The following is a 72,089-nucleotide window of genomic DNA, read 5'->3' as shown; positions in this document are numbered from 1 at the left end:
TGAAACTAGTAATGAATGAAACCTGTGTAGCAGGCCGGGCGTAGTGTTGTGAACATCTATTGATTTCTATTAACGGAAATCAGGGGGTATCCCCTTTTAATCATAAATAAATAAATAGCAGAGGCCCTGTCGGGTCAGCTTTGTTCTCATTCGAAGACGTCGAGCAAATTGCAGTCCAACAGCAAACTATGTCATCAAATTCAAGTTTCACAGCCAAATATGAGTACATCTAAACAACAATGTCATCATGTTTTAGTTGTCATACAATCACCAAACACAAATCAGCATATATAACAAGTGATGTTCTCACAGCAAAATACTAAACAACATGTTCATCAGGTTTTAGTTATCATAGCAAACACAATTTCACATAGTAGATAAAAAAACGTCTTCTGACAGGCAAATACGACAAAAGCAATGTAATCATCATCCACAGCAGTAGCGTCAACATCTTCACCATGTGTATCAGTCCGAATCATAATTACCCACGGTGTCATCTTCTTCTTCGTCCTCAACGTCCTCGAACGTTGGCTTCTTCTTGATCAACTCTTGTATGTCCACATCACGACAGGCAATCTTTTCGCCGGCGTCATTCACGTGATGGTTCTCGAAGATATTAGGAACATCTGTGATATCTTGTACATCAGGAGCAGTGTAAGCATCATCTTGTTGTGCAACTTCATTAAACGAATTCCTCTGCTCAAACCTTTGCAATACTCTCCAGTCATTGCTACGTGCAAATGTGTCTTCCAAGAAAAATATCTGTGTTGCTTGATTTGCCAAAATAAAAGGCTCGTTGGTCTGGTACGCCGCCTTGACATTGATGGATTTGAAATAATCATCAGCTCTGGGTTTTGCGATCCTGGAAAACAGGTTATACCAACGACAGCAAAACAGAACCACACACCGATGATCCTCGAAACTGGAGATATACTGCAACTGAACAATGTCTGTTATGTTAGCATACATTTCAGTTGTCTCTTTGTCATACGTATCCGTGCTCATGATCGCACTGTTTTGTCTTACCCGAGTATCAGGACCTATTGCTAGTGAGTAAAGGGCATCATCAACTACCTGCCCATCCTCCCGCATCTTCTTAAAATATGGTTAGAAAATAGACAAGCTGATCATCTTATGTACTCAATATATTAAAAAAACTGACAGTGCAATTCAAAAGCTTACATGGCTCTTGAACCATTTCGCAAATCCTGCCATAACCAGTTTGTCAATGTTTCTTGGATTTTGCGGCAGTAAATCCTTTTTGTAGATGCTGCACAACATAGTGATCGCGTCAAACATCTAAATATATAAGAATGTGCAGCAAGTTTAGTAGATTATGATGTATAAGCTGCAGTACTGCACTTACTTGATATAAGGTAGTATCTCAGGACAGTTATTCAACACATACCAAACCATTTTGTCCAAATCTTTAGGTTTGTCCTCTTGTCGACTCTTCCCTGTAACTCGAACAGAATAATCGAAAACATTGAGCCTGGGATTGTCTTCACCCACCTCTTTGCTAAGCTGATCAGCTATTTCAATGTATTTTGAGCAGAATGTCAACGCTTCTGTAGCAATGTAAGCCTCTGCAATGGAACCCTCGGGTCTAGCTCTGTTCCTAACATAGCCCTTGAAAGTGCCTAGCCGCCTTTCAATAGGGTACATCCAGCCATACTATACTGGACCTCTAAGTAGTGCCTCATCAGGTAGATGAACAGCCAAATGCACCATCACATCAAAGAAGGCTGGAGGATATATCTTCTCAAGGTCGCATAGGATAGTTGGTATCTTGTCTCTAAGACGCTCCAAAGCATCTATCCTGATATTTCTACTACAGAGTTCCCTGAAGAATTGTCCCAACTCTGCAACTGCTCTGTATAAGTCAGGGCGGCCCAATCCTCTAAGGATAACAGGTAAAACCCTTTGAAGTAGGACGTGGCAGTCATGAGTTTTCAACCCTTGTACCTTGTTTCCATCTGCACCGACTCTCCTTTCAAGGTTGGAAGCAAATCCATGTGGTAATCTCACACGTGACAGGACCTCGCAGAATTTTTTTCTTTTTACCTTGTCCAAGACGTACACAGCTGGTGCCATGTCCCGTGGTTTACCTTCATTTTGCACCTGCAAATCCTGTCTGATAGCCAGGTGTGTCAAATCAATCCTAGATATTAAGGTATCTTTCGTCTTGCCTTCAATATTAAGAAGTGTGCCAATAATGCTGTCACATATATTTTTCTCGATGTGCATCACATCAAGATTATGCCGCAGATCCAAATCTTTCCAATACTCCAAATCTCACAAAGTGGACCTGCGGGTAAACAATAATCTCTCTTCTGCCCTGCCACACTTCCTTTTCCCGCTATCATTACCAGGATGGTTTCTTGGTGTAATATGCCTGACCTTCTCTAATTCCACTTGCAACTCATCGGCGGTGAGCCTCTTTGGCGCATCACGGTTTTCATGCTTTGCATTGAACACATGTCTTCAGTATTTTCTAGGATGCGGTTTGTCCTTGGCAAGGAAACGACGGTATCCAATGTAATAGATCTTGCTAAGTATTGCGTATGACAGCGGATTCCTGTCACAGCGAACACAAGCATTGTAACCATATGTCGTTCGCCCTGACATAGTGCCCAAAGCCGGATAATCATGGATGCACCAAATTATAACAACACGCAGAAAGAAATCAGCTGGTGGGCTGCTATATAGGTCTCGAGTGAGAACACCCTTCCATAGCTATTGAAGTTCCTCCACAAGAGTCTCCATGAAAAAATCAAAATCCTTTCCAGGACTTTTTGGACCTGGGATGAGCAAGGCCATCATGTAGTTTGGTTCTTTGGTGCAGACATTTGGAGGCATGTTGTAAGGGATAACAAGCACAGGCCACATGCTATATGTGGCGCTCTGGTGGCCAAATGGGTTAAATCCATCTGAAGCTAAGCCAAGTCTAATGTTTCTCGGGTCAGCAGCAAAGTTTTTGTGTTTATGATTGAAGCTTTTCCACTCACTACCATGAGATGGATGGCTCATTACATTCTGATCTCTGTACTCCTGGTTCCTAGAATGCCACAATACATCCTCTCTTGTTTCAGCATCATGAAATAACCTCTGCAATCTTGGTGTAATTGGAAAATGTCTCAGAACATTATGAGGAATCCTCTTCGTAGCATCGCCATCTTTCCATCTTGATGATTTGCATTTCGGTCATTCACTTAAGTTGGCATAATGCTTCCGGAACAGAACACAATTATTCTTACAAACATGGATCATATCATATCCAATTCCAACTGCACGAAGGAAATTCTTCATTTTACTGTAGGTGTGTGGCAGCTCAGACGCATCTGGGAAAGATTTGCGGAAAGCAGCCAACATCGCATCGAATGATTTGTTTGTCATCCGCTCAGATGTCTTCACCTGAAGAAAGGTGACCACAACTGAGAATACTGACAGCTTATTTCCTGGGGTGATAGCGACGTTGCATTGTTCCAACATGCGGGCCCACCATTTTTCTTCTGCAGGTGAAAGTTCACAGAATGCACGAGCATTTCGTAGCATTGTTTCAATGTTGGTCAAACTCACTGGCTCTGCCACCACCACCACCACCTCCTCCTCCTCTTCCACCTGAGCATCAAGCAGATCAAGATGGTGATCTGCTGCTTCCACGTAGTCAATAACATTGACATTCACAGTTTCACCATGATGAACCCACCTAGTATATGTGACCGACATCCCATACAAGTGTAGATGATTTTGCACAGTTGACTGGGGTCTTGTAACTGAATTCATACAACTGCTACAGGGGTAGAGCACATCTGATTTCGGACCACCATACTCAGCTCTGATAAAGTTCATGAAGTTTTCAACCCCTTCGACATATGCAGCGGAGAATCTTTGAGCAGAAGTTATCCAAGTACTATCCATCTGTTAGACATAGAAATTAGTTCTTCTACTAGATATTACAGGAAAAACATATATGCTTTTTTATGAAGTCCAAAAAAAATACCTAGGTCGATGTCTAAAGCTATGGCAAGATATTTGGACGAGCAGATCTAAGTAATGAAATATATGTAAAGCTAATTCAGCAAACATATTTGAGTGCTAAATTATGGCAGGCTGTTTCAGCAGTTAGTGAAGCCGAGCACACAACCATCCAACTATCGAAGGCCATCGCAGCAACAAAGATCGAGTATAAAACAGTGTAGAGCTATTTCACCTAACAGATTGGCTACTAGACCATGGCAATCTACGTCACAATAAATATATGGCAGGATATTTTAGCAACTAATCGGCCTTGGCATGCCATCTCAGCTAAGCAGATTGAGTGCAGAACAGGGCAAGGAAGCTTCTTAAGTAGAGCATATTGACTGTAAACTACTTTGGCAAACAGTGAGATTAACAGCGTCTATCAGCTAACATTCAGCGCTACACCGACATGCATGGGGCCTCAGTCTAGAATGCACGTACCGTGGGAGAAGCTGACCGCCGTGCGTCTCCACATGAACGTCGCCAGTGGTGGCGGCGCTGACCGCCGTGCGGCTCCACAAGAACGTAGCCAGCGGTGGCGGCACGGCTAGGGGACGGAGTCTACGAGAGCGTACTGTGGGAGCGAGAGGATCGCCGTGCATCCCCTCGACGAACCGCGGCGCTGACGTATCGGCGCGGCGGGGAGGGCGGCTTTGGCAGAGAGGATGGAGTGGAGGGGGAGGGGGGAGGGGGGTTTGGGGAATATTATTGGCTAGTTGGCCGAAGCACGGTTGAATCTTGGATTTGGGGGTAATTTTTGGGTGGAGGGGGGGAGGATTTTCGCACGGTGGGCGGGGTGAGTTTGGCGCATGGTCGGTTTCCTCAAGTGCAGTCCCATGTGTCAGTGAAGAGGCAACCGCGACAGGGGTGCTGTGAGTGTATGCCTTTTTTCATTTTAAACTAGGTGCTTCGCCCCCTCAAAAAGAAATTTGTTGCTTCGCGCGATCCATCGATACTACTACTAGGAATCCGGTAATCCCGACTAAAACGGCGCGGCCGGGTCTTTTCCCGCGCGATATGCTGGGAGGTTGGCTTAGTTGGTTTTTTAGGACGAGTAATGCTACACCTACGTAATTAACATAATGTGAAACGTGTGAGCTGTTGATTGTTGATTGGGGGGAGGGAGGGGCCCACCACCATGAAAATCAGGGGAGGAGAGAGAGAGAGAGGCAATTTACGTTAACCCTTTCGTAGGTTCTTGTAGATGTAGAAAGATGTGAAATGCATGAATGTGTAGTGGATGTACTATTGGAGTGCCTAAGATAAATTGTGTATGTATAGACCCTATGTGTTTATTTTACTTCGCATTTTAGCTTTGTCTCGGTTCAATAAAAAGCAGAGTTGGTGATGATGGTGTGCCTGTCATCCTGCAATATAGGCCGTCCGATCTATATCTAACGGATAGGAAGGAAACTATGACAATTTACCCGCACTCCTCTCCACATTTGCAGATAAGGCCTTCCCTCGTTCATCCTTTTCTCCCACAAGATCTTCATCTTCCATGCAACGCACGGGCATCTTCCTAGTACTCCTACAATATACTATATTATTGTGAAAGTTCACCGGCCGAGATTAATGCAAACACGGCAGATTTTCATTACATTTTGAACTTTTATAGGATAGAAAAATAAAAGAAACCCGACCCTAAACCTATTCTACGGCGGCGACCGACGTCCTCCATCTGCGATCTCTATGTAAGGGGGCGGGGTTCAAGACCTGTGAAGTGAAGGTGCGGTCTCAGGCGAGGAAGAGTAGAACACGAGATACGGACCGGCCAGTTGGCACACCATGCCCTGCCGCCTCCCATGCCCTACGCATCCTCGGAGGAGTCCCTGAGCTCAGCGGTGCCGGACGTTGGACGACGGCAAGTAGGACGCGTGGCTGACGGTGCTCCCGTTGTCGGCCGCCAGCGTGGCCACCGCTTGTGCGGTCGCGTCCGCGTCCGGCTACGCTGCTATTGCGTCGCGAGAGGCGACTTGAGCGAGGGCGGCGACCTCGAGCTTCTCCCCGAAGACAAGATCTGCCGCAGAGCGTTCACGCTTGCGGTCATGGCGGATGTGGTGCCAGGTAGGAGGACGATGCGCTATGGTGAGGAGGTTAGCTGGGCGTTGCCGCTTTAAGCTGCGCATTCCATTAAGGCCAAGCGTCCGGGTGCGTCATTAAGTCGACGGAGTTGGTTCCTCGGGCACCGAGCCTCTCAACGACGGCATACGAACGGACGGTATGAATGCGGGCAGCTGGCGACGGCTGGGAACGCACCGCGCGACGGCGCGAGGGACGAGGGTTTTTGGTGTGCCAGGGTAGTCAGTTGCGGTCGTGGCAACGTTGGAGATGCCCTTTGCTCACATGCGATCCCCGCATGTCATTGAAAAAGCAAGACGACCCGGCATGGTCTCAGGTCCTGAGGATGCAGTTGGCCGCGCTACACCACTCCGCGGATGCGTCGCGGCGCCCCATGCATCCTCGAATTGCTCGGTGTTGGGGTGTGTTTGGATTGTGGCCAAAGTGCACCTTACCAAAATTTTGGTCATGACCCAAAGATTGGTCTTTGTTTGGATGGTTGCCATTTTTTGGCATGCCAATGAACTCTAGCCAACTCTAGTTCATTTTTCTTGCCAATCTCGGCCAAATCATGGGCAACCAAAACCTCAACCAAAATTTTGGCTACCCAATGCTTTGATGGGGCAACCTTGGGCACAAACAAAACATACTGTTGGTCGTGCCACAGCACTAACGCCACCCTCGGCACACTGAACCTGACAGTGTCTAGCGACGATGAGCATGTCGCTCACCGCGGTCGCCTTGTCCAGAGGCGGTGCTGTAGCTGAGCCACGTTGTTGGCCCCCACGACCCACATGAACAGTTGCCGGTGGCGAGGAGGTCATGGGCCAGCTCCTCCATTGGACTAGTCTGCGCTACGTCGTCCCGATAGGTGTGCCCCGCATGTCGGTTTCCCTGTTTTCCTGGCCATATTCGAGCGTCAGTGCTGCGTGTTGCGCATTAGGCCTTTCACTATGTAGGCCAAGCGAGACAACTTATTGTTTATTTGAACCGTTCAAGTATAATCATGTGGCGTTTGCTTATTTCTCATTCCTCTCCAACCCTTCTCCATCGATCATGTCGCCCTCCGGTCGAGTCCATCCTCCCGCAAGCCTCATTTGAACATTCCGCCGAGTATCATTCGCATGTGGGCCTAGACCATGCTTGTATTTACAATGTTGTAATTTGTCCGACATGCATACAAACAAACGGTTCGTTTAAAGTTTCACTTTGCCTCCACTACGTGTTGCTTCGCGTCTTAGTTTTGACATCGCCTTCGGTTCATGCCCCGACACATGTTGACGAGATCGATTGATGTTCAGAGATTAATTGCGTGTCATGCAAGGAGATAAAGGTTTGGTCTGTTTCTATGATAGAATGACTCACAGGGGGGGTTGGTCTGTGGGGATCAGAGGGAGTATATTGTACGTTCATAAGCAAAACGAACATATTGTACCCACCCTAGTCCTCTTTCAATCGATCTCCGGACCCGAGATGAAATCGAGACAGAACGAGTCGGGGCATGTGTGATACCTAAGGCGGATTCAAAATTTTGAACCGGTGATCATAGCATCCGCTAATCATATATAAAGGGTATTCCATGTTCGTTTCGTTTTTGGACGTACAATATACTCCCTCCTATCCTTTCTAGTTTACATATAAGTATCTCTACTTTGATAAAAAAAAAGTATCATCATTCAACAACGCCCAATCAATATTGTTAGATTCGTATGTATTCCTAGATTTGTACTCGAGATGGTTTCCAATTTGTTTTCAACCACGTGAATGTGCTTGTTCTCGCGCATGCTCTTCCTACTAGGATTTCGCCATGTATAGCCAGTCCAATAGTAAATTTTTTAAGCTCCCTGTCCAATAGTACTAGTGGAGTACTGACAACATCTGTACTAGAGTATGCAGTGCTCATAGTAGCACTCCCTCCTTCCATTTATATAGGGCCTATGTGGAGGAGAGAGATGTGAAAAAGTAATGGGAGTGAGCTCTCATGCAAGAGCCTAGCTATATACACATTCCTAGTTAAATACAATGAATATGAAGAAACAGATAGAGAGGAGATGGAAAAAAGTACTAATACAATAGCCAACCTTATAATTTTTTTGCGGGAAATAGCCAACCTTATAGCCCACACTACTGTATGAGTGCATATAATAGATGATGGCTATAGATGACATGGCAGTTCCTTATAGCCATCGACTGACTATATTATTAACCATGCTCTAATGCGTTTTTCAAAACCGCATTTGACTATTGACAAGATTAATAGTACATGAGATGTTTAATGTGAAAATTATATCATTGGAAGCTCCTTTCACATACGAATTTGACCGTATGCTTTGTGTAAGTTGCATGTCATATATTATTACTCTAACATTTGGTCAAAGTTAGCCTCGAAAACCGCATTAGGCCATGTATAGTAAATGGAAGGAGGAGTAGTAGTGGAAGTGGATCCTCTGACGTAGGTATCCCTGCCTTACCCTCCCTTTCAGTCACTTACTGGCGGACCCCATGCTTGCTAGGCCCCGCATGTCAGTTACTCAATGGGTTCGACCACATCAGGGGATCCTCATCCGTAGTATACTTTGAAAGTGCAACTATCCCTGGGTGGTTTTGGTAATTCCTAACAACATATAGCTCATTGAGCTAATGCTATTTCAAGATAAATATTTCAGGAAAGCTCAATGATTGGCATGGCATGGATGAGAAAAGTGGATCCCTCAAAATGCTAAGGACAAAAGGATTGGCTCAAGCTCAAAGCACAAGACTCTACATTTTCTATTTTAGTGATACAAGATCACATTGAGTCTATAGGAAAAGCCAATACTATCAAGGAGGGATGAGGTGTTGCTTAATGAGTTTCTTGCTCAAAATGCTTAGTGATATGCTCCAAAACCCTCAACTACTTTCTCACATCCACATATGACCCAAACCAAAAGTCAAACTCGGCCCCACCGAAACCATCTATCCGGCGCCACCGAGTTCAGATGTCATAGCCACAGCCACAAAACCTAGTCTTTTCGGTCTCACCGATAGGGATCTTGGTCTCACCGAGATGGGATTGTAATCTCTCTGTTTCCCTTCGTAACGTTTCGGTCAAACCGAGATGAGCGATCGGTCCCACCGAGATTGCAATGCAAACTCTCTGTTTCCCTTTCGTAACGTTTCGGTCCAACCGAGATGAGCGAATCGGTCCCATCGAGTTTGCCTGACCAACTCTCTGTTTGTCTATTACCAAAATCGGTCTCACCGAGTTTGTGTAATCGGTCTCACCGAGATTACGTTATGCCCTAACACTAACCATATCGGTCCCACTGAGTTGACATGTCAGTCCCACCGAAAATCCTAACGGTCACATTGTTTACTAAATCGGTCCGACCGAGTTTTACTATTCGGTCCCACCGAGTTTGGTAAGTTGAGTGTAACGGTTAGATTTTGTGTGGAGGCTATATATACCCCTCCACCCTCTCTTCATTCGTGGAGAAAGCCATCAGAACATGCCTACACTTCCAACATACATTTTTTGAGAGAGAACCACCTACCCTTGTGTTGAGGTCAAGATCTTCCATTCCTACCATAGAAATCTTGATCTCTAGCCTTCCCCAAGTTGCTTTCCACTCAAATCTTCTTTCCACCTAATCCAAATCCTGTGAGAGAGAGTTGAGTGTTGGGGAGACTATCATTTGAAGCACAAGAGCAAGGAGTTCATCATCAACACACCATTTGTTACTTCTTGGAGAGTGGTGTCTCCTAGATTGGCTAGGTGTCACTTGGGAGCCTCCGACAAGATTGTGGAGTTGAACCAAGGAGTTTGTAAGGGCAAGGAGATCGCTTACTTCGTGAAGATCTACCCTAGTGAGGCAAGTCCTTCGTGGGCGGCGGCCATGGTGGGATAGACAAGGTTGCTTCTTCGTGGACCCTTCGTGGGTGGAGCCCTCCGTGGACTCGCGCAACCGTTACCCTTCGTGGGTTGAAGTCTCCATCAACGTGGATGTACGATAGCACCACCTATCGGAACCACGGCTAAAAAAATCTCCGTGTCAACATTGCGTTTGCTCCCTCAAACTCCTCCATTTACATTCTTGCAAGTTGCATGCTTTACTTTCAGCTGCCCATATACTCTTTGCATGCTTGCTTGAATTGTGTTAAGATTGCTTGACTTGTGTTAAGTTGCTAAAATCTGCCAAGAACTAAAATTGGGAAAAGGCTAGATTTTTATTTGGTCAAGTAGTCTAATCACCCCCCTCTAGACATACTTTTCGATCCTACAAGTGGTATCAGAGCTTTGGTCTCCATTTGCTTTGATTTCCATAGCTCTTGGTAGTCATGGCCTTGGTTTCACAACCTAGGAGAGTATGACGTCTAGCGAGGGAAATTACCACCGTAGAGGTCCTTACTTTGATGGTACTAATTTTGCTAGTTGGAAGCATAAGATGAAAATGCATATTCTTGGACATAACCCCGCCATCTGGGCTATTGCGTGTATTGGCTTGCAAGGTGAATTCTTTGATGGGAGAGAACCGAACCGTGAAGCTACCGCAGAAGAGTTGAAGATGCTGCAATACAATGCTCAAGCTTGTGATATCCTCTTCAACGGATTGTGCCCCCAAGAATTCAACAAAATCAGCCGGCTTGGGAATGCAAAGGAAATTTGGGATACTTTGATTGACATGCACGAAGGTACCGACTCCGTCAAGGAATCCAAATTGGATGTGCTTCAAAGTCAACTTGACAAGTTCAAAATGAAGGATGGTGAAGGTGTCGCTAAAATGTATTCTAGGCTTGCTCTCATCACAAATGAGATTGCCGGCTTAGGAAGTGAAGAGATGACTGACAAATTCATCATCAAGAAGATCCTAAGAGCCTTGGATGGAAAATATGATACCGTGTGCACTTTGATCCAAATGATGCCAAATTACAAAGATCTCAAGCCAACGGAAGTCATTGGAAGAATTGTTGCTCATGAGATGTCACTCAAGGATAAGGAGGAGCTCCACAACAAGTCAAGTGGTGCTTACAAAGCCTCATGTGAAGCTCCCACATCATCAAGTGAGAAACAAACCTTTAATGAAGAATTGAGCCGAATGGTGAAGAACTTCAACAAGTTCTACAAGAGTAGAAGCAAGGAAAGAAGTTCCAAGTCAAGGTCCTACAATGACAAAAGATCTTCTAGTCGTGAGCATAGTTGCTACAATTGTGGAAGACCCGGACACTATTCAAATGAGTGTACGGCTCCCTACAAAAGAAGAGAAGATTCTCCAAAAAGAAGGAGTAGAAGAGAAGAATCACCATCAAGAGAAAGAAGGAGTAGAGATGATCGTTATGAACGAAGAACATCCCGGAGAAGCAAGGATTCGGAAAGGAAGGACAAGTCATCAAGGAGCTACACAAAACGAAGACATCAAGCTCATGTTGGTGAATGGGTATCCGGCTCCGACTCCGACAATCACTCCGAGAGAAGCTATCACTCCGACTCCGAATATACTCAAGATGAAGGTGTTGCCGGTCTAGCACTTGTGTCAACCAACTCCTACGACATATTTGACTCACCAAATGAAGGACTTGGAAGATGCTTCATGTCTAAAGGCCCAAAGGTATCACACCCCGAATATGTTGATTTCAATAGTGATGAAGATGACTTGTTAGGTGATGATGATTTACTTGTTGACAACTCTAGTGATGAATACTATGATGAAACATTAATTAATCATGCTAATCAAGATAAAACGAATGACAATGATAAGGAGAAGATTGAGCACCTAACTAAAGAACTAAACACTCTTAAGTTGGCTCATGAAACTATCTTGGAAGACCATCGAGAACTTTTAAAGACTCATGAGAAATTACGCTTTGAAAAGCTCAACCTTGAGCAAGAGCATGAGTTTTTAAAGGCAATCAATGATGATCTTCGCAAGAAAAGTTCTTCTTACATCGCCAAGCGTTTACTCTTATCTACTTACATGCCACAAGTCATGTCTAGTAACAAGAACAAGAAAGATTCTCCTTCTAGTAGTAACAATGATCATGCTAAATCCAATGTTGTTGCTTCTAGTAGTTCTCTTGATTCCACTAATGATTCTCTTAGCGAAGTTACACTTGAGCAAGAAAATAGCTTATTGAAGGGAATTATATAGAAAGGTGTTTACAAGAGTCTTGCCAGAAGTAAGCAATTCGAGGAAATTGTACGCAAGCAAGGAAGGCATCGGAAGAATCAAGGTGTTGGTTTTGAACGAAAGTTCAATGCTAATGGAGTTGAGTGGGAAGAAGATCAATACCCCAAGACGAAGTTTGTTCCTCAACAACAGAAGTATGATCCTACTTCTTTCAAAGGGACACAAGCTCAAGATGATCTTCCACCACAAGACCATAAGCAAAAAGGCAAGGACAAGCTTCAAGAGGAGATTGATGCATTTGAGGAAGCTCCTAAGGCCTTGGTCAAGTGGGTTCCCAAGACTACATCAAGTTCTACTTCATCAAGTACAACTACAACTCCATGGATTCCCATCAAGATGATGTGGATCCCAAGGAAGAAGAACTAGAGAGTTCTTGAGGGTGACTCCGCCAACATTCTTCACTCATATCATTTTGGCAAGGACAAGTGCAATCAACTTCCACATCTTGCACTAGTTCAAGGAGTCACAAACCCTCTTGTTGGTAAGACAAGGGACAAGGTAACCTAATGCTTTCATGGACATCATCATGTGTATGCATCAGTCTATGTCTATGGATATCCTTGTTTGTTCCTTGTGGGACTAACCCGTGTAGGTATTGAAAGTGCAACTCACTCCAATGGATTGCTCCAAATGATCTATATCAACATTGAGCCTCCACATCTTCAACACCTACATGAAGTCATCATCGACAAAACCCAAGGTTAGTTCATCCCTCTTAGGGGGGATCTCACATCTAGGGGGACTTTACTCTAAGTATTGAGCTAAAGCAACTCTAATGGTGTGAAAACAACAATGCTTTATGTAAAAGTGGTAACCCCACTTGTGCTTAAACGATGAGTATGACCTATGATCAAATTTTCTCATTTGACTCCTAAGTCAATATACTCATATATAGATGACCTAGTCATCGCTAATTGTTTGATAGATGTTAGAATTGGTTGTGCATGCTTTGCCACATATTTGAATTGCCATTATATTGTGTGAGCTTGTTGGTTGCATATTTTACTCATTCAAGGACATCCACTTGTTGCTTTGATTGCTTGGTTTCTTTTCTTTTGCCAAGTGGATGGACAAGAATGCCTAAGAACCTTCTCTAGCTATCTATGCTTTCCTCGTCTCAAACTCTATTCATGCTATATCACAAAGTTTGATCAAGTCAGATTCGAACCACTCTGTGTGAGGAGCACTTGGAGTTCCCGATTCGTCATAGACTTAAACCTCCAAAACCTCTTTGTGCATCTCGGTCTGACCGATTCACCCTTTTCGGTCCTACCGAGATCACTAAGTTGATCTAGGGTTTTCAATCTCGGTGCAACCGATTAGAACCTTTCGGTCACACCGAGTTGCAGTAACTGCTTGCAGTTTTGCATCTCGGTGCCACCGAGTCGTTCCACTCGGTCACACCGACAGGGTCAGGTTATATATACCGACGGGCCAAATTTTGGAAATTTTTTCGAACCTCTTCGCCCGCGCGTAACCTGCTCTGCCTCCTCGGGTCTCTGGATCGTCCTCTCATCGCCAGTGACCTCCCGCCGCTGGTCTCTTCCGCCGTCAATGGCAATCTGCCCTGCCGTTGCCGCCGTAGCAAGTTCGCCGCCGAACTAGGGTACGAACTTGATCTTTGTGCTAATCTATAACTCTGATTCTTAGCACATTGCTTTGCCATGATTCTTGCCATGATTGAAATCATCCTATCCAGTGAAAGCATCCCATAGACTAGTTTTGGTTTGAAAATTTAGGGTTAGGTCTCCGCCGAATTCATCTCGGACCGACCGAGCTGTAGAAATCGGTCTCACCGATTTGGCTTAGGCCAGAGCACATGCATTTTCGGTCTGACCAAAAATTGCAAATCGGTGTGACCGAGTTCGATTCTCTGTGAAACCCTAGCAGTCTCGGTACCACCGAACTGTGACTCAGTCTGGCCGAGCTCATTAGTTTAGGTTCCAAAAGCTGCTTCGGTATCACCGGGTTTACAAATCGGTAGATCCGAAATGCTTTCTGTGAAGAACTAAAACTAAGTTTTTAAGTCATCTATTTTGCAAAACTCCTTTACTTTGTGATGCTCATCTACTCTACCTCATCTATAACCTATTCACAGGGTCTGCTGTTAGAGTGTTTGCAGTGATGTCTGATCAAAGTGACAGTCAGAACAGGTCTGAGCAACAGGTGCAGATGAGTGAGGGTTCAGATCACTGTAGCAGTTATGATGAAGGCAACAGGAGCACTCCCAGCAACTTGCCAAAGGCTGCTACCAGGACAAGGAAGAAGAAAACCTCATATTCTGATGATGAGGACTATGTGGCTATTGAAGATGAAGCCACTTCAAAGAAAAAGGTGCTGAAGAAAGAGTATGGCACAACTGCTGCAACAAAGCCTGGACTGAAAACAAAGGCTCGAGGAAGAAGAGTTCCAATGTCAAAGGCCAGAGCCTCAACTGTTGAAGCCTCAAAGTCAACAATGGAGTTCACTCTTGAACCCAAAGAAACTGGAGATGGCAAGAAAAAGGAAGGAAAGGGTCAAGAAGACCATTGCCAGAGTCATTGGCAAGCCCTCCATGATGAGAGATCCATCTGATGATGAAGAAGAAGAGGAAGAGGATGTTGCACCAGCTCCTAAAGCTCAGAAGCTAATGGGAGATGCAATCAAGTCAGGGACTGCTCCATCTAAGCCCAAATCTGCTGCTCCAGTTCCAAAGCCTAAACCCAAGAGAAGCACTAGAAACATCCCTGCTGAGAGAAGAACAAGGCCCCAATGCCTGAAGCTGCTGAAGAAGATGACTCTGTTGTACTGAGGAAGCTGAAACCCAAGATCCCTGACCACAATGATGCAAACCCAGTTGCAGAAAACATGAAAATCAGGAAGGATGCAGGATTGAGACTATGGAGACAGTCTGATCCATATGCTATCAGGAGAAGAACTGCTGTAGACTACATGTTTCACACCAAGGAACAACAGGACTTCTATGAGACAATTCTGCTTGACAAGAAGCCCATTGTATGTGACATGAGATGGATTGACTGGGAGTTCATCAAGGAAAATGAGGATCACTTCCCTGGTGTGCTTGATAGCTTCAAGGCATGTGGAGTTGACACTTTTGTTGCCCAAAAGCTCACCAAGTGGAATGATGAGCTCATTGTGACACCCAAGTTTTTATTTGGATTTTTCAAAAGATTTTATTTGACTTGAGGGGAGTGATTTAAATTTTTCTTCAAGAGAACTCTCCCTTTGAAATACTTTCTTTTCTTTATGGCAAAAGTTTTATTTGGATTCACCCAAGATCTGTCTTTGGTCTTGGGGGTTCTTGCTTTTCTTTTGGACTCAAGACAAAAATACTTTTCACTTGGGAAATGCCTTTTGAAAATCTCTTTGAAATTTGCACTATGGCTTTTGGAATAACCCTTTGCCACTTTCAACAATTCCTTCTTGCCATGGCCTTAGTGCAAATCCTCTCTCCTAACCCTTCCCTCACCTTTGGATCATGTTTGGCACCTAATCCAGCAAGTTGAACCTCCCCTATGTTCATTTTCCATTTAAATCTTATTCAAATAAATTTCTGTCTTCTATTCTAGCACTTGGAGATTTACAAAGGAACTCCACTTTCTGTCTTGATTTTTGCCCCCAAACCTTTTTCCCCTCCTAGTCCTTTGAACCCTCAACCAAGATCCATGAAGATCCACTGGTCTTCAGTTCAAATTTTTCAAACTACACCTACTGCAAGTTTGGACCAGATTTGTCAAATTTGGTGAAATTCATTCAAAACCTTCTCCAAAAATTCCAAGTAAAATCAGGCAGCCTCTGGGTGCATTGAGTGGTCACCTCACCAAGTTACAGCCCTAGAAAAATTTATCTCATAGCCAAATCATTCTGTCGAACACCTGCAGTGCTGTGTCAATATCAAGTTCAGAGTTTCAGAAATTCAGTCAGTGGCTTACTGTCGTTTTCTTCAGAGATGGTTGTCGATCTCGACAGTGCCCCGATGTCGCCTTGCTCCTCGTCCCCTCCCCCTTGTTCCTGCACCGCACGAACGCCTGGCACCTTGCGGACGTCGGCGACGAGCAGCAGAAGGTGCGCCGCCCCGTGACCGACGCCAGCGGCGGCTTTGCGGCCGCCAGCGGGAGGCACGGCGCCGACGACGCCACCCAGCGCCGCCCAAACCACCGGAGCTCGCCGCGTGGCCTTCCACTCCCCCGAACGCGCTGCCACTCTCGTCGTGAACCGCAGGGCGCGGAGCGCGCTCTCTGCCGCCGTCGAGCCCGTGTGGTCACCTCACCGTGGACCGACGCCATTACGCCAAGACCAACTCCGTTTAGCTGTGGAATGACTCCAGTAACCTCCACTGATGCTGCCTGGCCACTCAAACCTCCTGCCAATCCACTGCTCCGCCGTAATCGCTCGCCAGAGATTCTCCGTTCACGGCCACCCCGTCGATCCGCCTATAAATAGGGGCCCCGAGCTTCAACTCGAGCACCCACCATCCCTGCACTCCCCCTAGAGCACGCCTAGCCACTTGAAGAGCCCCGAGGAGGTCTCCTTCCTCGACTCCGGCCGCCGCGACCCGCCACGGGGTCCAGCTTGATTCGCCCCCGTGTGTGCTCCTCCGCCTCCCTTCTCTTGCCAGTAGCTTCACCATGCATCCCTCTTTCTGACCCGCGCTTCAATTCGAAGTTTGCAGCCCTCCACCGGAGTTCTCCATCCTCACCCGAGCCGCCGTCCGCCGGAGATAGTGTCGCCGTCGACGTGGTGCTCCCCGTTGGTCGAGTCCACCACCCACCGACGCGGAAGAAGATGCTGAAGCTCTTGGTACCCTCCGATCCTCCTAACTCGCCGTGGTTCGACACCGGCGTCCACCGCAGTCTTCGGGCGCCGGCGAGCTTTTCAAACCTGACATGTGGACCCCGCATGTCAGCCTCTGTTTTATTCCCCCTCGAACCGTTTTCTGTTGGCGCCTTCGGGCAAATACGCTTTCCCTCTTGAGCTTGCGCATTTCCAATCGAACCGTTTTCTGTTTTCTCAGTTTAAACCCTGGAACTTTTCTGTTTCATTACAGATAAGTCCCTGGACAGAAACCTTTATAACTTTTTAATAAAAAGCGATTTTTGAGTGATTCTTTTTCTGACAATCTTCTAATTTTGTCTAGTTTTTTATAAGATTTATTTGAAAAATATTTGGAGAAGTTTCTGTGTACCCGTTGGTTTTCACGTTAGTACCCGTTTTCGTGATTACCGTAGGTTCCGGAAGAGGTGAAGGAGCCGCGAACTTCGCCGAGCTAGACTCCGACTTCTCCGAACCAGGCAAGCATGTTTTGAACATTTGATATGATAGGTGTTTTGCATGTTTGCGTGAAAGTTTGTGCGTGGCATATGAGGGTCGGTAAACACCTCGTTGCTTGTGAGGCAACTACCCGCATGTTCCAAAGTTGCGATGATCTCTGATGAGAGATGGCCTAATCATGTGGTGACATGAAGGGCAGCAAGGTGGTAATGTTGTAGCATACCAGCCTTGCGTCATCCGACTTTCTCCGACGTTAACGTGGTCGGAGCCACGTTATCGTTCTTTTCCCCGCATGTTCCATAGTTGCGATGATCTCTGATGAGAGATGGCCTAATCATGTGGTGACATGAAGGGCAGCAAGGTGGTACTGTTGTAGCATACCAGCCTTGCGTCATCCAACTATTTCTGACGTTAACGTGGACAGAGTCACGTTATCGTTCTTTCCCCCTTCCGTGCTACCACATGTTTCATTTGCCAGGATGCGGTTTAGTAAGTTGGTAACCTCTTTCCGTGTACACACCAAACAGAGAGGCCGGGATGATGGTACCTTGGCCCAGGATTAAAGCCAGTCATCCGGTCAGGGGGCATGGGTGTTTCTGGTTGGGGCCGAGAGGGGGGGCACCCCCTTAGAGCGCGCGTATAGAAATTTGATCCCATGCTACGTCGAGGTTGTAGCCTCCCCGTCTCAAGGTTTTTCTTGAACGTTGTCGAGGGTGATCCCTGGCTTCGGAAGGTTGAATTGAGTGTGTACTGGTTAGACGTGTTTCTTCCAAAACACCGTAGACGGAACTAGTCCCCCGTGACTACTGAAATCCGTTGGCTGTGGTTAAGTACAAACTCTGCAGAGTCAATTCCTTCCAAATCATCGTATCCATGATCAAGTAGTGTAATCAGTACATCCATATCTATCCGCGTGAAAACTTGTCCCCGGTGAACAAGCTCAAGTGGTAAATCCAGATTTATTGTTATTCCTGTGGATGGACTAACTTTATATTTGTCTCATGCTTGTGATAATTTATGTTCCTGAACTATTGTATTATTGAGCTGTAATATAAGCCCTTTATGTGATGTCGCCCCGACGCCCGACTGTGGCATTATTATTCCGCATTTTCCGCTCGAGGAGTCTTTCAAACACTCGTTTGGCACCAGTATTATTATTCCGCATTTTCTGCTCGAGGAGTTTTTCAGACACTCGTTTTACACCAGTATTATTATTCCGCATTTTCCGCTCGAGGAGTCTTTCAGACACTCGTTTGGCACCAGTATTATTATTCCGCATTTTCCGCTCGAGGAGTCTTTCAGACACTCGTTTGGCACCAGTATTATTATTCCGCATTTTCCGCTCGAGGCGTCATTCAGACCCTCGCTTGGCACCCAGTATTTATTATCTCTATGTCTGAACGCACTGGTTAATTGTTCATATGCTTCATGCTTACGTTTGTTATATCTTATGTCCGAACTGTCTTGCGAGTACTTTCATAGTACTCACCTGGCTTGTTGATTTCGCCAGATGTTGACGAAGGCGATCTCTTGGATGAAGAGTTTGATAGCGCGTCCGACACCTAGATGAGTCCCAGTCAGTCCTGCGCGATCCCGGATATTGGTCACTTGTATTGTATACGCTTCCGCCACCCGCAATAAGTCTCCTCGAGCTTCACTCCGACGCTCGAAGAGCTGTAGTCTTCTGGAATCATATCACTCGCTTCGCGGTGATATTTACACCACCGTTATTATCGTGAGTTAGTAGTTTGCCACCCTATCCGCCGTCTTGTTTATCGGCGTGCATGTAATAAATTGTTGGGCAGTCTCCGCTCAACTTTGTATTATTTTCAGTACTCCTGGTATTTTTCTTCTGTGACCAAGATATTGTCTACCAGTGAGAAGGAATTTTTCCTCGCTGGTCCGTAAAAGGGATTGGTCTCTCAATAATTATTTTATTGAAAAACTGGTCGTGACACTCATCATGCAATTTTACTCCACTGCCCACTTCTATCCAAATGGAAGGATAGTATGGATGTCTGAGGGTACCAGGTACCAGTCTACAATTGAGGAATGGGCCAAGCTTATCAATGCTCCTGAGGAACATAAGGATGACTTGGATATTTATGCGCAGAAGATGAAAGACCACAACACAATGGCCAACATGTACAAAGAGATCCCAGATGATGCTTTGGATACACACAAGTTTGGATCTGTTCACTTCTTGTTGTCTGGTCTGCCAACTATCAACTGGATTCTAAGGCACACTCTGCTACCCAAGTCAGGTGATCACAAGATGATCAGAGGACATGCCATAAACTTGTTGCACATATTTGATGTCCCACAGAAGTTCAAGGTCATGAGTTTGATTGTTGAAACAATCAAGAGGACAACAACTGATCAAAAGAGGAGTTGTGGGTATGCTCCACACATTCAGGAGCTCATCAACTCAAAGATGGGCATAGTCACATATCTTTTGGATAAGGAGCATCTACCCCTTTACCCTGAATTTGAAGACAACACAGTGGTGATGAATGAGAATGAACCATCTTCAGCTCAAGCACATGAGAAGAGAGAGAAGGCTAAGGCAGAGAAAGCTGCAAAGATGCCAACTGTAGAGGAGGCATCTCAGATATTCTTGAAGAGCAAGCAAGACCAGCTTGGATATCTGATCCAATCCACCCTGAGGATTGAGAAGGGCTTGGCCACCCTGACCGAGAACCAGGAGAGTTTGGAGAGGATCATTGAGCAGAAGGTCTATGACCTTGATGTCAAGGTAACAGAGATCCAAACTGCAGTTGAGCAGCTCCAGGAGGAAGTAGAGGAGAAGAAGGGCAAGTCTACCACAGATGCTTTTGCTAGAGTGCCCAGAGGACAAAGATCTGCTGCAGTGCCCGTGACAAATACTAGAGCAACAACATCAGCACCAGCAGCAACAGCTCCAGTTCCACCTCCAGCAGCTACTCCACCAGCTCCAGCTACTTCATCTGAAGCCTTCATCCTTGGAGTCATCTCTACACCATCTCATGAAGACCAAGCCTGAGAGTCGATTAGCACTATGTATTTTTGAACTTTTTGGTAACTTGTTGCCAAAGGGGGAGAAAAATGTATAGATCATTTTTTGACTATGAAAATGTATAGATCATAGGATTCGAGAGAGAGTGTTGCTTTTTATCTCTCTTGCTTTTGGTGGTTGAACTTATTTATTGTGTGTTTGCTTGATACTTTATGCCTTTTGTGAGATACTTGGATGATCATGTGTTTGATCATATGCTACCTTAATGCTTGTTGGATGACATTATCTTTTATATGATCATTCACTTTGCTTGGTGATGAGTGCATGTGTTTAATTATTATCATTTTGAGCGCTCCACCAAGATGTATGTGACATGGAAGAGTGACCCATGATCCTAACTCATTGTGCATTTGCAGTCCAAAGCAAATTTTTAAATAGTGCACAATTTTAGGGGGAGCTCTTGCTTATCACATACTTCTCAAAGCGACGATGCTTTTCAATCTTATTATCATTTGTTGAAGCTTTGATCTATATGTTGTCATCAATTACCAAAAAGGGGGAGACTGAAAGTGCAACTATCCCTGGGTGGTTTTGGTAATTCCTAACAACATATAGCTCATTGAGCTAATGCTATTTCAAGATAAATATTTCAGGAAAGCTCAATGATTGGCATGGCATGGATGAGAAAAGTGGATCCATCAAAATGCTAAGGACAAAAGGATTGGCTCAAGCTCAAAGCACAAAACTCTACATTTTCTATTTTAGTGATCCAAGATCACATTGAGTCTATTGGAAAAGCCAATACTATCAAGGAGGGATAAGGTCTTCCTTAATGAGTTTCTTGCTCAAAATGCTTAGTGATAAGCTCCAAAACCCTCAACTACTTTCTCACATCCACATATGACCCAAACCAAAAGTCAAACTCGGCCCCACCGAAACCATCTATCTGTCGCCACCGAGTTCAGATGTCATAGCCACAGCCACAAAACCTAGTCTTTTCGGTCTCACCGATAGGGATCTTGGTCTCACCGAGATGGGATTGTAATATCTCTGTTTCCCTTCGTAACGTTTCGGTCAAACCGAGATGAGCGATCGGTCCCACCGAGATTGCAATGCAAACTCTCTGTTTCCCTTTCGTAACGTTTCGGTCCAACCGAGATGAGCGAATCGGTCCCATCGAGTTTGCCTGACCAACTCTCTGTTTGTCTATTACCAAAATCGGTCTCACCGAGTTTGTGTAATCGGTCTCACCGAGATTACGTTATGCCCTAACACTAACCATATCGGTCCCACTGAGTTGACATGTCAGTCCCACCGAAAATCCTAACGGTCACATTGTTTACTAAATCGGTCCGACCGAGTTTTACTATTCGGTCCCACCGAGTTTGGTAAGTTGAGTGTAACGGTTAGATTTTGTGTGGAGGCTATATATACCCCTCCACCCTCTCTTCATTCGTGGAGAAAGCCATCAGAACATGCCTACACTTCCAACATACATTTTTTGAGAGAGAACCACCTACCCTTGTGTTGAGGTCAAGATCTTCCATTCCTACCATAGAAATCTTGATCTCTAGCCTTCCCCAAGTTGCTTTCCACTCAAATCTTCTTTCCACCTAATCCAAATCCTGTGAGAGAGAGTTGAGTGTTGGGGAGACTATCATTTGAAGCACAAGAGCAAGGAGTTCATCATCAACACACCATTTGTTACTTCTTGGAGAGTGGTGTCTCCTAGATTGGCTAGGTGTCACTTGGGAGCCTCCGACAAGATTGTGGAGTTGAACCAAGGAGTTTGTAAGGGCAAGGAGATCACCTACTTCGTGAAGATCTACCCTAGTGAGGCAAGTCATTCGTTGACGACGATCATGGTGGGATAGACAAGGTTGCTTCTTCGGGGACCCTTCGTGGGTGGAGCCCTCCGTGGACTCGCGCAACCGTTACCCTTTGTGGGTTGAAGTCTCCATCAACGTGGATGTACGATAGCACCACCTATCGGAACCACGGCTAAAAAATCTCCGTGTCAACATTGCGTTTGCTCCCTCAAACTCCTCCATTTACATTCTTGCAAGTTGCATGCTTTACTTTCCGCTGCCCATATACTCTTTGCATGCTTGCTTGAATTGTGTTAAGATTTCTTGACTTGTGTTAAGTTGCTAAAATCTGCCAAGAACTAAAATTGCGAAAAGGCTAGATTTTTATTTGGTCAAGTAGTCTAATCAACACCCCTCTAGACATACTTTTCGATCCTACATACTCCCTCTATTTTTAGTTACTCCGCATAAAACGGAGGGAGTGGTAGTATAAATGACGCGGGCAGGGGAGGGGGGGGGACGTCGGTTTGTTCTCAACTGCGGTCCCACAAGCGAGCGAAAACGCAAGACGAAGCGCGTTCCATTCGGTGAGCGATGTGGAGGGTCCAGCGTGCCGGGCTGCAACGCGAACGCGACAAGAGTGATGTACAATCAAAAACGATTGACCGGTCGTCACCAGAACCACTATTCACACCAGAACCTTCGCTGCTCGGTCTACGCCAGCCACTGCCCTAAAACCACACCTAATCTCCAGCCCATTCCCCCACCTTTCGATCCCCTAGCCCGCATGAAGCGTCCCCTAGTTCACCGGAAAGCCATGGTGCGCCGCAAGATCTCGTACTACAAGATGCTGACGCCGGAGCGCCGCGTAGAAATCGCGGCGGTGGTCGGTGCCACGGACCTCCGTTCCCAAGCTCGCTTTGCGGTGGGCCAATCCCCGAGTTCTCTAGAGCCAAGCTATGAGGAGGAGGAAGCCGATCCAATGTTCATGGTGGAAGTCACGACGCAGAAGGCCCCCGATGGGTATGAGACGATGGACGTCGAGTTCGTGCCAGCGTCCGAGTCCCCCATGGTGCAGGCGGACCTACGGTTCAACCTGGCGATACTAAAGGAGGACCGGGAGGCAGAGGCTCAACTCGACGCGGAGCGCGTGCATGCCGCTGCCATCGAGGCTCTCCTGCAGGCGGAACCGGATGTCGTGGATGTGAACCGGGCGGCGGAGGCTCAACTTGAGGTGGAGCGCGCGGATGCCGCTGCCATCGAGGCCCTCCTGCAGGTGGAACCGGACATCCTGGACTTGAACCGGGCGGCAGAGGCTCAACCCGACGCGGAGCGCGCCGATGCCGCTCTCATCAAGGACCTCGTGCAGGCGGAACCGGACGTCCTGGACTTGAACTGGGCGGCGGAGGCTCGACTCGACGCAGAGCGCGTGGATGCCGCTGCCATCGAGGCCCTCCTGCAGGCGGAACCGGACATCCTCGACTTGAACCGGGCTGTGCTCTCGTCCGTGCGGAGCGCCCGCATGCTCCGCGTGAACGAGTAGCTGGAGGCCGAGGACAATTACGGTGCGGAGACACACATCGGCAGCTACGGCTGGTTCGCACCGGCAGCCAAAGATGACGAGGCAATCTCGTTTCGCGAGCAGTGATAGTTTTTCTTTATGTTGTTGTTTTTATGGATCTTTTGCTGTGTAAAAACATATATTGTTATGCAAGTCGCCTCACTTGGCTCAGTCTACCATTTCAGGCGGTTGGATGAATATCCTACGTCTCCTAACCCTTCTTCCTCACCTCTTCTTCTTCCCCAACAGACCACCGCACGGGCCGTATGGATACTCCCCAACATGCGGTTGGATAAACATACTCTATGAACAAAAATTATGTGTCAGCGGTAGGATGGCTGAGTTTGGTTTGTTCACATGCGACAGCACGTGTCAGTGAGGGTGCATTCCCTTGGTTGGGTTTGCGGCGTGCATGAGCGACTGTGTGAGGGTGCGGTGTGACCGCGGCATGCAGGAGCGACCGTGTGAGGGTGCGGTGCGACCGCGACAGCCATGCGCAATTGTACCTCCTTTTCATTTTGAAAACTTTAGGCAAGCTTGGCAAAAATGTGTGGCGAAGTATGGCAATGCAAGGCCTAGACCCAAACAAGATAAGTACGTACGTACTAGGAGTACTAGTGTTAAAAAAGAAAGGCGGGGTTTTCCTTCGCAGGATTAATCGATACAAATCCTCGTTTCACGTGTCAATTAATGCATATTTTTTCCAAAGCGCAAAGAGCTAACCATCTCACTCCTCATCGCTTGATTAATGCAGTGCCATGTAAACCAACCTTCTCACTTCCGCATGCATGCAGGGGATAATAATGTCCTTGGTTGCTAGTACGAGGCAAACCCCATCAATTTTGCCTCGATTAGTGTTAGTGGCCTTTTGCAAATTGTAATTATGATATACTGGCCTTGTGTACAAAAAAATGGAGGTAGTAACTATATTTGACTTCCTTCCCCATTGCGGTGACGTCGACGATGTCTCGAATGTTGTGGTTTGGCGAAGTGCGTTCGACGGAGAACACCATTGAGGGAGACGACGGTAAGTCGGTCGCAAGTGCCACCTGCAAGCCGATACAACCGCCTTATTTGCATCCAGGAAGTCCGTTGAACCAAAGGACGCGCAAATGTACTAGTACTACTACTACCTCCGTCCTGGTTTATTGGTCCCTTTTGTAGTTTGTGCCAAAATTTGACCAAAAGTTTAGGTAACAAAATGTTAATGCATGTTAACAAAAATTATATCGTTTGATTCGTATTTGAACCTAGTTTTCAATGATATAATTTTTTATGACATGCATGAACATTTTGTTAGTTAAATTTATGGTCAAATTTTGGCACAAAATACAATGTGGACTAATAAACTAGGACGGAGGTAGTAGTACACAATAGCATTGTCCGTCCAACTTAGTGCGGTGAGATGGTTTATTGAAGAAGACGATGGAGAAGCGGAGTCAGCGAAGAGTGAAATGATGGTTGCTTCATCCATGCTTTGTGATTTGTGATAGAAGGGTCTGGGGAGTAGACTCTGTGCTCTATACTGTGCATGCGTCCAAGCACGGGAGAAAGAGGAGAGATGTTGCATTTTTCTATTCCTTCAATCAATCAATCAGGGAGCTTCAGTTCCATCTCTTTGGCTTTGGCAACACCGTCCACAATGGTTCCCACGATGCCAAAAGCTATTTTCACATTTGACTACACATTGTGGATGCCCTTAACCGTACCACTTGGTTTTTCTCCTGTGTGCTATCTATAGAAATCTCAATTATATTAATCTAAAAAATTATAGAATCAAGATTAGTAAAAAGGAGGTGATTTTGCCGCACGGATGGCGGGGGAGGTTTCTTATTTTTAGAGGACGTTATCCTGGCGGTTTGCTAACATGTGGTCCCACGTGTCAGTGCTTTACCAAGCCGATCCGCATCCCACATGAGGCAGAATAACGGCAGAAGCAACACGTGGTTAACTTGAAGAAGATGAGGGAGAAGCGGATTCAGAAACGAGTGAAATGATGGTTACTTCGTCCCTCCAACTTCTTTTTTAGCATTATTACTTCGTTCCTCCAACTTAACTATGGGAAAGGTGCAACTTTCTGATTTGACGCCTCATTGCTCATTACTACGCCGGCGCCATGAGTGGGGTGCTTCACCCTGGCTGCTCTGCACTGTATTCAGGTATGGCACGTGGACCCGGTAGCTTGATGTCCCACATGTCAGCGAAAGGGACTAGAAGATTTATGAAAGCGAGCGCTCCACTCTTACGACGGAGGAGTACACGACACGACGGCCCAGTGAACTGTCACTTGTACTGTATAGTACTATAGTTTTGCTATTTCGCACGATCCATTGATACAAACCCGATTAAACAGGAAAGGGCGGGATTTTTCCTGCGCGGTAGATGATACTGGCCATACATTTCAAAGGCAATTTTAATGTCACTACTAGGAAAAGGCCTACTAGTGGCGCACCAGTTTTGCCTACTAATGGCGCACTACTGGTGCGCCACTAGCATCACGCCACTAGTATTTTTTACTAATGGCGCACCACTGGTGCGCCATTAGTATAGGCCACGGTGCGCCATTAGTATAGGCCACTGGTGCGCCATTAGTATAGGCCACGGTGCGCCATTAGTATTTTTGAATTTTGAAGGCGGGAAAATAGTAGTGGCGCACTGTCTAACCCCCACCGTGCGCCATTGCTATTTTTGAATTTTGAATTTGGATCTGGATCGCGATTTTTTTTGCCCATTTTTTGCTCGTTTTTTTTGCACGATATTATTTCAAATTTTGTTCCTGTTTTTGGATCTTGTACGTTCTTTTGCCGTGTTCTTTTGCCGGAGAGGAGTTCGCCGGAGAGGAGGAGGAAGAGGTCACCGGAGAGGCGCTCTCCTACATCGCCGGAGAGGAGGAGGAGGTCGCCGGAGAGGAGTTCACCGGAGCATCGGAGAGGAGGAAGGAGAAACCATGAGGGGATGGGAGGAGAGGAGGGAGGAGGAGCTCACCGGAGAGGAGGGAGGAGGAGCTCACCGGAGAGGAGGGAGGAGAAACCATGAGGGGAGGGGAGGGGAGGAGAGGAGGGAGGAGGAGGTCGCCGGAGAGGAGGAGGAGGTCGCCGGAGAGGAGGAGGAGGAGGTCGCCGGAGAGGAGGAGGGTAGTATGGTGGAGGAGAGAAGGGAAGATGGAGTGGAGGAGAGGAGGAGATGGAGTGGAGGAGAGGTGGAGTGGAGGAGAAGAATGAAGAGGTAAGGAGGAGAGGACACGCCCAGCCATATATACGGCATAGTAATGGCGCACCGTGGGCAGGTGCGCCATTACTATTTTTTTATTTTTTTATTTATTTTGAATTTGAAGGCGGGAAGATACTAATGGCGCACCACGGGCAGGTGCGCCATTAGTAACTTTTTTTATTTATTTGATTTATTTTGAATTTTGAAGGCGGGAAGATAGTAATGGCGCACCATGGGCAGGTGCGCCATTACTAAGTTTGAATTTTTTTTGAATTTTTTTGCCTCTCCAGATCTTAAAAGTCCCGTATCTTTTTTTCTGTTAGGTTTTTGAGGATTTTGAAAATGTTTAACGGGGTCCCCTCGGTTAAATTCGGATGTAACTTTTCGAGTAGATGATTTTTCATATAAAAAACTTTTTCATCCGAGTTCGTATGCAAAAGTTATGCCCATTTTTACAAATTCTCGAGAGATTTTGCAAAAAAGTCGAAAATTCATGTTTGTAAATTTTGCTAACAACTAGACCACATATCACATGGGAATCTTATTTTCTTTTATTTTTTTGACATTTCTATCATTTTCTTTTTTTTTTGAAACTGAAAAGGCGGTCCACGGGGGGGGGGGGGTTGCATTCTGCTTGGGCCAAATTACTAATGGCGCACCGTGGGATGGTGCGCCATTACTAGTTACTAATGGCGCACCATCCCACGGTGCGCCATTAGTAGTTTTGAAAAAAATTAATTTTTTTTACTAATGGCGCACCGTGGATGTGGTGGGCCATTAGTATTTGCACACTAATGGCGCACCAACACATGGTGCACCATTAGTATTTAGTAATGGCGCACTACATGTACAGTGCGCCATTAGTGTCCATATTGGCTATAGCTGTTTTTGTAGTAGTGTGTATGCAAACTGAATAATTAAGTAACAATATGATATCTAGTAAAACTAAAAACACATATGATTTATTGTGTTAGAGTGTAGTAGTATTGCTGTATTGCATAGTTGTTAGATGTAACATGCGAGAACGTGTAGAGATGTAGTTTTGGAGGGCCTATAGAGAGAAAAGCGTAATACGATCACCAAACTTCAGAATAACACTACTAGGGAAAAGCCTATACACAAAATCTTACCAGCAGTGCTCTTTAAAATAAGGCACTGCTGCTAACTAGCAGTAGCGCGTGCGCTCAAAACTCGCCGCTGAAATAAATGTATTAGTAGCGCGCCCGGTATAAGACGCGCTACTGCTATAATTGCCACGACGCCGCCGCGAGGCTAGTTCTAGCAGCAGCGCGTTAATATGAAGAGCGCTACTACTACTACGGGTCATAGCAGTAGCGCATTTGCACAATAAACGCTGCTGCTAAGTTTACTAAAAAAATTAGTCCCACCTCGCTCCGTGAAGAGAGTTTGTACCACCTTAAATATGTTACTTCTCAAACTTTCACAAGCACTTGGTCTTCATTGAACTCTATGTGTAGAATTTGTGGCCGCAATATGAGTCCTCACCAGTTCCTAAACTGGTGAGGACTCATATTGACAAATCAGATTGTACACAAAAAGATCATTGATGATCATTGTATTTTTGATGTCTATTTTTACATGCTGACACATAGTAGTAGCGCGTTCTTTGTGAAAGGCGCTACTGCTAGGTCGTTTAGCAGTAGCGCCTTTTGCTATAGCGCGCTACTGCTAAGCCATTCCATCTCCCCCTAGATCTATCCGATCCACTCACACTCACACTCACTCGATCTCCCCCTCAACCCCCACGCCGGTCCTCCCCCGTCGCCCCTCCTCCGATCTGCGCCGCCGTCACCTCCTCCTCCTCGCTGGACTCGGTACCAGCCTCCTCCTCCGTCCTCCCTCCAGTCGCCGCTGGCCGGCCCCTCCTCGCTCCACCTTCCTCCTCCGTCCTCCCTCCACTCGCCGCCGGCCGACCCCTCCTCGCTCCTTCTTCCTCCTCCGTCCTACTCTCTTCTCCCTCCTCGAGTCGCCCCTCCTTCTCCCTCCTCCCTCCTCCATCCACAACCCCTCCTCCCTACTACATTTTGATTTAGTAGGCTAGTTGATTTAGTAGGTTAGTTCATTTACTTGATTTAGAACATTTTGATTTAGTTGATTTAGTAGGCTAGTTGATTTAGTTGATTTAGAACATTTTGATTTAGTTGATTTATTATGCTAGTGGATTTAGTAGGCTAGTTGATTTAGTATGCACCATTTTATTGTTATTTTTTCTGTACATGGATAGGTAGATGCTTTTGTTTTTTTGTAATAAGTTATTTTTTGGCAAAATGTAGGTGCCAATTTAGTTAAATCAATTATCTTAGGCAATAGGGGCCAAATGAGATGAAATGTCTTGGTAGGTGGTACCCTTATTTGGTAGATATTTGTGAAAAGTTTTTTCGGCAATAGGTGCCACCGAAATGCTTTGTCCATAAAATTGCTTGTCGCGGAAGAACCAAAAATATCACATGCTACTGTTTTTCTTTCCTGTGAAGTGAATCGTTAATCCTTTGCTCATATTGCTTTAGGAAAATGGCGCCACCACCACCACTATGTCGACTGTGCAAGTCAAGGTGCGCCAGCAGCCTTGCAACTGGCAAGCTGTTCGGCATCTACTTCCAGCCGAGTTTTTGTCATGCGGCGGTAAGATATTAGATGAAATGTAACAACTATTTTATTTTTAGTGTTGGCATTACTGCATTGTGTCATTTTGCTTTTTTTACACAGATCGTCCCATGCAATGTGAGGTTGAAATTCAACAAGCTGACAGGAGACACTGTGACATTTGAGGCTCCTAGGGGGCCGTACACTATGGAGGTCGAGAAAGGACGCAATATGTCGCAGATTGGAGGAGATGGATGGGCCCGTTTCCTTGCCCGCATGCGTCTTACTGGTGGTGAGTTGATCAGCTTCTCCTTCAGAGCAGAAAGACCCAAGCTGGTTGTCATTTATCTCAACCTGGTGGAAGATGATGAAGATGATGAAGATGACGAAGATGATGAAGATAATGAGGACCCACTCGATGAAGATGATGAGAACCCACTTCATGAAGCCATCATAGCTCAAAGAATGAGGCTGAGCGAGGAGGAGGTGTGCAACCTATGGGACATAATTTCGCCACGTGATGACTTTGTCGGGGTGCCATTCGTGACCCGCCTGACAAGTACCATGGTCGATCGGCATGAAATGGTATGTTATACGTACTGACTGTAGTAATTTGATGATATATATATGCTTTATTGTTATACTTACAAATGCAAATTATCCGATGATATGCTTAGTGAATTCGATGATATGCTTACTGTAGAGTCCAATGATATGCTTTGTGGAATCTAGTCGATGATATGCTTTAGTGTAGAGTCTGATCACATGCTTATTAGTGTAGAATCCATGGAACTATTACTAGTGTAGATAATCCATATATACTTATTAGTAGAATTCATGATTAGTTAGTACAAATGCTTAGTACTGTGTCTTTTGATATTGTAGAAATCTAGACTTAATAGAAATATATTTGCAAGAGTATGTGCGAGGCTATTTATTAATTGATATGTTTTTCTTATTCAGAAATTGCCAAAGAACCTATCTGTGAGTTGTGGTATCGAGCCTGATGAAGAAGGCTCAGCTGGACTACGCCTTACCGCAAGGGGCTCTGTCACCACCTGTACTTACCACATGGACACAGAAGGTCGCACACACTTAAACTCGGTTGGGTGGAAGAGATTCCTCGTTGGCAAGAATCTTCGTGTTGGACAGGCCATCCTAATTACTATCAGGAACACCCACCGCCCAGGCTTGAGGATGATGATCGTCGTCGATATCGTCTAGAACTACATATGTGTGTGTGGATATATCATCTAGAACTACATATGATGATCGTCATCGATATCATGTAGAACTACATATGATGATCGTCGTCGATATCATCTACAACTACATATGATGATCACCTTGTACTGCTTGAGTGTCGGAGTAAATGGCCACGGGTAGCCTAACCAACTCCCCTGGCTCTTTGAGAATTACCAGGCGGATCGAGCCTTCAAGCACCCGAAGGACAGGGCCGCCTTCCCCTAGCCGGCTATCTCATGAACTGACTACTGGAAGACGGCCCAGCCCTAAGAAACCTTCCCGAAGAGAACCACAAGAGGGCCGACTCCAAGAAGCCGGCCACGAGAGATTGCAACCTCAAAGTCTGCACCCTCATAACGGTGACGAGACGGGGCGTGGCTACAGTAAAGCCTGCCACCACCGAATCCGGAGCACACATGGCTACAGTGCGCCGTACGAGTCGGCCATCCCCCGTCCGGCGCGGCACTGTTGCCATGTGGATCATGACGGCTGCGACAGGCTGTCAGTACGGCCCGCGGGCGGCGGGCCCCTTCAGCCAGAGAGACCCTCGAAGGCGGCCAGGCCTCCCCCAGTCAGCCTGGGGTGTAGCCGGCTCCCAGTAGCCGGCTACTTCACTCCCTCGAAGTATGTGCATTCTAAAGGAGACAAGACAAGGTAAGGCTACAGTGAGAGCCCGCCGGACGGCGGCACTATAGCCATGCTTACCTCAGCGAAGCCCTCGTCATCAGGGCGACGCTACAGTGACCAGTCGGCGGGCCCCAACAGCCGGCGGAGAAGCCGGTGGATATAGACACTAACGGCCTGGACCCGCATCCAGGCCGATTACCATATTACCTCTGGGGGGTAGGCCTATATAAACCCCCCAGGGCACCCATGCAAAGGGTTGATCCTTTAAGGTTGATCTCTTAGAGTTTCGGACACCACATAGAGGGAGGAGAAGAGCTAGCCTTGCCCTTCTTCTTCCTCTGACCAAACAGCTCAAGGAGCCTCTTGTAGCTACTCATATCGATCTAGTGATCATGCGGAGACCCCGCAAAGCAGGACTAGGGGTGTTATCTCCACGGAGAGCCCCGAACCCGGGTAAGATCCGCCGGCGTGCATGTCTTCGCCTTATCCCGTTTCCAGGCACCGGCGATGTCTTACTGGCTCCCACCATGATAAGCCATCCGTTTGCATATGTCGCACCTACCACCCAACATTTCGCGCCCACCGTGGGGCCAGGTGCACCGTCGTCTGGAGACCTGTTCTGGACGGGAACCCTTTTCCTTCCCAGCGAGCGTAGCCAGCCCGGCATGCCCGATGGAACTTGCCCCGATGCGCTGCAAGGCGCCGATGACGCCTGCGCGGTGAGCTGCCTCGCCGATCTTCTTGGCGAGGCTCGCATCTCCGACGAGCCTGCGTCCGACGCGGACACAGATTGCCCCGAAAGCCGCCTCGTCAGCCTCCTCGACCAGCTTTACGTCTCCAGCGAGCCTGCTGCGGACTTGGAGTCAGTCGGCTCCGCCGACCCGATGCTTGTCGACTCCGACATGGCATCACTTGACGCTTTCCCCACCAACGTGGTGGTCATCGACGACCCTCTTCCTCGAGCCGACAGCGGCAGCAGCGCTGTCACTGAGGTGCTGGTCGTCATCCACGGCGCCACCTCAGGCGAGAACGCCCACGACGCCCTACAAGCGGCGCTACACGATCTATCCGCCCCCATCCCGGCCGACGCCGAAGCCGAGACACTGGAGGCACGCCGCGTCGCCCTCATCGCGGAGGGCCAGAAGATAGCATCCATGAGACGCCTCACTGAGGCTCACCAGTGCGAAGTCGACCGCGCCGCCTTTGGTATGCCGCCTCCTGGAGGGCGGACCCGAGCCGGCATCATCAAGAAGCGCGGCGCGGCCATCGCCAGCATGCTGGGAGCAGACCGCCCAGTCTACGCCACGCCACTCGAGAAGCTGCGTGCCGCTCATGCGGCCGTAGACGAGCTGAACGGGCTGGGGGCCGACGAGCTCCCCTACATGACCAGGCGCATCCAGCAGCTGATCGACGTGGCCGCAGAGCGGCATGAAGCCGGCGCCCGCGCTGAAAGTCTCCCCCACGCCGAGAGCACGGTGCAACATCCCAGACGCCGACTGCAGACGGCGCCTGCACGAGAAAAGACAATGAGCTGGCTGCTAGCTGCAGTCGGACTCGGCTCACCATCGAGTGCGACGCAGAAGGCCACCCCCGAGCTGTGGAACAACGAGGCAATCCGCCTCCTCCCCAGCCTCGTGGGGAAAGATATACCAGCCCGCCGCCTGTCACGCATCCGACTCTCGGCGGCCGGCTAGGCCACCGCGAAGGAGTCGGCGAGAATGACGCCCGCCACCGGATCGACCGCCTAGCGCGATCCCTAGCGCTAGAAGAAGAAGATGATGTCGGCCCGCCTTGTTTTGGCCCCCGCATCCGCGACGAGCCCTTCCCCAAAGGGTTCTCGCTCCCAAGAGACACGCCAAAATACAACGGCTCCGTGAAGCCAGAAGACTGGTTGATCGATTACTCCACCGCAGTCCGCATAGCGAATGGCAACAGGCGCGTTGCCATGAAGTACGTCCCGCTCATGCTTCAAGGCATGGCACGCACTTGGTTGAACAGCCTCAAGCCCTACAGCCTCAACAGCTGGCTAGACTTCACGGAAGTCTTCATCTGCAACTTCACCAGCACATACAAGCGGCCTCCCAAGCCCCACCCGCTCTCCTTGTGCGTCCAAGGGCCCGGCGAATCAACTCGCGACTACCTCACGCGTGGGGCCGAGCTCCGCAACTCCTGCGAAGGGGTGCACGAGGTTCAAGCCATAGAGTACTTCACCGCCGGGTGCCGAGAGGGCACCCTCCTCAAGCACCGACTCCTCTGCGACGAGCCGACTACCTTCGACGAGCTGTTGATCATAGCAGACAAGTACGCCACGGCCGACTCTTCAATGAAGACTGAGCTTCGAGTGGATGCATCTGGAAAGGTGCTTGCTCCGGCTCCCAAGACGCCGGCTGGTGACTCCATTCGACGCCCGTACGACCACAAGCGCAAGGCCCCTATGCCGCCTTCCACCAGTCGGCAAGTGGCCACAGTCGAAGACGAACAACCTGAAGGGCGGCCCATGCCCAAGAAGCAGAAGGGCGGCAAGCCGGCTTGGCAGCCGGCTTTCTCCTACGAGCAAACCCTTGATGCCCTCTGCAAGTTCCACAGTGGCGCGAAGCCGTCCAATCACACAACTCGGAAGTGTCATTGGCTCATGCGAATCTCCAAAGGCGAAGGGCTGTTGCCGCCTCTACCAGCTGGCTAGCCGCCTCCGGCCCCTCAGCAGCCGGCTGCTCGACCAACAGTCGGAGCCATTCAAGATGAATTCCCGGACGAACACGCCGCCTACATCGTCTTTACGAGCTAAACTGAAGACAGGCGCAGTCGGCGCCGACAACACCAAGAAGTCAACGCAGTCGCCTCTAGCAACCCAAAGTTTATGCATTGGTCTGAGAAGCCTATCAGTTGGAGCCGGGCCGATCACCCAGAGGTGATTCCGTCTCCCGGCTCTTATGCGTTGGTGTTAGACGCCACCCTCGCGACGGAAAGGCGGGCTGGCCGTTTCTCCCGTGTGCTGATTGATGGCGGAAGCAGCATCAACATACTGTACCGCGACACCACGGAGAAGCTGAACATCAAGACGAAGCATCTCATGTCAAGCCGGACTGTGTTCCATGGCATTGTACCCGGCCTATCCTACTCACCAATCGGCAAGATCAAGATAGATGTTCTCTTCGGAGACAAGGATCACTTCCGCCGAGCAGCAGTCTGGTTTGAAGTGGTGGATCTAGAGAGCCCTTACCACGCATTGCTTGGCCGACCTGCCCTGGCCAAGTTCATGGTTGTGCCCCACTACGCCTACCTCAAGATGAAGATGCCGAGTTCAAAGGGGATCATCACCATAGCCGGAGACTACAAGAAATCTTTCGAGTGTGCTGCAGCCAGCAGCCGGCTAGCCGAGTCCCTCGTGATTGCTGAAGAGAAGAAGATGCTGGACCGAGTCGTGGCCATGGCCGGCAAGCAGCCGGCCCTGTCCCCCGACCCCAAGGAATATGACTCTCAAGGCTCCTTTCAGCCGGCCAAGGAAACAAAGAAGATACCTCTGAACCCGGAGAACCCGGAGAGGTTTGCTGTCATTGGTGCAAACCTGCACAGCAAATAGGAAGGCAAGCTCGTCGACTTCCTCCGTGAGAATCGGGACATCTTTGCATGGTCCCCAAAGGACATGCCAAGTGTTCCGAAGGATTTCACCAAGCACAAGCTACACGTTCAAGCAGATGCAAAGCCAGTCAAGCAACCTCTCCGCCGTCTGTCGGAAGAGAAGAGAAGAATAGTGGGTGAAGAGATAGCCCGGCTCCTGGCAGCCGGCTTCATTATGGAGGTGTTTTTCCCAGAGTGGCTTGCCAACCCGGTCCTAGTGATGAGGAAGAACAACAAATGGCGCATTTGTATAGATTACACTAACCTCAACAAAGCCTGCCCCAAAGATCCGTTCGCCTTGCCTCGGATTGATCAAGTGATAGACTCCACATCCGGATGCGAGCTGTTGAGTTTCTTGGATGCCTACTCAGGCTACCACCAGATCAAGTTGGATCCAGCTGACCGCCGTCATCACGCCATTCGGAGCTTTCTGCTACCTGACTATGACATTCGACTTGAGAAATGCCGGTGCCACTTTTCAGCGTTGCATGCAGAAATGCCTCCTCAAGCAACTCGGCAGAAATGCCCACGTCTATGTAGACGATATCGTGGTGAAGACGGAGAAGCACGACACCCTGCTGGAAGACCTCAGAGAAACATTTGCCAACTTGCGCCGGTTCCAGATCAAGCTCAACCCTGAGAAATGCGTGTTCGGAGTACCAGCCGGCCAACTCCTAGGCTTTTTGGTCTCCGAACGTGGCATGGAGTGTAACCCGGTGAAGATCAAGGCCATTGAGAGAATGGAGATTCCTACCAAGCTGCGAGACGTCCAGAAGTTTACCGGTTGCCTGGCCTCCCTAACCCGCTTCATCAGCCGGCTAGGAGAGAAGGCTCTCCCCCTGTACCGACTCATGAAAAAGTAAACCCACTTCGAGTGGAACGACCAAGCGGACCAAGCTTTTCATGAGTTGAAGAAGATGCTGATCACGCCGCCTGTCTTGGCGGCACCGACTGAGAAAGAGCCCATGCTCCTTTACATCGCCGCGACTAGCCGAGTGGTCAGCACAGTTATTGTGGTCCAACGCCCAAAAGAAGGCCGAGCTCAGTTAGTCCAGAGGCCGGTGTATTATTTGAGCGAAGTACTGTCCACCTCGAAGCAAAACTACCCGCACTACCAGAAGATGTGCTATGGCGTATACTTTGCCGCCCAGAAGCTGAAGCCCTACTTTCAAGAGCATCCCATCACGGTCGTATGCACTGCCCCGCTTGCCGAGATCATAGGCAGTCGGGATGCATCTGGCCGGGTGGCTAAGTGGGCCATTGCGCTGGCTCCTTACACGATTTTCTACCAGCCCTGCACCGCCATCAAGTCCCAAGCATTGGCCGACTTCCTTGTCGACTGGGCCGAGACCCAGTACCTACCGCCGGCTCCCGACTCCACTCATTGGCGGATGCACTTCGATGGGTCCAAGATGCGCACCGGCTTGGGAGGCGGCATCGTCGTCACCTCTTCCAAGGGCGACAAACTCAGATACACATTGCAAATCCACTTTGCCGCCTCCAACAATGTGGCCGAGTACGAGGCGCTCATACATGGGCTCCGGCTAGCCAAAGAGCTTGGCATCCGCCGGATCCTGTGCTATGGCGACTCGGATTTGGTTGTCCAACAATCATCTGGCGACTGGGACGCCAAGGACGCAAACATGGCAAGCTACCACTTCCTCGTTCAGCAAATCAGCGGATACTTTGAAGGGTGCGAGTTCCTCCACGTGCCACGGGCCGACAACGACCAAGCAGATGCCCTGGCACGAATCGGCTCCACCCGTCAGTCTATACCAACCGGCGTCTCTCTCCAACGACTCCTCAAGCCGTCTGTCAAGCCGTCTCCAAAATCAGACTCCATCTTCGTACCGCCTGACCCTGACGCAGTTGGATCTGACTTGGGGAACCCAGCAGGCGGCTCGGGGACTTCGACAGGCGGCCCGGGGACTGCCGTAGTCGCACCCGGCTCGGGGACTTCAAAACCCGGCCCGGGGACTGCAGCAGTCGGCCCAGGGACTGCAACGACACAGCAAGCGATGGCCGACTCCAACTCTTCACCATCCAACCCACCCACCCTGGTCGCAGTAGCTGCATTGACAATAGAAGAAGTCACAGCTCCATCATGGGCCCAGCCCATCCTCAACTTTCTGGTAAACAGAGAGCTGCCGGCTGACGAGACCTCGGCAAGACAAGTTCGACGCCGAGCCGGAGCATACACAATAGTCAACAGAGAACTCGTTAGGCGCAGCGTCACTGGAGTCTACCAGCGCTGCGTCGAGCCAGAGAAGGGCATAACAATCCTCAAGGACATCCACCAAGGCGAATGCAGCCACCACGCGACCTCGAGATGACTTGTCGCCAAAGCTTTCCGCCATGGGTTCTTCTGGCCGACTGCTTTGGAAGACGCCAAGGAATTAGTCAAGCACTGCAAAGGGTGCCAAGTCTTCAGCTCCAAGCAACACCTGCCGGCTTCTGCACTCAAAACCATCCCCCTCACCTGGCCCTTTTCTGTTTGGGGTTTGGACATGGTGGGCCCATTCAAGATGGCACGCGGCGGCATGACACATCTGCTTGTCACCGTGGACAAATTCACCAAGTGGATTGAAGCGAAGCCGATCAAGAAGCTGAATGGGCCGACTGCCGTGACATTCATGGCAGATATCACCACCCGGTACGGCGTACCACATAGCATCATCATCGACAATGGCACGAATTTTGCCAAGGGAGCACTGGCGCGTTTCTGTGCGACACTGGGCATCCGACTGGACTTAGCGTCTGTTGCCCACCCGCAGTCAAACGGCCAAGTCGAGCGAGCAAACGGCCTCATCCTCTCCGGCATCAAGCCAAGACTGGTCATACCACTAGAGCGTTCGGCGGGCTGCTGGCTCGACAAGCTGCCGGCCGTCCTCTGGAGTCTGCGTACTACCCCGAACAAGTCGACCGGCTTCACCCCTTTCTTCCTTGTATATGGTGCCGAGGCTGTCATCCCAACTGACATCGGGTTCGACTCGCCTCGGGTCACCATGTACACGGAGGCGGAGGCCAAGGAAGCGCGAGAAGACGGTGTCGACCTGCTGGAAGAGGGCCGGCTGTTCGCACTCAGCCGGTCCGCCATCTACCAGAGGGTTTGTACCGTTACCACAACCGGAAGGTCAAGCCAAGATCCTTCCAAGAAGGCGATCTTGTGCTCCGGCTGATCCAGAGAACAGCCGGCCAACACAAGCTCTCGGCCCCTTGGGAAGGCCCCTTCGTCATCAGCAAGGCCCTAGGCAACGACTCCTACTACCTGATCAACGCGCAGAAGCCGAAGGCACGCAAGAGAGATGATTCCGGCAAGGAGTCGGAACGACCATGGAATGCCAATCTCCTCCGAAGATTTTACAGTTAAAAGCAGTATGTACCACGCTACCTTTTGTATTAAGTACAAGACTACGGGCCCCCCGAGGAGCACTCGGGGACTACCATCTTTTATCTATGTATGACGAGTGTCATACCTATGAATGTACTATTACATTTGATTTTCTGTCCGGCACCGGGTTCGACCAGTCGGCCCGGGGACTTGCCGCCTTGAGTTATATTAAAGTTCTACCTGCAGTCGGACAAGTAGTGTGCCGGCACCCGAGCCCTCTCTTGTTGAAAGTCACAGCTCAAAGAACCGACTGTCTGACTGGCAAGAGCCAAAGGCAGGAAAGGATGCCGACACGAAAAACGGCTAAGGACTAACGAACCTATATAACACAAGCCGGCCTCCCACCACGCCTACCGGCTGTCAGAACAGCCGGCTGGCCGGCTTCCCATTCACGTTGCTACAATCCAAGAAAGCTAGAGTACTTGCCCTCCCAATCGGCCCAGCACTTCTCCAGCCACAGGCTGCAGAGCAGCTGTCCGGCTGGGAAGGCGGCGACCAAGGGAGGCCAAACACATGCATGATTATATTTACACAAAAGGCCTTCAACAGGCCGGCAGTAAACATAGTCTGAATACACCCCCAGTGGGTGGAACTGCGCAAACTTAACAAAAATATTGTTCAAAGAGCAACAGACAGGAAAGCAAAGGCGGCGGATCAGGCTAAGGGCGCTATAGGCGAGCCGGGCTGGTCGGTGGAGACGGCGGTGCCGGCTGGAGGAGTGGCCGGCTGGCGGGTCTCGGCTTGATCATCACCGGCTGCAGGCGGTGCGCTCGCGCGCGCCTCGTTGTTGGAGGCACGATCAAGCTGAGGCTGGCCGGTTGCTCCACCGTCTGGCACGGTGTCTTCACCATCCTCTCCCTCCTCCTCTTCGCCCTCGTCGCTGGAGTCGATCTCCTCCGCTGAGTCCTCACCATCGGCTGGGTTCAGCCCGAACCACTCCTCCGAATGAGTAATGCCATTGTCATCCACCTCAGGAGCAAAGGCGCTGGTGTCGGTGTAGTCGGCGATCGCCGAGGCGTGCTGGATAATAGCCGGCCGCACCGCCTCCAGCTCCGTGTCGGCCTCCTGCCGCCAGGTGGCCAGCTGGTCCAAGCTCAGCTCAAGATACCAGGCTTTGACGAACTCCAGCGCCCGCTTGGCACTGCACCGGGCCGCAGAAGCCTTCCAAGCCTCGAAGCGGCCAACCGCTACCTCCAGCCAGTCGGCAGTCCGACTGGGGGTACGGGGAACCACCTCGCCGGGCCAGAGGGCGGCCAGCACTTGCGCCCCAACGCGCTGAAGATGGCGAAGCATGCGGTGAGCCGGCTGCAGGCAGGGTTGGATTACCAAGAGCTGCTCCTCAAGCGACCGACGAGCGTTCGGCGCGATCACAGCACCAGCCTGCCTCTGCGCCTCGCGGCGGGCCTCGACGACCTGGTTGGCAGCGGTAGAGTAACCAGGGAAGTACTCTGCACAAGAAAGAAAGGAAGCAGAAAAAGAAAAAACACAAAGTCAGAGAATGGACCAAATGGCAAGCGACAAGCAAGGAACGAAGAAAAAGGCGGCCTACCGTCAATCAAGTCTTCGATCTGGCCGTAGCTGCTGATCAGCGACTGCCTTGCATCTGCCCAGTTCGCCGCCTCGGTGTCGTATTCAGCTTGGAGGGCGGCCTCGCTGTCCTGCACCGCCTTCAGGGCCGCCTTGTGGCTCTCCTCCTGGTCGGCCAGCCTCTTGGCCAAGCGGTCACGCTCCTGGGCCAAGGCGTCGAACTCGGCTTCCTTGGCGCGAAGGGCGGTCTAGGCCACACCCAACTGCTCTCTCAGGTCGGCATTGGCCTCTGCAGATATGGCAAAGAAGAAAAAAGCAATAAGAAAGAAGTCGCCAGGAAAGATCCGGCCCGACTGCTCAGCAGTCGGCCCGAATCTCGGGGACTACACCCAGTGGGTGCGCTGACGCGCCCCCACGTGAGATAAAAGGTGAAGCACTTACTCCGGCTCTTAGTTAGATCAGCGGTATTCTGGGTCAGCTCCTGAGCGTGGGAGTTGAAGGCAGCCGCACAGAAGTTGTGGTAGTCCTGCAAGTCGGACAGAAAAGCGAATAAGAGCAAGACAGCAAACAAAGTCTAGCAAGAAGTTCCAAGCCGCCTGCTCAGCAGCCGACTCGAAACTCGGGGACTACACCAAGTGGGTGCGCTGACGCGCCCCACGGAAGAAATCAAGATCAAGAAACAACAAAAAGCGGGAAGAATCACCCGAACGGCCGACCGTGTCGCGAGGAACTCTTGATTGTACTGCCTCAGCACGGTGGCCTGGGACTGAAGCCGACTCCGGACTTCTTGCGCTGCTGTGTTCAGCACAGCCGTCGCGCCACCTGGCGTCCACTCCGAGCTGGCGCTGGCCGCCTCCAGATCCTGGGCCGACGAGCTAGAGCCTGCGGCCTTCTGCGGGTCCGGTGCCGAAGTCGCCTTCCCCGCGCGCCGGCGCGATGGCGAGCGGACCACAAGGTCTGCCCGCGTGGCCGGCTCGCCCCTAGCCGGTTGCGCAGGTGGCACGCTAGGCCGGCTGCTTCAGTCCGCCCTAGTCGGCGATGGCGGTGCCGTCTCACTCTCCTGGATGACGACGTCGCCCTCCTCCCTCTCCATCCCCTGCAAGTCGCTACCGGCTTCCTCCGGCGGGGGCTCCGGAATCTCGGGCGCCATGGCGCGCAGGGGGATGACAAGCAAGGCCCCCGCCGCTGCCTCTGCGGCTTCAGCCTCTGCCTGAGCCTTGGCCGCCGCGTCTGCTTGCGCCTTCGCCGACTCCTCCATCGTCTCCTGTGCCGCCTTGGCAGCGGCCGCCCTCAGCTCCGTCGCCTCCCGCTCCTCCCGCGCCTCCCGCGCATTCCGCTTCGTCGCCGCCTGAAGCTCGGCGCGGGGGTCCACGCGGTGGGCGCTTGCATATCCTCCCGCCTCCCCAACCACGGAGGCGGCGGCGACTCGCTCAAGAGAAAGCGGAGCCCTGTTTTTTGAGTCAAGACAAGGGCTCAGAAGAATATCAAGAAAAGAAGAAGGGATACGCGAGAAGATTGACACTTACGCTGAAACTTTTTGTGGCTCCTTCACCACCTTACGGAAGCGGGCCGCCTTCGCAGCCGCCTCTTCCCGCCTCGTCGCCGCCGCCCTGCTCTTGGGCCTCTTCGGCCGACTGCCGAAAAGCCCGACGCGGCCCGGCGCTTCTGCGCGCCGCCTCGGACAATCGGCACGGCAGACGAGCCCGCGCCGTGATCGAACGCCGGCTGGCGGCGCGGGACGATTTTCGCCTCGTCGTCATCCGGCCAGTCGGCGAAGCTGGCCCCAAGCCCGGAGCCACCTGGTTCGCCGCCTCCCGCCTCGGTGTTTTCGTCCATAGCGGCTGCCCCCAAGTCGGGGTCCTCCAAGTCATGCGCCGCCCGGTCGGGGAGAAACTGGCGATCCGCCCCCACTGTCCTGGCCGCCGGTAGAAGGAGGGGGTTCTACCAAGACAAGCCGACTAGTCAAAGTCGGCCAAGAAAAACTCGGTGACAAAACTAAAGAAGAGAAGATAAAGAAAGCGTACCGTAGGCGGGGGATTGGCACGGGAGTATGGCTCCTTGCCAAACTGCCACTCCGCGGAGTGCTTGCAATTCGCGAGATAATTCACCATGTGAGCTACCTCGTCATGAGGCATCTCCTTGGTGCACATCCGACTCAGATCGATTTGGCCGCTCATTTGACAGATCAAATGAGGGCGGCTTTGAAGCGGGAGCACCCGACGCACCACGAAGGCGGCCAGCAGGTCGGCCCCCGTCAGGCCCTCCGACTGGATCAATACCCAGAGTCGGGCAACGGCGGCAGCTCCAGCCGGCGTCAGCGTCCTGGCCCGATAGGACCACTTGGGCCGCCTCCCAGCCGGCGGGCCGGCTACGTAAGCCAGCAGGTTGACGTAGTCGCCTTGCGGGGCGACGTTCTTCATGTAGAAGTATGATTTCTGCCAGAGCTTCACCGACTGGATCAGCGTAATGGCAGGGAAGGGGTTGTCGGCTGCCGGCCTCCGCATCGCGATGAAGGCGCCGCTCTGAGCCGGCACGCCCTGCATGCGGGTGCCGAGCTTGGATTGGAAGAATTCCCCCAGAGCTCGAGGGTTGGGAGAACACCAAGGAAGCCCTCGCACAGGGTGACGAAGGCGGACAATAGCACCACTGTGTTTGGAGTGAGATGGTGCGGCTGGAGCTGGTAGAATTCAAGAAAGGAGTGGAAGAAGGAGCTCGCGGGCAGGCCAAGGCCGCACAAGAAATGCGAGCGGAAGATTACCCGCTCGCCTTCCTCCGGCGCCGGCGTGATCTCCCTCCCCGGCGCAAGACGAACCCGCACCCGGTCCTCGCCGGGCAACCGCCGCGTCTTGCGGAGGAAGTCGATGTGCTCCGTATGAACGAGGGAGCCGTCCCAGTCTCCGCCGTGCTGCATGACGGCGAGAGGCTGAAAAGAGAGGGCGCGGCGGCAAAGAAAACACGGCCCCGCGGCGGCGAAGCTGTGGGGAAGTGCGAAGACTAGAGGTACGGCGTGGCGGCGAAGGGCTGCTGGAACGGAGAAGAAGAAGAGAACGGTGGAGCGAGGGTGAGCGTGCGAGGCGTGGGGGGGGGACGTGGGATCAACTGCGCCCACTCCCCCACATCCCACGATTATTGCGCCCTAACGGCATGCGGAAACTGCCGTCGGAAGGCGAGCGGCCCGTTCGGGGCCACAGAAAATCCGCGCCTGGGCCCAGGCGTGGAAGTGGTGGGCCCCGGCCTGCGGTGGCGTCCCGTCACGTGCGTGGGCTGGCAGGCTTTTCCAGCTGGAGGGCGCCACGCGGCGCGCGAGCGGCAAGCGGCCGGCCCACAACCCGGCGTGCGCACCAGCCGGCTCCCGCCTTCAAACTTCAAAACATCATCAAGACGGCGCACATGATCGAAGCTGGCTCCTAGTTGCTGGCTCTTCAAGATAGGAAGCTGTCTGAGCTTCTCATCCTCCTTTCATCCTCAAAGCCCAACCAGCTTCGGGGACTACTGTCGGAGTAAATGGCCACGGGTAGCCTAACCGACTCCCCCTGGCTCTTTGAAAATTACCAGGCCGATCGAGCCTTCAAGCACCCAAAGGACAGGGCCGCCTTCCCGTAGCCGGCTATCTCACGAACCGACTACTGGAAGACGGCCCAGCCCTAAGAAACCTTCCCGAAGAGAACCACAAGAGGGCCGACTCCAAGAAGCCGGCCACGAGAGGGCCGCCGCCAAGAAGCCGGCCACAAGAAGGCCGGCTCCTGGCAAGCGGCCAAGATTGCACCCTCAAAGTCTGCACCCTCATAACGGTGACGAGACGGGGCGTGGCTACAGTAAAGCCTGCCACCCCGAATCTCGGAGCACGCATGGATACAGTGCGCCGTATGGGTCGGCCATCCCCCGTCCGACGCGGCACTATTGCCATGTGGATCAGGACGCCCGCGACAGGCTGTCAGTACGGCCCGCGGGCGGCGGGCCCCTTCAGCCAGAGAGACGCTCGAAGGCGGCCAGGCCTCCCCCAGTCGGCCTGGGGTGTAGCCGGCTCCCAGTAGCCGGCTACTTCACTCCCTCGAAGTATGTGCATTATAAAGGAGACAAGACAAGGTAAGGCTACAGTGAGAGCCCGCTGGACGGCGGCACTGTAGCCACGCTTACCTCGGAAAAAACCCTCGTCATCAGGGCGACGCTACAGTGACTGGCAGCCGGCGGGACCCACCAGTCGGCGGGCCCCAGCAGCCGGCGGAGAAGCCAGCGGATACAGACACTAACGGCCTGGACCCGCATCCAGGCCGATTACCATTGTACCCCTGGGGGGTAGGCCTATATAAACCCCCCAGGGCACCCATGCAAAGGGTAGGTTGGTCTCTTAGAGTTTCAGACACCACATAGAGAGAGGAGAAGAGCTAGCCTTGCCCTTCTTCTTCCTCTGACCAAACAGCTCAAGGAGCCTCTTGTAGCTACTCATATCGATCTAGTGATCATGCGGAGACCCCGCAAAGCAGGACTAGGGGTGTTATCTCCACGGAGAGCCCCGAACCTGGGTAAGATATGCCGGCGTGCATGTCTTCGCCTTATCCCATTTCCAGGCACCGGCGATGTCTTACTGGCTCCCACCATGATAAGCCATCCGTTGGCATATGTCGCACCTACCACCCGACATTGAGGATGCATGTTGAGTATATATATGAAATTGATATCTAGTACTCCCTCCGTTCCAAATTACTCGTCGTGGTTTTAGTTCAAATTTCAACTAAAACCACGACGAGTAATTTGTAACCGAGGGAGTACTACCTAGTACCTATAATGCTTTATGAAATTGATATCTAGTAGTACCTAGTATTTGGAAATTGCAGTCTATTGAAGCTGAAACAGGGTAGGAAGCGGGGGGGGGGGGGGGGGGATGATGGAAGATATAGCAGTAGCGCGGGGCCAGGAAATCGCTACAGCTAATTAACAGTAGCGCGCTACGAAAACGCGCTGCTGATATAGTCCATAGTAGTAGCGCGGGTACAAACCACGCTACTACTAACAGTTAGCTGTAGCGCCTTATTGGTAGCGCGGCTGCCCGCGCTGCTGATAGCCTCAAAACCCGCGCTACTACTAAGCTGATTACGGTCACTATATACGTTTTGTGGTGATTATACGGTCACTTGCTCACGGTTCAGCATCGAATTGCACTCTGTTGACCGGCCAAATAGTCTGCGTGGCACCATGTTGACTAGTTAAATTGACCACGTTCCTTGTGGATCCCACCTGTCAGTTCACATAGGGAAAAGGTCAGATAAACACAAATTTACGCAGGCGTGACAAGACTCCAACCCGTGCGCGGGAATCAACTAGTTGTGTATGTGTCTGTCAGGGCCTGATGTGTGCGCATGCACGTGTAGGTTGAGCACTTGAGCGTGAGAGTGTGTGTTGGTCGTGTGGTGTACTGGTGTGTGCATGCATGCGTGTGTGTGTGCGTGTGAGTGTTGCGTGTGTGTGTGGCTGCGTGTGTACGTGTGAGTGTTGCGTGCGTGCGTGGGTGCATGTGTTCATGTGAGTGTTGCGTGCATGCAGTTCGTGTGCATGCGTGCGTGTGTGTATAATCACCACACCAGCTCCTGTGTGTTAAAACAGATGGCTCGGCATACCAATACAAGGCCACCTTGTCCGCTGTGCCTGCGGTCATGACTTCGAACCACCGTCCAATATGTTTTTTTCGTTTGTTTTCATTCTTACTAGCAAGATGCCCGTGCGTTGCACGTAACATCAAGATGCATTTGCATGACTAGTTTATCTTGTGAGAGAAAAGGTTGAACGAGGGAAGGCCTTATTTGCAAATGTGGAGAGGTGTGTGGGTACCTTTTTGCAAAATTGCCATAGTTTCTTTCCTATCCGTCAGATATAAATCGGACGGCCTATATTGCAGGATGGCAGGCACACCATCATCACCAACTCTGTTTTTTTATAAGAGTGTATTTTATAAGAGTGTAGATGTAGAGTAGATACAAGCCGACAGGTGGGCCCGATGGTAGTGAGACAATGTGATGCAAGACTAGAGGTGCCACGTGGAGCGTTTAACTGGTCAACTATTCGTGTCTTGAGCAAATACAGAGTTGTACGGTGAGCCCGTGATTGTAAAAAACCACAAAACATAAATGGTGACCGTAATGAGTGGATTCTGAAGTCCAATGTACGTATCGTGCTTTCGCTTCAAATACAATGATCGTCACTATATATATCGCGAGAGAAAGATGAAACTTGCGTGAATGTGGTGGGGGCTTACTTTTAGAGGACTTGGAGATAGTTTGTGTGCGTCCATGAAAGGGGCGTAGAGGGGGGGTATGCGATGGAGAGAAAGATGCTCTTCGTTTCTCTTTATTATGACAAACTTTATATATTGTATAAAAATATACAAATTCGTAGTGCGGAATACATATCATTGTGGGCACCATGCAATGCAAATTAGCATTCATACTCCTCCATATAACTTTGTAATGTTGTATATATGTAGAAATTCTAAAATAATTTTTTGGCCACACTTTATTCAAAAGGAATGTTGTATGCGAAATAAACGTGAAGAGAGGGCTTTTTAGATCAATGGGGCACGTGATGTAACATGTGTGAATGTGTAGTTGATGCCTTTGGCAGGGCCTAGAGAGGTATGTGTGTGTGTTACGTATTCGAGAGAGGCATGGATAGAGGGGCCGGGCGGGGGGGGGGGGGGCGTGGGAGAGATAGCAGGAGAAATGAGAGTGGTCTAGAGAGAGAGACGAATATGACATCATGGCAAGAGATTCCCTTGAGTGTGCATATGCAGGGGGAGGGGATAGAGGCACCAGGAGAATATTTTTTGTGTGTGTGGTGTTTGTGTTGGTATGTGTGGGTGTGAGAAGATAACGAGACATGGGGGCAGAGGGTGTGTCACCGCGTAAGGTCTGGTGGATCGAGGTGAGGCCCCTCGTTCGTTTCCGTCCTGCGCCACATTGGTCGGCCCATGACGCATTTAGGGAGACCCATGGATGACTAGTCGTACAAGACAAAGATAGCAGAATTGTGAAGTACTCTGTGTCCACTGACAAAGCCGGCTAGGATTTGTAACCCTAGGTTCTCGGACTAAGGTAACCCCTTTATCTCTGATAATACTACTCATCCAACCTAACTTTAAGGGGCATCCTACAGAATGCTCTGCTAGAATCATACTCGTCGATTAGGAAGAGAGGTGTGAGACAATGAGTGAGAGACACGCCTAAAGATAATGTGTGTACAGGAGACACAGAGGCAGGCCTACGTATATAGAAAGGGTCGATGGGGATTGTGCGTGTGTATGCTTGCGAGAGCAAGAGTGCTTGTGATAAAGGTTAGTGAAAACAGTCGTAAATGGTTACGAGAGGGAGGGAGGGTTATATCGAGAGCATGTGTGCAAGAAAGACACCTCGGGAGAGAGTGTGTGAGCATGTGTGAGAGACCACCGATGGAGAGTGAAACTACACGTAAAGATATAAATTATATCCAAATATTAGGATGGGATCATGATATTTGCAATTCGCGTAAGGAACGGTCATTGATCTATCAAACATCTAGATTCTATCGAATTTGAGCATGTTAATGTTATTATTCGACACAATTGATCCACACAGTTAGTATTTTGCACTCCAGACAATACATCGCTTTAGCAAACGAATATAAACGTGAGTATAGTTCATGTTGTGTGTGTAAAGCACATTATACATACGAAAGTTACACAATGAACATTATAAATAGCTACCTATGAACTAGCATAGATTTGAATTCAACTTAAGGTGGTTTAAAAAAAGTCGAATTCAACATGAAGTCCATTCAATTATTTGAATTTGATATCATGGCATTTGTAAATCATACCTAAATTATGGGGGCACCAATCTTTGCTCTGATTTTGTACATAATAGCATATGTAGTCGTGTACAAAATAGATTCAAATTTAGCTCCTCCATTCCAAAATAATCGTAGTTATAGGATTTTCAAGTGTCAAAATTTCAAAAGGAAGCGGATAATTTAATGAGGTCTTCAAACATACAAGGTCGAATTTAACGTTGTCTATTTAGGTCAATCCTCATAGTTCAAGAGTACTCTAAACGTGAATGCTTGTGTTTCAAAATTTCGAACGAAGCGCCAAAAGAGCCTCTACTCGCCCTAAACCGCGTGAGACCAATGTTTGGTAGTACAAGGAAATTACTTTTCTAATAACTCCGACCCATGAAACCTAGCGGCCCAACGTGCAAAGGTCTAAACCGGGGTAGGTTTGTAGCTTCATCTAGACGCCATGCAACCGCCTCCGAAACACTTCATACACTATGGCCGCCTAAGCACACATGCGCGCGGCTGAAATCGCAACCGCCCACTATTTGGGACACACCTGGTATTACCATCCTACCCCTGACCCACAGTAGGTCCGAAATTTGAGAGGGGGGCAAAGTTTTTACTTTCCCCAAATTTCAAACAAGCACATCCCATCTTCTGTTCAAAAAAGCCAAAAACAAGCGCGTCCCAGACCGAAACATGGTTCTCCCCCCTCCCCCTGCCCACCCGTCTGATTCCCCATTCATACTCCATGGGAGCAGAAACTACCTCTCCACCAGCCGCGAAACCCCGGCGTCCTCCGTCCGCCACCCCATCCCACCCATCAACCGCCGCTCTCCTCCATTACGCCGGAGCCGATACCCCGACGTCGTTGTCCACCGCAACCTCAACCGCAACGCCCTCCACGGCTAGTAGTTGAAGCCGAGGCCGAGCCGTCCGTGCCCGAGCCAGTTCAACCACGCCGTCCTGCGCCTCACCGCTGCCGCTCCAATTTTGTCACCGTCTACTGTTGGTGTCAAAACCGGCGGATCTCGGGTAAGGGGTCCCGAACTGTGCGTCTAAGGCTGATGGTAATAGGAGGCGGGGGACACAATGTTTACCCAGGTTCGGGCCTTCTCTATGGAGGTAATACCCTACTTCCTTCTTGATTGATCTTGATGACACTACAAGAGATTAGGCCTACTATTACGAGCCAAAAAATGTCATCGACCTGCTAATAACGTCACAAATTACACCTGAGTGACGTTTTATGGGCGTCACGAGCATCGTCACGGAATCCCCGTCACAGATTACTTCTCGTGACGGCGCGCGCAAAACAGTGTCACTGAAAATGGGACCTTCGGTGACGTTTTATAGAACGTCAACAGCTTGCTATTTCTATGACGGTGGAGTGATGTCACAAGTTAGGAGCAAAGATGCCATGTTGTACAATATTCAATGATGGAGCAACGTTACTGACTTTATGCCACATCAACACCCGCACAGATTACCCCACTACGAGCATCACTACTTTCATTATTGATGAAGATGACATCATCAAAATACATTTACTATATTTTGAATAACTTGCTATGAATTATCAGATCCACTATATTGCAAATGCATTTCAATAGTAAGTATTTAATTCACATCACATCACATTATATAAATGAACTGTGAGCCAAATCACATTATGAAACGAAAGACAAATCATATCATATATTCAATCTCTTAGGCAAATCATCCTCTAAATAGAAATGACAATAAAAAATAACACCGAATCAAGTTTGACACGACAATACACAAGACAATGGAATCTTGCTGAGTTGCTTGAGCCCTCAATAGAAAACCAATCAGGTTAACTGTATCATGTGTTGCTTCTTTTCACATGCTTCATTCTTCTTTTGTTGGCTCTTCTTCACCGCTTCCAATTCTTCTTGATGCTTCCTTTGCATCTCTTCAAGTGCTCTGTCTTGTGCTTCAAATCTCTTTGCATCTCTTCAAGTGCTCTGTCTTGTGCTTCAAATCTCTTTGCATCTCTTCAAGTGCTCTGTCTTGTGCTTCAAATCTCACAGCTAACTCCCCCAATGCCTATAAACTGAGGAAACACAACAGCGTGTTGCATCTTAATGCGATGAAAACATACAAGATAAAAACGTATAACAGTACCACTAAGAAGCATATAATCTATCAGATTACGAATCTGAGTACATTATTAACTAGATTTGCGGGTATGCAGATGGGCCAATAATACGGTATATTAGTTTGGCAAAACAAGAAGACACAAACTTGTATAAAAATTGTCGGTCAAAAAAATTTACATGGATCCCTGCTGCACTTTTAACTAGTGTGCTACTTAAAGTTCTAAGTAGCATGTGAATGACTAGTGAGTCCAGTAGGGCGGCATATGACAATGAACTATAGTAATCTACTGAACATATTTCATAATTAGGCCCCGTTTGATAACAAAGTATTATAAAAACTGAAGTATTGCAAACTACAGTAATTTAGTTCGTAGATACACAATACCACAGTTTTGCCATAACAGAGTATTTGAAAGTATTTAGAATATTGTTCACCTGTTTGGCAAGAGCCGTTTCAAGCAGTTCCGAACGGTGCGTTGAGCTAGCTAGACACATCTAAACTGATTAACGGCCATGCACTTAGCACAGATGTATGATCATGCACTAACTGAATGGCCAAGCTAAACACGCCATGCACAATCTCGGTGTTACACCTACCAGAGCAAATTGGATTAGGAGGAGGCAGTCAACGGCGGAGCTGCGCGTTGCCCCGAGCAGCTTGGTTTTCTTTTCGCGTCTCGGATCACCAAGAGGTGTGCGTGGAGGCATGACCTAAAGCTCCGCAAGATGGTGGTGTCGGCAACGGATCATGCGGCGAAGCTGCTCGTGAACTGAAAAAACTTGGCTTTCATCCGCGTTGCCCGGAGCAGCTTGCTCCACCCCATCAACCATGGCAGTTCGTACCGCACTGTACTGCCGTTCCTTGATCTGTCCATGGCCGCCCGATCAAGACGACCTCCACAGACAATGGGGCTGCCGGCGGCGGCTTGGGAGCGACCGAAGATAACGATGAGTTTGTTCTTTCGCGTGCTCAGTTTAAAAAAAGAGAGGCCTGAGGTTCTTTTTTTAAACAGAGAAAATACCATAGTATTGGAAAAACTGCAGTATTAATATCTTAGTTTTTAGGTCTTGTCAAACAGCTCAAAGTAATTAAAACCATGGTAATCCTAAAAACTGTAGTATTTTCAGAATACTTAGAAAATACAGAGCTATCAAACAGGGCCTTAGTTGCATAAGTATAGTTGTTTGACGCTTTGGTTACTACAAAAGTTTAGATCAGCACATCACTACAAAAACAGATCGGTAATGTACTAAAAAATCGCAGATCAAAACAGAAAAATGTTTCTTTAGTAAGAAGTGACAGCCATTCATCCATTCAATGTACTGAACAATCTCAGAATGATGCAATATCTGGAGGTCATCACCCAACCACTACATGCCACATTATTCCTGTTAACTGTATGTTTTCTCATCTCTGAATTGATTTAGACATGCTATGAATTTGGCCGTTCATCACCTTATGTACAACTACGTGCCATAAGCAACTAGTACTAGTACTATCTACACTATTTTAATCAGTTGTGTGCTTACTCACCTTCCCCAACAGCTACAGCTAATTGTGTACGTGCACTGGAGTTGTACGATGATTACTCAATCTAAATATAACAAATAAAAATACAAGTTATGCACAAACGAAGGACACGATGAGCTTAAATGGTAGGCATACACAACCAGGTAAGGAATTGTCAAGTACTGGACTGTAAGAAAACAGAAAGTGGAGAAGTTAGTAAAAAGTTTAAGCTTCAGACTTTACCAACATAGCAAGGTCGATAAGATTATCTTGATATTGCAAACCCAGTCCTGCTACCTACGGTGAGCAGTCGATTAATGCGCCTGCGTTATAGGGGAATAAAACAGAAGAGACAGAGTATACTGACAAGTGTTCACATGGAGAAAAAATATTACAGAATAACATAATCATTTTCTGTTCCACCGAGCAGTATTAGCATCTGAATGAACCTTTTAGTATATAGATTTTTCAGCAGCTAGTAACTATGGTATGGCCCATGATACCAGCCCTCGGCTATTCCTAGTATAGTTGCACTGTTAATACTCTGAACGTAGAGTCTAGTCATATATTAGATGTTCTTGAGCATGCTGGAGATTGCATAATATTGCAGCTTAAAGGGGAAACTTGAGTTGAAATTATTCATTGTAGAAATTTAGAGACAGTTCGGAACATAGAAGTATGAACCATACCTTTGATAAGAGCAAAGGACATTGATCTTACTCCTGATCTAGATGAACTGCAACTAGGAAAAGGAGATCTCAGATAGGTGGTTAGAAGAGCCAAATTCCAGATCACAAATCCTACATCAGGAAATTATGGAAGAAAAAGGAACCAGCAAAATATTACCCTCGAGTAGTTGAAGGGGAGCAGATCTAATGGTGCTGTAGCCGGGTTCCTTGAGAGTTTCCAACCCATCACCTAGCCTATCTGCATCATCGGGTTGCCTCTCCCAAACCTGGTGTCTCCCGCCGCCGCCGTCTTGATGGTCGCTGGACGAAACCAATCTTCTAAATCACCATCTACATCTCAAGTAGTGGGCGATGGAGGGTGGTGAGGCAGCGTCCAGATCTTGGTGAGGCACGCGGTGAGAAACGAAGACGGGGAATGCGCCAGAGATGGATGGGGCGATGGTTGACAAGCCATCCATGAAGTGGCGGTGGAGGTAGCATGGAGGTCGGACCAGGCAGCAAACAGGGCACGTCGGCATCGGGGCACGGCTGGCGGCGAGTGATTTGGAGGCGCCGCCGGTGAGATGAGATTTGAGTCAGGTGCGAGTTGGTACAGGTGTATCTGTTGGGGATTTTTTTGGGCTAGGATTTTATTTGGAGGCACAGAGCGTGGCGTGAGACCTACCGCCAAATTGGATCACCACTTGGAGCTGAATTCTGTTTCTTTTCTTTTCTTTTTTTGCTCTGTGGTTCTAAATTCTTGGTGTGGCATCGTTTTAAAAGGTGGGTGATATAAGGATTAAAAAAATCCCATCAACTCTCATATTTCCATTTTAACTTTTGAGAGCTAAATGTAACAACATTAGCTCACGAGTGAACCATTGATGTTTTTTTGCATACACACTAACTATTTATTATATTATAGATATGAAAATAATGTCCTCTTGGCTCTCTTATTTTCATTTTTATTTTTGAGATAAACACATGAGCTCACGGACGCTCGACTCAAGTTTTTTGCCCAACCACTACCTATTTATATTAGAAAGAACAAAATAAATTTTACCTTTATAAAAAAGAACTAATATAAGTATTTCCATGCCCACTACCTATATATATTACATCGAGAAAAATAATTACAACCCTCAGCAGCCTTTGAAAAAACTATGGCAGGTCTTAGTGCCAACACTGACGCATGAGTCCAATCGCTCAATTACCCAAGAACTAGCTTTGCCGAGTCTGAATACTATACCTAACATGAAAAAAAACGATCTTCTCACATTCATAGTACTCGGTGACTCTAGTGGGCTCGTCATGAAAATTACCAAAACGTCACAAAAATTGGGAGCCAGGTGTGCTGAAAGGTCGAGGAAATTCGGTGACGTTTATCGTCACCGATTTGCGATAATTGGTGACGTCACCTACGACAACATCACGCATTAGGAATTTATGTGACGTTCTCCACCATCGTCATAAGGATTTTCGTCACAGTATGTCAATTTTGTTGTAGTGTGAATATGAGTATTACAAGATTTGATCTACCACGAGATCGTAATGGCTAAACCCTAGAAGTCTAGCCTATGAGGTTATGATTGTTGTGGATAAACCCTAGAAGCCTAAACCCTCCGGTTTATATAGACACCGGAGGGGGCTAGGGTTGTACAAAGTCGGTTACAAAGAAAGGAATCTACAAATCTGAATCGCCAAGCTTGCCTTCTACGCCAAGAAGAGTCCCATCCAGACACGGGAAGAAGTCTTCGTCTTGTATCTTCATAGCCTAACCGTCCGGCCAAAGTATATAGTCCGGCTGTCCAAGGACCCATTAATCCAGGACTCCCTCAGTAGCCCCTGAACTAGGCTTCAATGACGTTGAGTCCGGCGCGCAGATTGTCTTCGGCATTGCAAGGCGGGTTCCTTCTCCGAATATTCCAACATAGCCTTCCGAACATAGAAAACGTGTCCGGCTCCGCAAAACAAGTACCACACACAACCATAGAGAGTATAATATTCCACGAGTCCAATCCGCTGACAACTTTTTGTAGTGTGACATCATGCCACTGCCCGGTCATTATTCGAACCATTTTTTAGCCTGCCGCTCCATATTTCGAGGTGCGGTTTCATTGGCACGTCTTGTCAATGTAGAGATCGTGTCCCCTTATCATAGGATTCTCATCAATACGGGCATGGGTAACCCAACCGTGTCATCCGCATGGCTCTTAGGGAATAGGCGAATTCTAAGGTGAGTGGGGAGGTGCATGACTTTTACTACCTTTATAAAGGGATAAGGATTCATCCTCTTTCACCCACGCCTTCTCCTTCCTCTGCCCATCCATCCTCGGGCTCCAGCGCCCAAGCCCTCGCCTTCTCCGCCCAAAAAAGCACTCCAATCATCTCCGGATCTGGAGCAGGAGGCAAGAGGATGGCCTCCTCCGTCAAGGAGAAGGACATCAAGAAGCTCCGGGAGGCCGGGTACTTGGCCAAGGGAATCACTCACCGGCTTCCGGCCAATGGTCAGATCGTCCCTACCCAGGAGCCCCAAGAGAGGGTGGTGTTTATCACACACTTCATCCGCGGGCTGGGATTCCCCCTCCACCTGTTCGTCCGCGGATTGATGTACTACTACGGGCTGGACTTCCATGATTTGGCCCCCAACTCTATCCTCAACATCTCGGCATTTATTGTCATGTGCGAGGTCTTCCTCCGCATCCCACCTCATTATGGCCTATGGCTGAAGACCTTCAGTGTGAAGCCGAAGGTGGTGAGCGGCCAACAAGCAGAGTGCGGAGGCCCCATGGTGGGCAAGATGCCCAATGTCACCTGGCCCGAAGGCTCCTTTGTGGAGACTGTCAAAGGGTGGCAGTCGGGGTGGTTCTACATCACCGAGCCGTGCGGCACCAATTGGGCGGCGGCCCCCGCATTCCGATACGGAGTCCCGATGCGGCTCACCTCCTGGCAAGAGAAAGGCCTAGCCTAGGGCTCTTCGGACGAGCTGACAGCGCTCCAGACACGCGTCCAGAGCATGATAAACAAGAAAGTCAAGCTCGTCAATGTGATCCAGGTTATGCTAGTCCGTCGGGTTCTTTCGTGCCAACACCGCACTTGCTATCTGTGGGAGTTTGATCCGGCCAAGCACCAGACCCTACTAGAGCTCTTCGGCACGACGCACGAAGATATCTGGAAGGTGCTCTTTAAGGCCAACGAGGTGCCGCCGGCCACGGACGAGGATCGTGGGCACGACCTAACTCACCCTGCTAATCCGGTAAGTTCTTTCATGTTTTCAAGGTGTACCCTTTACTTGCATATTAGAGGAAGGCATCTATGTCTCCCTATCAAATATTTCAGGACTGGTCAGAGTTAGCGGAGCGGATTAACTGTCCGTCTCTGCTGCCCAAAGACCCAGAAACCCCGCTTCTAATGAAGATGTTGTTTCCGGTGCCTTATGAGGTGCCGGAGAAGAAGGCCAAGAAGAAGGCCAAGGGGACCAGAGGTGGTCTCCGCCGCAAGGGTACTTCGGTCGCGGCGTCCGAAGATGCCGAGGCTCACTCCCCCGTCCTCGAAGATGACAAGGAGGAGGAGGCAGAAGAAGAGGATGGCCTCTGAGGCGTCCAAGAAGGTGAAAGCTTCCCTTCCACACAGCTCCGCAGCGGGCACCGACAGCAGCTGGGAGTGGGAACCCAGGGAGAAGCCCTTGGACAAGTCGTAAGTATCTGGACACGTTCATGTATCCGGCCTCTTTATTTTATTGTTTTAATGTGCTGATTTATGCATTCGCAGTCCGGCTCGGTCCAATCTCGAGCAGTCCTTGTCCTCAAAGGATTCGGTGGATCCGGCTGCGATGGACAGCGGGACCCTTCCATCAGCCACCTCTCCCCGGGACCTGGATGTCGTAGAGGCATCGTCCCGAAGGATCCCCGGCCCAGGAGAGAATCCGCAGGCTGTCAGGGAGGCACCGGAGGGTGAAGACTCGGCGGCCGGACACATGGGGGAGCCAGCCCCCATGGACACTGACGGTTTGGGCCATATCCAAATTGGCCCTCAGCCGAATACAGTTTCGGAGACACATGTGGCTCCGGAACCAGGCCAGCCGCCCCTTTCAAAAGGAGGCGGTGCGCCTATTCCACCGGTGGCCTCTGTCCATCCAGAGGCACTGGATAGTTTGCTGGAAGCGCTGCAAGGTGCTTCCATTGTGGAATAACACCATACCCTTATGGGTACGGTGATTGAGAGGATCCATTCCACGAAAAGCGGACTGACCGAAGCCTGCACTAGCCTTCTAACAGGCTTTGAGGTACATAATGTAATTGTAATAATATTGTCACAGTATAGACAGTAGCCCCTGATACTCTGTCCGGTGTTCGGAAAGGAAAACCGAACAGAGGATCAAATAATTTTCGCAGGAGTCTAATCTAATATGTCTATGTGAATAAGCAGGCGTCGCTGCTGGCTGCGACCGCTCACACTGCATAAGTCTCTAGACTAAAGCAGAATCTGGAGCAGGCCAAGGAAGAGCTCGTCTGTGTGAACAAGCAGCTGGAGGACATTCAAGGTATGCAGTAACCTTGTATATATTCAGGAAGGATGAATGATTCATGCTGACTAAAGGGTCATGAACTTTATTAGGGGCAACGACCGAAGTAGCGGCCCTCAAGAAGGCGCTGGCCGAGGCCGAGGACAAGGCGGCCAAGGAGCGGGCCACACGCAAAAAGCATCAGGCCCAGGTCAATCAGGTCTAGCAAGAGCTCCAGGACGCCGGCAAGAAGTACGAGTACTTGGAGCGCGACTTTAAGAATCAAGAGTCTGAACTTGCCAAGGCCCGCCAGAGCGCGCACGATGCCCGTGTCGAAGCCCAGGGCACCTTCCAAGAAATCCAGGCGGCCAAGAAGATCGCGGCGAGTAAGGCTTTCCTTATGAAGAGCAGACATGTGAAGGAAAGATTCCTTTTACTGACCCGGATTTGAAGTTCTCCAGGGGTATTTGTGGATTTGCCGCGCAATGTGTCAGACGCTGCGGAATTCTATCGAGCCGAAGAGGGGAGCTCTACGGAGAAGCTGTTCTGGTCGCAATACCTTGGACCAGAACATCCAGTGCCCTTTAGTGATCAGCTGAAATAGCTGGTCGAGCTGCATAGGCCGGCCGAACTAGCCATGAAGGATTTGATAATCTGGCTATGGCCTGCCGAAGCACTTCCTAGCAGCTACTTCAGACTCGTGAAGCGGCATGTCAGCACCTGCCCTCGGCTTGAAGCCATCAAGCGGTCAGTCTGTATTGAAGTGCGCGAATGGCCTTTGCCCGTGCCAGGATGCATTGGGCGAAGATGGATGCCACGAAGCTGATGACCGAGGGACTGCCCGAGGGCAAGGAGCACCGCAGACCCCAACTGTATTTTGACAGTGTCCTGGAGGGATCCTGCCTTGTAGCGGAGCAATGTGCTAAGGATATCATATTCCCGTGAATACACTCGTGTTATCCTGTCCTGTACTATGAAAGCAGATCCGTTATGTAATATAATGTCTGTTATTTTGAAATTTTACCTCCTGTGCGGCCGTTTTGTTAAATCTGAGAGTTGGCCAGTCGTCGGCTTCTGCCCCCACGTAGGTAGTACGGGGGTGTTCGGGATAAATCTAAACACTCTTTACTCCAGAGTTTGGTCCTTAAAAGACGTGTTTAGCGCAACGAACAAGGCAATCGGACTATACGGCTTTATCACCCTCACTTAGCCATAGGAGTTTGACAACATAAATTTAGGCGCAGCCCCTAGTGTTCGGAAGTCCGGACTTGGGATGCTGTAAACACCTGATCAGATAAAAACCGATCCCTCGCGTAATGCGGAAAAAATCTCTAAGGATTTGAAACCTCTCGAACAGCTGACCAGTGGCGCACCTGTAGTGTGCCATTAATGGCCAAAACAGGTGCGCCACTAGCAGGCCTTTTCCTAGTAGTGACAGTTAGTTTTCGGCTTTCTCTATAGAGGTGCCCGTCCGGAAGAACCGGGACACAATCATAGTAGTTCTCCCTTTACTACCCTAGCCGATATAGCAGAACGGAAGGTAGTAAGCACAGGAGCCGGGCAACCCAACTATTGACCAAAGAGATGATTCGGAGCCGATGCATATAATGCTATAAGTTCGGGGTGCCGAACTGTACTGTAAAAGTGTTCGGACTTTATTGCCGTATTGCGGGGTATGATGAAGCCCCTGGCGAATTAAGGCGTACTAGAGTGTACGGGTGCAATTGATAAGAATATAAAAAAAGAGGAAAACACCAAGTAATAAGCTGACGCTGCAAATTATTTTCCAGTGTAATTTGATTAATACGTCAAGGCGTATTTGTACAAGTAATGCGATAAGCAAATAAGGCTATTTGACATGCCACGACCAAGGGCGAGCTGTGTGCGGGTTTTTAAAACAGGTATAACAATCGTTAGCAGAGACCACTTGGGGGTTCCCTTGTACGTCAAAGCTCCTTGCCTTCTTGGTGTATCCGTCCCGTGATAGGTCCGATGATCAGGTTATCAGAAAAGCCTCGAGAAGAGAAAAACCTGAAATGAAAAAGAAAAAGTGAAGTTATGCGGATCCAGGGGCGGTTGAGCCGCATTATGGACCATGGTCTAGCTGTGCCTCCGTCCATGCCCATGGTATTTTAAGTGCGTAGTTATGTACGCGCGGCACGAGTATCGCCGCCTTGTCTGGACGAGCTAGACTGTCCTGCTGCAGAGTAGTTCGGACTCGCTTGACGTTGTCTGGGAGCTTGGCTGTTGAATTGCGGTTATGCCTGGAAAGGCCGCTCTGTACTTTTGCTGCAAGGGTCGTGGTGTGCTCCTCGGTATGGAGGGAGCGTTCCGTGTTTCCATTGACCGTTATGACATCGCGTGGTCCGGGCATCTTGAGCTTGAGGTAGGTGTAGTGCGGCACCGCGTTGAATCGAGCGAATGCGGTTCATCCGAGCAGTGCATGATAACCAATGCGGAAGGGGACGATATCGAAGATCAACTCTTCACGTTGGAAATTATCCAAGGATCCGAAGACCACTTCCAGTGTGATTGAGCCCATATAGCAGGCCTCTACACATGGTATGACACCTTTAAAGGTGGTTTTTGTGGGCTTGATCGTTGAGGGATCGATACCCATTTTGCGCACTGTATCCTGAGAGAGCAGGTTCAGGCTGCTGTCACCATCCATGAGGACTCACGTAAGGTGGAATCCATCAATAATCGGGTCGAGGACCAGTGCGGCTGAAGCGCCATGACGGATACTGGTCGGATGGTCCCTGCTATCGAAGGTGATCGGACAGGACGGCCTTGGGTTCAACTTTGGGGCGACTGGCTCCATCGCGTAGACGTCCCTGAGGGCACGCTTGTGCTCCCTCTTGGGGATATGGGTGGCGTATATCATGTTTACCGTTTTAACTTGGGGGGGTGGACTTCTTCTGTCACCCTATGTTCGGTGGCCGGGGCTCCTCATCATCGTCATTGCTTTGCGACTCCTTTTCCTTGTTCTCGGCATTTATCTTTCCAGCCTGTTTGAAGACCCAACATTCTCTGTTGGTATGATTGGCTGGTTTATCAGGAGTGTCGTGGATTTGACATGGATGATCGAGTATGCGGTCCAAACTGGACGGGCCCGGATTGTTTTTCTTAAATGGCTTCTTCTGCCGACCGGACTTAGAGCCACTGAATCCAGCGTTGACCGCCGTGTCTTCGGTGTTGTCACCGTTGTTTCGACGCTTATGTCTATTGCGTCGGGGCTTGCCGTTGCTGTTACTGGCTTCAGAAGTGCCAGGTTCGCTTGTATTGTTATTGCTACGGGCTAGCCAGCTATCTTCACCCGCACAGAAGTGGGTCATGAGTGCCATAAGGGCTGACATGTACGTCGGTTTTTCCTGGCCGAGGTGTCCGGCCAGCCATTCGTCACGGACGCTGTGTTTAAAGGCCGCTAGGGCTTCGGCATCCGGATTGTCGACGATTTGATTCTTTTTAGTTAAGAACCTAGTCCAGAATTTTCTGGCTGACTCTCCGGGGTGTTGAACTATGTGACTTAAGTCGTCGGCATCCGGAGGTCGGAAGTATGTGCCTTGAAAGTTGTCGAGGAAGGCATCCTCCAAGTCCTCCCAGCTGCCAATGGAGTTTTCGGGCAGACTGTTCAACCAGTACCTAGCTGGTCCTTTGAGTTTGAGAGGGAGGTACTTGATGGCGTGAAGATCATCACCGCGGGCCATATGAATATGGAGAAGAAAGTCCTCAATCCATACCGCGGGGTCTGTTGTGCCATCATATGATTTGATGTTCACGGGTTTAAACCCTTCTGGGAAATCGTGTCCCATTACTTCGTCAGTGAAGAAAAGGGGGTGTGCGTCGCCTCTATGTCGGACCAAGTCGTGACGTAGCTCGGATGGAGTTCGTCTGCGGTTTTCAGCCCGGACGTGGTTAAGTTTGTCACGTTCAGCCGGATGGCCATCCTCGCGCATCGGGGCACGCCCCCGCGATCCATAGATCGATCTTGTCTGAATTGCTCTGTTTTCCAAGTCATGCCGCAGGTCATGTGTATATCCCTGAGCTGTTGTGTTTCTGTTTGTTCGGCGAGGTAGTGCGGGCTAGTGTTCGGCTCGAGGTGCCGCTTTATGTCGGCCACGTGGTGGTCGGTCAGCCGCATTATACCTTGGTAGGACGGGCTCCAGCACCTCATCCTCGAACTGTGGTAACAGTTTGCGCTTCGGGTAGCTTTTGGTTGGGTGCTCGAGGCCATATTTCTTGACTGCTAGGACATCAGTCCATCTTTCATTGAGCAGATCTTGATCAGCTTGAAGCTGTTGCTGCTTCTGTTTCAGGCTCCTTGCAGTGGCAATTAGCCGGCGCTTAAAGCGTTCCTGTTCAGCGGGCTCCTCAGGCACGATAAAATCTTCGTCACCGAGGCTCACCTCATCCTCGGAGAGCGGAAGGTAGTTGCTATCCTCCGAGTCTTCATTCATGGCATGTTCGCCGGGGCTGACTCGCCCATCCTCCCGTTCCTCCTGCTCGGAGGTTGGCTCAACGGGGTCTTCATTGTCTTCGGCGTCGTCCGGAGTGTTCTTTTCTCTTGTGACGGTATTGCTGTTTTTACTACGGCGTGGCTTAGAGCGGCGCCGCTGACGTCGGCGCTTTGGCTGTATCTCAGGAGGTTTATCCTCGACTAGATTTTCATCGTCGCCGTTGTTTTCTTTGGGTGTATCCACCATGTATATGTCATACGAGGAGGTGGCTGTCCAATGCCTTGTAGGCGGTGGTTCCTGCTCCTCTCCGGCATCGTCGTTCATACCGTCGATGTCTTCAGAGTTGTAATCAAGCATGTCGGATAAGTCGCCGACAGTGGCTATAAAGTGGGTGGTGATTGGGAAACAAAGTTCTTCATTGTCCGCTTCCAATACGAGCCGGACATAGTTCGGCCGAGAGTCCCCCGACAAGGAGAGGGATTTTAATGAGTTTAACACGTAGCCAAAAGGCAACTCCTGGAAGATGTCCGCGGAGCTGAACTCCAAGATCGGCGCCCCATCAGATTCGATGGATGCAGACGCACGCGGTCCGGAACCTATGGCCGAAGACGAGTCCGAGGTTCCGGTGACACAAGCGCAGCTCGATGTTGGGTCTGTGTGCGGCTCGAGCGCCGCTGAGTCTGCGGCTTCCGTGGCGGGGTTAAGCTTCCCGTCTTTGGATGACGCGATCCGCTCCGGACTAGGGCCAGAGCGGTCACAGGCGCTATCTCTTGCGCGCGGCCAGATGACAGATCTAGGTCATGTTCATTGTGGCGGCCGGTGACAACCATCATGGGCTCGAACCCATCGAAGATCAAGTCTCCACGGATATCGGCCACAAAATTCAGGCTTCCAAATCTGAATTGATGGCCAGGGGCGTAGCTATCGATCTGCTCTAGATGGCCAACCGAGTTGGCCCGCAGTGTGAAGCTGCCAAATACGAAGATCTGTCTGGGGAGGAAGATATCCCCCGGGATTGCGTTGTTGTAGATGATTGATGGAGCCATCAAGCCTTCTGGTGAAGACGCAGCGGAACTCTCAATGAAAGCACCAATGTCGTTGTCAAAACTGGCGGATCTCGGGTAGGGGTTCCCGAACTGTGCGTCTAAGGCTGATGGTAACAGGAGGTGGGGGACACAATGTTTACCCAGGTTCGGGCCCTCTCTATGGAGGTAATACCTTACTTCCTGCTTGATTGATCTTGATGAATATGAGTATTACAAGAGTAGATCTACCACGAGATTGTAATGGCTAAACCCTAGAAGTCTAGCCTATGAGGTTATGATTGCTGTGGATAAACCCTAGAAGCCTAAACGCTCCGGTTTATATAGACACCGGAGGGGGCTAGGGTTGTACAAAGTCGGTGACTGAGAAAGGAATCTACATATCCGAATCGCCAAGCTTGCCTTCTATGCCAAGAAGAGTCCCATCCGGACACGGGAAGAAGTCTTCATCTTGTATCTTCATAGCCTAACAGTCCGGCCAAAGTATATAGTCCAGCTGTCCGAGGAACCCTTAATCCACTGCCCGGTCATTATTCAAACTGTTTTGTAGCGTGACCTGCGCGTCGATAATCTGATCGACGCGGGGGAGGGGAAAGGGACATCCGGCCACTGTCCACCACACCGGAGTTGTTCCTTCTACACCGTCCTTCGATGCCTCGGATCTGCTTCCCCTCCGCCGATATACGACCACGGCAACACAGTCAACAATTTGGCCATGGGTATGTCCAAGGATCCACGGTTCTCCAAAACATCGGTTCCCCCGGGAGAAAAAAGAAGATCGCTGTGACATATGGAGGAGATCACACTGGCAACCGATAAGGGTACTCCTCTTCCCTTATTCGTGCAAATCTTACATGTCTGATTGCACGATATTCATCCCACAGAAGACACTAGTTGACCGCTTCTTATTGATACTAGATGTTCCTAGTAACTCGCGATGCACAAGGTTTCTCCTCATATACTATTTCACCTTAGCTAGAGGTCCGTCGCCCCCCTGAATTTCAATTCCTGGTCAGTTGATTCCGAATTAACGGAAGCATTCCCCAGCATAACTGGCGCTAGTCCGCCTATTACACCGGGGAAGTAGTGCCTCGGTGTTTATCTTAGGGGCGTGTGTGGCCTAGAGCTACTGGCGCCCGATTTGGAGGTCGGCCGGGATTAAAGGGATGGCCTGGGGGCGCTGCCAAGCACGGCGGTGGTGTGAGGTCGAGGGGAGGGCGGGGCAACGAGGCAGGGGTCTGGGCCGGTGGTCGCTGGCGGTTCGAGAAAGATCGTCAACAGTCACTGGCGGGAGGTAGACGAAGGCCATCTGCCCGTTTTTCAGCCACCTGCTATCTCCTACTTTTACAGTGCACTAGTCACTACAAAAAAAAGACACATCCGTGACATTTTGGGCCGAACGAATTTTTTTTGTCATACTTATGACACTTCTATGACGATAATTGTGACAAAACCCGGTATCATCATAGATGTGGTGGGCTCCTACTTCTATGAGAAAAAATCATGACAGAAAATGGGCTTTTCATCATGGGCGGGCCAGAGACGTAGTTGCATGACCTTCTTTGGGCCATCCATGACGGAAAAAACCATGGTAGAAGCGAGGGCGAGGAAAATTTCGGCGAGTTCCCGGTTACGGTGGGTGGTCAGGGGCCGAGCAATGCACGTTTCTCTCGTACACGTACGCGCGTGTGTGTGATGCGTTGGGCTCTAACTGAACCCGAGCGAGGCGTTGGGTTCTAACTGAACCCGAGCGATTGCACTACAGGCTACGCATTACTGAACCCGGGCGATCGATCTACGGCTGTTAATTGAACCCGATCGAGCGATTCCTTCGCTACTACTGCTAACTGAAGCCGATCGATGCTGCCTCTCGATGAACAGTGAGCGTTGCTAGGGGGTTTGGATGAACAGTTCTCGGTGGTGGTGGATGAACAAGACCCCGTGGTGTTGTCTCTGGATGAATAGGACCCCAATCGATCGAGCCGGTTGGGGCTGGATGAACAAGACCCCGTGGAGGGATGGATGAACAGGACGACCCCGTGGAGGGCTGGATGAACAATAGATGGTGGAGGGGTGGATGAACAGTAGCCCGTGGAGGGGTGGTTGAACATGAGCCCGTGGAGAGGGGTGGTTGAACAGTAGCCGATGGAGTAGCACGCGGTGGAGGCTGGATGAACAGGAGCCCGTGGATGAACAGTCACAGGTGGAGGCTGGAGGAGGTCGACGGTGGATGAACAGTAGCCCGTGGAGGCTGGAGGAGGTCGACGGTGGAGATGAACAGTATCCCGTGGAGTCCCATTTTGCGGTACGCCACACCCCTCCCGATGAACGTGACCCCCGTTTCGACCGTAGCGCTCCAACACAAGTCTGTTTCGTCCGTTTTGCGGTACGCCACAACCCTCCCGATCAACACGACCCCGTTTCGACCGTACGAGGTCCAACACAAGTCCGTTTCCTCCATTTTGCGGTACGCCAGACCCCTCCCAATGAACAAGATCCCATTTAGAATGTGGCCGGTCGAACACAAGGCCGTTTCCTCCGTTCTGCGGTACGCCAGGCCTCGTTTCCATCGGCTGTTCCATCCAAGCCGGTTGGCTCCCACGCGTTCCGTTGCCTCCCGATGAACACGTCGCATTCCGTTGCCTCCTGATGAACACGACGCATTCCGTTGCCTCCCCATGAACACGAAGATGACGCAGTTTCTCCATTTCGACCCAGCCATGTACACGAGCCCTAGTCGTACGTATGCGCGAGTAGGCATTCGAGACCCCGCCCGTATGTACATACGTGGCCGTATTTTCTTTCTTGCACACTGGCCGTTGTACGTACATGTACATGCTACATGTGCACCTCTACTATGACACGTGTGCGCCTCTACATCGACCAGTATGTACGTACACGTTCGCGACCAGAATGACAACGCTACGTACGCTTCGGCCAGGTGAGTCCCGACTGTCAAGCACTTCCTTCCGTGCGAAGATGTAGCTAGTGGGTCCCAGTAGTCAGGAGGGTGAATCGTTTTGTTTGCCCGGACGCACTTCCTTGCGTGCGAAGATGTAGCTGGCGGGTCCAGCAGTCAGGGGGGAAACATTTTTTTCGTGAAATACGGTGGCCCGGCCGGTGGGTCCCTGCTGTCAGGTGGAGGAATAATAATTTTGCGCGTAATAAGGAGGCACTTCCTTGCGACCGCCATGGACCCAGCTGTCAACCTCTCCACGTACAGTACTCTTCCGATGGAAGTCCTTCCTTGACCACGTTGACCACGCCGCGCGGAGAGCACAAGGGCGGTGGATGACGGCGAGGCCTAGGAAGGGGACGACGCGGAGCCGGGGAAGACGCGACAGTGGAAGCCCGCGCGGAGAGGAGTACGAGGGTTCACTAGTTCGGCTACGGTGTGAGGCTGCCATCGCCGCAGGGCTTGGCCAGCGGTGGGAATAGTAGGGGACAGTGAGGCCTCCGCGGAAGCATAGCCGGCCACGGGAGGCAGGATCATGCGGCACGACCGGTGCTGCTTTGGGCGGCTGGAGCAAGAAGACCAGAGGTTGAAGAAGCACGACGGCCGTTGGATGGACATCGTATGGTCACTGGAGCTAGAATCGTTCATATTGACTAAGTTGACAAAGCCCTCCGTCCCCGTCAACTTAGTAGGCCCACAAGTCAGCCTCCCACCAAGGTGGGTCCCAGCTAGGAGGGGGAGTATTCATTTTTTTGTGCGTAATAAGGAGGCACTTCCGGTGGGTCTGAGCTGACGTTGGGGGGAACGTTTTTTTCGCGAAATACGGTGGCCCGTCCGGTGGGTCCCAGCAGTCAGGGGGAAATGTTTTTTTTGTGAAATACGGTGGCCCGTCCGGTGAGTCCCTGTTGTCAGGTGGTGGAATAATTATTTTCCGCATAATAAGGAGGCACTTCCTTGCGGCTGCCGTGGACCCAGCTGTCAGCCTCTCCACGTACAGTACTCTTCCGATGGAAGTCGGTCGTTGACCACGCCGCGCCGAGAGCACCACGGCGGTGGACGACGGCGAGGCCTAGGAAGGGGACGACGCGGAGCCGGAGAAGACGCGGAAGTGGATGCCCACGTGAAGAGGAGTACGAGGGTTCACTGGTTCGGCTGCGGTGTGAGGCTGCCATCGCCGCAGAATAATAGGGGGTGTGGGTGAGTAGAGGGATGGCCTGGCCAGCGGTGGGAGTAGTATGGGGGTGGTGAGGCCTCCGCGGCAGCACAGCCAGCCACGGGAGGCAGGAGCAGGCGGCACGACCGGCGCTGCTTTGGGTGGCTGGAGCAAGAAGACCAGAGGTTGAAGAAGCACTATGGCCGTTGGATGGACATCATACGGTCACTGGAGTATTGACTAAGTTGACAAAGCCCTCCGTCCCCGTCAACTTAGTAGGCCCACAAGTCAGCCACCCACTATGGTGGGTCCCAGCTAGCAGGGGGTATTCATTTTTTTGTGCGTAATAAGGAGACACTTCCTTGCGTGCGAAGATATAGCTGGTGGGTCCGACCTATCAACGGGGGAACGTTTTTTTTTCGCAAAATACAGAGGCCCTTCCGGTGGGTCCCAGATGTCAGCTGGAGGAATCATTATTTTGCGCTTAATAAGGAGGCATTTCCTTGTGTGTGGCCGTGGACACAGCTGTCAGCCTCTCCACGTACAGTCCACGTTCGATGCAAGTCATTCCATGACCACGTTGACCACGCCGCGCCGAGAGCACCAGGGCGGTGGACGACAGCGAGGCCTAGAAAGGGGACGACGCGGAGCCGGGGAAGATGCAGCAGTGGATGCCCACACGAAGAGGAGTACGAGGGTTCGCTGGTTCGGCTGCGGTGTGAGGCTGCCGTCGCCGCAGGGCCTGGCTAGCGGTGGGAGTAGTAGGGGGCGGTGAGGCCTCAACGGCAGCACAGCCGGCCACTGGAGGCAGGAGCAGGCGGTCTCGCCGGCGCTGGTTTGGGCGGCTGGTGCAAGAAGAGTAGCACTTGAAGAAGCAGCAGGACCATTCGATTCAAATCCAACGGTTACTGCTGCTAGAATCGTTTGTTGACTAAGTTGACAAGCCCTGCGTACGCGTCAACTTAGTAGGCCCACAGGTCAGCCTCCCAACCGGTGCGCCCCAGATGTCAGTGGGAGGAATCATTTTTTTTGCGTAATAAGGAGGCAGTTGATTGCGTGCGGCCAGGCCAGCAGAGGGAGTAGGGTGGGCCGGGGAAGCCTGCGCGGCATCATAGCGGGGCACAAGAGGAGGGAGCAGGCAGTCCCACCGGCGCTAGTTTAGGCGGCTGGAGCAGGAAGATCAAAGATTGAAGAAGCACGTCAGCCGTTGGACGGACATCCAACAGTCAGTGCTGCTAGAATCGTGTGTTGACTGACAAAGCCTTGCGTAAACAAGTCAGCCTCGAAATCTGTGGCGTGTACATCCCATTTGCTATTATTTTTATAATTTTTACTCATTTTCTAATTCATATGGAATTTATTGCAGCCCATTTTCCATTTTTAGAATTGCTGCCCATTTTCTAGTCAGTAACAGGGTTTAAAAAATAACTAAATATGTGCGAAATTTTGAAAATTCGCAAATTTTTGCTGGGGAACAAAATATTCTTAATCCATAAATTACTAGCCATACTAAAACAAATTTAAAAATAAATTAGTACTATGTCATGTTAAATCCAATGAAATACTATAAAATATCAGTGAAGAACAAAAACAGAAAAAGAAACTAATATCCCATTTGCTATAATTTTTTTGGAATTTTGAACCCCTTTGATATTACTTTTAACAGACACTGACCATACTCTTTGGCCAGGACGGAATGCATCCCTCCTCGTCTTGAAATATTTGCAGCCCAGTAAGTCGGAGAAAACAAATAGGCCTAGCTTGGGTATTCTTCAAAAAGAAATACTGGGCTACCTATTTTCCCAAAGAAAAACCTGCTGGGCTGGTCATGTTGTTAGACGGGCCACAAAGACCGCACAACCCAGTTTATAGCCTGCTCCTCCGAATTACTACTCAAAAAAAGTGTTGCAATTCTGTCATTAATTGACTATATGTTGAAAATGATGTGGGTCCCAGATATCAGCAGGGTGGATTAGATTAAAAAAACGAGGGGTGCATCTGAGTAGTAAAAGAGGCGCTTGCTTGTGTTCGGGAGTGAACTGGTGGGTCCCTACTATCATACTCACAACTACAGTTCTCTCCCGATTCACTATGTTGACAGGGACCGTTTCGAAAAAAACTATGTTGATAGGGCCGGACGGCGGCGCCGCGGCGAGCGCACCAAGGCGGAGGATAAAGTGCTGTCGCCAATGTGCTGGGCTGGGTTGGACATTCTTATTGAAAAATAAAAATGGACCGGAACTATTTACGACGTTGACTATGATTTGCATGGGTCCGCTGGTTGCAAGAAGAAAATGCTGGGAGAAAGAAGACTGGTCGCTATCTTTGCCTAAGAATAATATCGACTGAATGCAACAACACTATCATAGGAAATAATATCCTCCTTTTAAATCATGAATTTAGAGAACTGGTGCATGCGCATTTAGCTTTATTTATTTATTTACTTATTTATGTTTAGGGGACCATGAGCATGTACCTGGTCCGCATTCATGTGAGAGCCTCCCTTCCAGCTAATTATGGGCTCCTCTATTGGGCCTTCATCAGTGGGCTGCATGATATCAACAAGTGGAAAATGTGTTCCGTACGAAAAATAGTATGCGTTACGTACGGTACGGGGCACTAAGGATCGAACCGTGCAACGACTTGCAAAACATTCTGTTTGTCGTTCTAACAACACATTTATTCAACCAACAGACGAAATATACTACTGATTGTACATTGAAAACAACAGCAGCAGCAACCAGGGCTGGGGGTGCAACAGAAGCAGTAAGCAGGCCAGAAGAGTGAACACGCAGCTCTCTCTTCCAAACCAAACATCAGCCATTATTACAAAAGGGCTCCCAAAAAAGAAAAAGTGTATGCATCAAACTAAATAAAGATCCTACTACACCAAGTGTATGCATCTAACTAACTGGCTCAGTTAGACGTTACTATTTATTAAGCTGTGGAGATTGGCTGACGGCTTGAACCAGATGGGTGCCTGACGGGGGAAACTCCAGCCAGCAGGTCGAAGTCTGATACTTGCGACCCTCTCTCCTACTTTGGGCTGCGGAGCGTGGCGGCACATATTAGGGTATGGTGCATGCAGAGACGCATGGTACGCTGTGTACACACAGTTTTGCCTGATGAACGAAACCGCGCTGCCATCATGATCCTTGCCATCGGTTATCTCCTGGTTAATCAGATAATTCAGTCCGACAAAGAGAGAGCATGTACCAAGGCTACTTACCAGCCTCCAGTCAAAAATTCCTGAAGGCCCAAAGAAGCTGGGATCCTGCTCAAAGACCTTGCAGTGACTGTGATTGTGGGTCCGACCTGCAACTGCAACTGCCATGCCGCTTTTCTTTGAAAGGTTCTGGGATTAGGAAGGGTAGGGACACCAGGCGGCCTACAACATCATATCAAGTTGGAGTCAAATAAAAAAGGGCTCTTGATGTAGTCAATCTTAAGAACAACATGTTATGAGCATGAATATTTTTTCAGTAAATGTTGACAGTAGTATAAGAAAGCCATCATGATAACATAGGAAAGTAACATACTGCTGTAACAGCCGTTTGTACCGATGACTGGAGTAGGCCAGCAATACGTCCAGCCATAGAAGGAGTCGACAGCGTAAATGAAGCCCTTGTGTTCAATGGCATCAGAGAACCATGGAGGATGTATGATCCTGCGATGGACGTGCAGATTTATCCACTTACCGCAGTGACCTGTCAGATAGGCGAGACCGCGGTTGAAGAACGTAATTAGCCTGAAGTCTTTATAATTCGCAGATCTTGTGGGCACTTGGCAGATTACAACCTTGAGCAAATCAAACTTGGTACCATGTTGGCTACTGTAAGATTCCGAGTATGGGCCACGGTGCCAAAGCAGTTCAGTGTTAATCGAAGGAAGCGAGATCAATCGCCGGGTGTAGACCTCCACGAGCATCCAGCTGCCGCGACCGTCGACGACCACCATCCAAGACGGGTTCATGCCGACCCAGTACATACCGTTAATGTAGTTGAGGGTGACGGGGATCGGATCGCTGTCAAGGGGGTTGATGCTCGCCACCCTACGATCGTTATGGTGCGTGACACGCCGTTTCTGAAGATCAGGCGACATCAGCAAGCAAGGAGCTGGCTTCAAAAGCTCCGGCCTGAGGGCTTTGAGTAAACGGTACAGCCCCGATGAGCACGCGGCGAGCGGCATGGTACTGAGATGGTCCACACGCGAAACAATGAGCTTGATTACCTCTGTGGGGAGCGAATTCCAGCCACTCTTTCGGCGGACGCTGCTCGGTTCTGCCATTGTTAGTGCTTGGATTTCGGACGAGGGTGGGAGGCGCCTTAGCGGGGATGGAAGATTGGACGAGATTATGTGCGGACAAAGATGGAGAAGCGAATATGTGCTGCGGGAAGTGGACAGGTGATGATGACTAGAGCACGCCGCTTGACTTACGAGACACATACCAGCAGCGTAGGGTCATATCGATGCCAGACAACTTGCTTGAGTGATCACAGTACTGGTACTCCCTACAGTACCTACTACTATGCCCTAACTTGCTTGAGTAGAGTAGTAGAGTAGGACTCTGCTCTACTACTAGCACCGGAGGAGTAGTATATTCTAATCTAAAATAGTTACAAACTTCAATTCCCGAGCATGGAACGACTACGAACCGCCATCGGTGCTAACTCCAATCCCCAGCAAATGTTCGCTGGGAGACATGGCAGTTGCAAACGCCTGCGACGCAGTTACAGTACGTGTGTAAGGGTGGTGGTTTTGTAAAATACTATAGCTTAAAAACAGGCCACCGTCAGATGGAAATCTGACGGTTACGTGGGATTCGCCAGGATTGAGCTTGTGCCGAACAATCGCCAGATATCATTACTAAAAAAAGGTTAAAACACCCGGGGCTATAACTTGCGCCGGCTGACCACTAACAATGTTACTAACATAGTTGTAAATTGGTCAAAGACCGTGTCTATGGGGTGTTTGGAATTATATGCAAAAAAATTAGCAAGATGCCCGTGCATTGCACGGCACACCATCATCACCAACTCGGTTTTTTCTCTACTCCTACTCCTATAAAAGACTCAGTTGGTGATGATGGAGGCGAGGAAGCGTGTTCAGCAGGGCGTGCAGCGGACGGCGCAGTACTATTCGATTTGTTATAAAAAACAAAGAAGAGTAGTAGAGATAGAGACTTAGGGAGGTGCACGAGGTTGTGGGAGTTAAGGATGAACGAGGCAAGGCCTTATCTGTAAATGTGGAGAGAGGTGCGGGTATCTTTTGTAAAATTGTCATAGTTGGCTTTCTATCCGTCACATATTGATCGGACGATCTATATTACAAGAGGCAGGCACACCATCATCACCAACTCGGTTTTCTATAAGAGTAGAGACTAGGGAGTACTAGTAAGGACACCATCTACTGCTTTGTGTGCTACTCCCGCGCTCCATTCGGCGGCCGCAATGTCCCCTACAGCCACTCCCTCCTGCGCTCCATTCGGCGGGAGCTATTGAAATTTGGGGAGCGCACTCTGGCGACTGCTGGCAGCCACGACTTCACCGACGACGACTTCTTCCCCGACCTCGGCAACCTCTTCCTCAGCGACATGGGCGACAACCTCAACGCCACTGGTGCTGCTCCCGTTGCACCGTATGTGTTTCTGTCTTTCCTGTTTGAAATCGTGGTAGAATTCATGTTTCTACTCTATATCCTACTACTATGCTAGTCCACATGATTAGTTTAATCTCTGTTATAGCCGTCATTATTTATTTTGTGCTTA

The sequence above is a fragment of the Triticum aestivum genome, chromosome 6D (genome assembly GCF_018294505.1).
Source record: "Triticum aestivum cultivar Chinese Spring chromosome 6D, IWGSC CS RefSeq v2.1, whole genome shotgun sequence".
NCBI lineage: Eukaryota > Viridiplantae > Streptophyta > Magnoliopsida > Poales > Poaceae > Triticum > Triticum aestivum.
Note: the sequence above shows the minus strand (reverse complement) of the source record.